The following is a 71,423-nucleotide window of genomic DNA, read 5'->3' on the forward strand; positions in this document are numbered from 1 at the left end:
AACTAAAGCAGAGAGGGCAGAAGTGATTTGTCCTTGATTGTTCAGAATCAGGACTTAAACCTATATTCTGATGCCAAGACTAGTAAAGTATTTATTACCTTTGTAGTTTCTACTCTTCTTTATTTTGTCTTTTTCCCCCTCAAATATCTTCACATTATTTCTAATAACTAGGCATTGGCTGTAGATGTGAACATGACTAAAATCCAGATATGGGGACTCAGGAGACTGGGAAGAGCATGAGCTTTGGAGCAAGACTGCCTGGAAGTAGTGTAGGCACAATCAATATTTGTGGAATAAATGGATGAATGAATTGGAATTCATCTTAAACTTTCAGCCTTGAGTAGTCCCAAGTTTCATCTGAAAATGAGAATGTTTCCCCCATTAGGCTGTATGGGAATTAAAATTTGCATAAAGCCTCTAAATAAAATATCAGTCATATCATATGCAATCAACAAAAGATATTTGTTTTATTGGTAGTGAAATTGAGTAATCTTTGAAATTATGAATTATTTGAGGAGCATCATTAACCTTACCACTTGCTGCTATGATGGCAAATTTATTTTATTTTATGTGTTGACTTGAAATGATCTCAAACTTTCTGGGTCAAGAAATAAGCTTAGACCTTGCTGGGATTCTGTTGACAAAAGTGTCATGACTGTTTAGCCAGGTCTTCCATAGGCGAGGGAAAAGGGTACTGCAGTATCTACCAGGTATCTGCAATGTGACCTCGTAGGGACCCCTTCCCCTTGAGTTCATCAGCAAGTGACACAGACAGTGGAGCCCTCCACCACAATGACTGCCACCTTCTCTTGCAGGTTCAGCCTATAAGCTAGTGTGCTACTTTACCAACTGGTCTCAGTATCGACCAGAACCAGCCAAGTTCTTCCCCAAGGATGTGGACCCATGTCTGTGCACACACCTGATATATGCTTTTGCCACCATGAATGACAACAAGATTGCTCCCTATGAATGGAATGATATTGATGTCCTGTATCCTGGGTTCCAAGCCCTGAAAGAACAGTCAGTAGGACTTGAATCCAAAGTGAATGGGAATCAACGAGGGAGAGTGGAGAGCCCAAGTTCTGTCCCCAGTTTATTCCCAAATATCATAAGATTCTGAAAGGCAGTCCTTTGCAGATTTCTGATGCATATGTGGTAACCTATGATGTAAAGACTAACGTGGGCAGATGGGAGGAGCACTTGCCATGGGAACTTTAGAGCTTGTACTTGGCTGTTGCCCATTTCCCAGAGACTCAAGAATGGGGATAGAAGAGTTGTTTTCTGCAATAAATGTATCCTAAAACTCACAGAGCTTTCACTTAAATGTGCCTCTTGGTTTCTTTCTGCAGCAACAAAGATCTGGTCACTTTGCTGGTTGTTGGTGGCTGGAACTTTGGCACTCAGAAGTAAGTCTTTCCATGGCCAGAAAATGAGAGTGGAGGCAAAAGAAAGAAACCCTCAAGCTGGAGTGGGAAAATAAGATACCAGTGGGGAGGTGAAAATGAATGTTCCGGGGGAAAGAGGCCAGCTCTTAAGAAGTAACTGTCCGTGGATGGGAAAGGCTGACTGAAGCAGACCTGGAGAAATAGCAGTAGAATGGGGGAAATGATGGGGAAACACTCAAAAGACAGTGGACAATGGTGAGTGAGACAGACTGGCTTGGTGACGGAGAAGCACTTGGGCTGCCGTAAGAGCATGAGCCCTGGGCTGGGTCATAGGCTCTTTTCTGGGGAAGTAGCGAGAAAGGAGGATTGGTAACCTCATAGGCTTTTTGACTCTGAGTTAGAAAAAAGAGATGATGAGGTTAGACTTGACTTATATGTTGAAAGTTGTCCAAGTCAGTGGTAAATGACTTTTTAAATTATGAAGTTGATGTCTTCCCATCTGCTGTGTGTGCTAAGTCACTTCAGTCATGTCCCACTCTTTGTGACCTTATGAACTGCAGCCTGCCAGGCTCTTCTGTCCATGGGATTCTCCAGGCAAGAACACTGGAGTGGGTTGCCATGCCCTTTTCCAGGGGATCTTCCTGACCCAGGATCAAACCCATACCTCATGTCTCCTGCACTGGTAGGCGGGTTCTTTATAACTAGCGCCACCTGGGAAGCCCAATGTCTTCCCATAATTATTTTAAAATTAGACAGCACAAAGTTATTTGACATGAAAAGTAACTTGCCCCTCTCTTCTTCCCTCCACAATTTTCCTGAGGTAGCCAGTCATGCTTAAAATGTTGGAGCAAAATGTACTGAGTGTTTTTATTCTCACTCTAATAGCCAAGTGAAACTTCTGGCAGTTACCTATCAGGTAACAAGCTAATTCTCACATATAGCATTTGATCAATATTTCTTTTACCTCAAGTCCACTCTGCCAGTAGAACTTTTTCTTATCTTGCTCACAAATCACTTAAATAAGAAAATCTTTGCAGGTCAATTCCCCCAAACTCCAGACAATATCTCTACCCTTCACTTTTTAGATTACCCAGTTTGTGCTAGTCATTTTTTTTTTTTAAAGTATAGCCACTGAATACCAGAATTAAAAACAAAAAGAAAAGAAAAAAGAAAAAAGAGATGAATTAGGGAGGTTGTGATCCAGTTTACAAAGGGTTTACCACAGGCTTTTTATAATCAGGAACTAACCAAGAGGGTTTGAATACATGTTAATAGACAATAAAATTATTGACTATGGCAGAGGCACTAATTTTTCTAGATATTAAGTTACCTTCAAATGCAAGACTCACAATATATTCATATATTGGGGGCCAGAAATGCTTCATTAAATGTATTCACATTTTATAAATCACATCTTAATTTTGGAAACAGTAAATAGAAAAATAAACATCTTAGGATCAAAGAACTGTGGTGGCTAAACCACTGCCCCTGAAAGATCTCACTAATAAGTAAAATGCACATGTACCATTGATGCTATAAACAGAAAAATATTATTCATTGGGTATACTGAAGAAAATAAAATTTTAATTATAAACTTTTCTACTAATTACCATTAACAATTTGGATTCACCTTAGCTGTAAAAATCCAACAGAAGTTATTATAAAATGCATAATAAAATTTATATTCGAGGGTGTAAGGAGGATTTAAGGATTGGTGATGTTAATATAGACAACCTCTCTGCTTAGATTCACCACCATGGTCTCCTCAGCTGCCAACCGAAGAATCTTCATCTGTTCTGTCATTGACTTCCTTCGTCAACATGAATTTGATGGCATTGACTTGGATATCGAATATCCAGGGTCCAGGGGAAGCCCACCTGAGGACAAACAGTGATTTACCATCCTGATTAAGGTGGGAACGAAGCACTAGTTCCTGTGTCTTTTCGTAGAGAGGCTAGTGACTTCATGGACTGTCTGTGAGAGTTGCGTTTCCCGGGGATAGCAAATGCTGCTGTCTTCAGAAGTACACTTATGAAGGTGTTTGGGAGTTGCAAGCAATAGAAACAGACTCTCTGGGCAGCTTAAATCAAAAAAGAATTTACTGGGAGGATATAGGTAGCTGAAGGAATCTGATGAAGAAATTCTTTTTTTATTATATGTTTCTGGTAACACAGCGTTATAGTTCAACATCTGTGTACATTGCAGAGTGATCACAACCATAAATCCAGTTATTAGCCATCACCATGAAGCTGATGTCTTTCATCTGTTTTGTCCACCCCCCAACCCCCATCCTCTCTGGTAACCACCAATTCATTCTCTATATCTATGAATTTGCTTTTATTTGTTTGCTGTTTTTTTTTTTCTCCTCAGATTCCATATATGATTAATATAATACTGTATTTGTTTTTCTCCCTCTCACTCATTTCACTTAGCAAAATACCCTTACCTCTATCCATGTGGTTGCAAATGGCAGGATTTCTTTCTTTTTTAAGGCTGAGTAGAATTCCTATAACATCTTATGGAAAGATCCAAATGAACTTCTAGGACAAACATATGTGTGTGTGTGTGTGTGTGTGTATGCTAAGTCACTTCAGTTGTGGCCAACTCTGCCACCCTATGGACTGCTGCTTGCCAGGCTCTTCTGTCCATGGGATTCTCCAGGCAAGAATACTGGAGTGGGTTGCTATTTCCTTCTCCAGGGGATCTTCCTGACCCAGGGACTGAACTTGTGTCTCTTGTGTCTCCTCCATTGGCAGGTGGGTTTTTTTTTTAACACTAGTGCCACCTGGGAAGCCCTGTCATCTCATATATAGGAAGAGAAACTAATACCCTCCTCCCAGGACTTAGTCCTCATCCCCTTTCTTTCTTTGTAGCTTAAGAATATGTAAGAATATGTTATGCCTCTTCCTACTGACCTATAAGGTTTCTGCAGAAAAATCTAATGATAGCCTTATGGGATTTCACTTTTAAGTAACAAATTATTTGTCCCTTTCTGCTTTCCTTAAAGCAGCAGATTCTTTCTTTTTCATTAAATTTTACCATTTGTATTACAATGTGTCTTAGAGCATGTCTCTTTGGGTTCATTTTATTTTGAATTCTCTAAGCATCTTGGACCTGGATGTCTATTTCCTTCCCCAGATTAGGAAGTCTTCAGTTGCTATTTCTTCAAATAATTTTATGTCCCTTTCTCTTCTACTTCTGGGACTGTATAATGGGAATGCTGTTCTACTTGATATTGTACTAAAGGTTCCTTAAAGTATCTTCACTTTTTAAAATCCTTTGTTCAACCTGCTGTTCTGTGGTAGTGAGTTCCGTTACTTTGTCTTTTGGCTCACTGATTTTTCTACCTCTTCCAATCTGTTGTTGAACACATATAGGGTATTTTGCAGTTCAGTTATAACTTCTGTTTAGTTTTAGTTTTTTTTTAATATTTTCTAGCTATTTGTTGATTTTGTCATTGTTTTCTTCCCTTCTCCTCCCAAGTTCAGTATCTTTATAATCATTTTGTTGAACTCTTTCTCAGGTAGATTGGTTATCTCCATTTCATTTCATTCTTTTTCTGAGATTTTTGTCTTCTTCTCTTGACTGGAACATGTCTCCTCACTTTTTCCTAATTCTCTGTGTTTGTTTTGATGCATTAGGTAAAGCAGCTAAGTCTCCCAGTCTTGATGAGTGGCTTTGTGTGGGAGATATCCTGTGGGGTTCTCACCATAGGGAATAGATAATGAAGACAACCACTAAAATCCACCCTTTTTTCTCTCTCCAGGAAATGATACAGGCTTTTGAAGAAGAGGCTGAAGAAGCAGGAAAACCCAGACTTCTGATCACAGCAGCTGTGTCTGCTGGAAAAGAGACCACTGATGCAGGATATGAAATCGCAGAGATTGGAAAGTGAGTGTGATGAGCCTCCCAGGGCCTCCACATCCCAGAGCAGAGAATCCCTAAACATTTTAATAGAAAGCATTCCCAGTAGTTATGTAAACATAATGTTGAGAAGGATGGTACCATCAATTGCCAAAAATGGTTGAATATTTAGTGGTTCTGGGATAAGGTGGTGACCCCTTTATATTGTCACTATGGTAGGCTTTAGGGGAAAGAGAAATAAGATTTAAGATCTTGGAAAATCTTTATATGTAACAGCATATTTCACTGACAGTTTCTTTTGAAAAGCTGTAAAATCGAGAAAGCTATTATTGACAAAACAATAGGATAGCTTTCCACTTGCAGTTCCCATAATCCTAAAGACATGTGTTTCTGAGACATATACTCTAACAACTATATTTCCTTATCTTCTGCTCTGGGTTTTCCCTTAATCTTTCAAGGAAGTAAAGGAGACTTTCTGTCTAGCCTCACGGGAGTCACAGAAGATAACCAGGAGACACCTAGGAAGCCACACTAATGGGATCATATGGATATCTACTTGACATCATGAATTTCCATGGCTATCATTTCTTGCTCTTAAATTTTCTATTAAAAAATGCTCCCGTATCATGATGCTCAAATTCTCTTGTTCTAGGCTTCTTGATTTCATAAGCATGATGACCTATGACTTCCATGGTGGCTGGGGCCCATGTACAGGACACAACAGTCCTCTGCATGTGGGATCCAAGGATCAAGGCAACATGTGTTATTTCAACTGTGTAAGAAAGAAAACCCCTAGTCATATGCAGAGGAAAGACAGGGGAGAGATTAGGAGTGTTGGTAGTTGGAAGGTTTTCTCTTTGTGGGACAATTAGCTAGACGTTTTTCATCACGTGGGACAAACACTGGTGAGGAATAATGCCCGTGTTGCTTCTGCAGGAATATGCCATGAAGTACTGGAGAGACAACGGGGTCCCTTCAGAGAAGCTCATCATGGGGTTCCCCACCTATGGGAGGACCTTCCGGCTCAGCACTTCTGACACCTGTCTGTGCCCCAGTCTCTGGAGCAGGGTCATCTGGTCCTTACACACGTGAGGCTGGCTTCTGGGCTTACTATGAGGTAACCACCATGGCTAATTCAGGCTAAAATGCCCTGGGGAAAATTCTTCCACTCTCCAAGTCATCTTGCTATCCTTATGTTCTTGAGATCCTGTACCCTGGTGGCTCAAAACTTGGAGCATATAGCCTGTGGAAAGGTAGGTTGATGGCTGAAGAACACTTTTCACTAAAAAAAAATCAATGTGAATTTCCTTTTGGGTTTAGAAGTATATGGGACCATCTTTTCTGTAGCTCAAAACTGATCTTGAGAAAGAAAAATGGAACTGGAGGAATCAACCTACCTGACTTCAGGCTCTACTACAAAGCCACAGTTATCAAGACAGTATGGTACTGGCACAAAGACAGAAATATAGATCAATGGAACAAAATAGAAAGCCCAGAGATAAATCCACGCACATATGGGCACCTTATCTTTGACAAAGGAGGCAAGAATATACAATGGATTAAAGACAATCTCTTTAACAAGTGGTGCTGGGAAATCTGGTCAACCACTTGTAAAAGAATGAAACTAGAACACTTTCTAACACCATATACAAAAATAAACTCAAAATGGATTAAAGATCTCAATGTAAGACCAGAAACTATAAAACTCCTAGAGGAGAACATAGGCAAAACACTCTCTGACATACATCACAGCAGGATCCTCTATGACCCACCTCCCAGAATATTGGAAATAAAAGCAAAAATAAACAAATGGGACCTAATTAACCTTAAAAGCTTCTGCACATCAAAGGAAACTATTAGCAAGGTGAAAAGACAGCCTTCAGAATGGGAGAAAATAATAGCAAATGAAGCAACCGACAAACAACTAATCTCAAAAATATACAAGCAACTCCTACAGCTCAACTCTAGAAAAATAAATGACCCAATCAAAAAATGGGCCAAAGATCTAAATAGACATTTCTCCAAAGAAGACATACAGATGGCTAACAAACACATGAAAAGATGCTCAACATCACTCATTATCAGAGAAATGCAAATCAAAACCACTATGAGATACCATTTCACACCAGTCAGAATGGCTGCAATCCAAAAGTCTACAAATAATAAATGCTGGAGAGGGTGTGGAGAAAAGGGAACCCTCTTACACTGTTGGTGGGAATGCAAACTAGTACAGCCACTATGGAGAACAGTGTGGAGATTCCTTAAAAAACTGGAAATAGAACTGCCTTATGATCCAGCAATCCCACTGCTGGGCATACACACTGAGGAAACCAGAAGGGAAAGAGACACGTGTACCCCAATGTTCATCGCAGCACTGTTTATAATAGCCAGGACATGGAAACAACCTAGATGTCCATCAGCAGATGAATGGATAAGAAAGCAGTGGTACATATACACAATGGAGTATTACTCAGCCATTAAAAAGAATACATTTGAATCAGTTCTAATGAGGTGGATGAAACTGGAGCCTATTATACAGAGTGAAGTAAGCCAGAAGGACAAACACCAATACAGTATACTAACGCATATATATGGAATTTAGAAAGATGGTAACGATAACCCTGTATATGAGACAGCAAAAGAGACACTGATGTATAGAACAGGCTTATGGACTCTGTGGGAGAGGGAGAGGGTGGGAAGATTTGGGAGAATGGCATTGAAACATGTGAAATGTCATGTATGAAACGAGATGCCAGTCCAGGTTCAATGCACGATGCTGGATGCTTGGGGATGGTGCACTGGGATGACCCAGAGGGATGGTGTGGGGAGGGAGGAGGGAGGAGGGTTCAGGATGGGGAACACATGTATAATTTTTTTTAAATTAAAATTGAATAAAAAAAAGAAAAACAAAAAAACAAAAAAAAAACAAAAAAAACTATACTGAATTCTATTACATCCATGTAAATAGATGGAGAAGGATTTTAATAATTTAGCTCAGGGATGGCAAATACTTGGATCTTCTTTCAAACCTGATTTGATTGCATTTACTGAAATCTGAAGCTCTAATACTTGGGCCATCTGATGTGAAGAGCCAACTTATTGGAAAAGACCTTGATGATGGGTAAGATTGAAGACAAAATGAGAAGAGGGCTGGAGAGGATGTGATGGTTAGATAGCCTCACTGACTAAATGGATATGAATTTGAGCAGACTCCAGGAGATAGTGGAGGACAGAGGAGCCTGGCGTGCTGCAAGCCATGGGGTTGCAAAGAGTCAGACATGAGTAAGTGACTAAACAAGGGCTATTCAAATCTTATGTTAAAAATTCAGACCGATAGAATAGTTAGCAGTTTTTGCCAGAGACTCAAGTGTTTTCAGAAGAATGACCTTAGCACTCATGGTCATGCTTACCATTTCTCAACTAAACTGTGGTTATGGAATTGGAATTTCACTTCTTGGTACCTGGTTTCATAGAAATTTGTATCTTTGTTTTATGATATAAAGTTACTTTCTAGAGAAATATGTGAAATTAATGTAGGTATTTCACAATGCCACTTTTCCCATCCCTCTTCCATTTCTTACTATTTTCCCCCTCCTTCCTCATGCAATACGTGACATAATCTGTGACATGCCCAATGTTGCCTTCTTCCTTCGCTTCATAGATCTGCACATTCCTAAGTGAAGCCACAAATGCCTGGATTGAAGACCAAAAGGTTCCATATGCTTATAAAGACACTGAGTGGGTTGGCTATGACAATATTAGGAGCTACAAATATAAGGTAAGAGCAGTGTAAAAAAATGCAATTCTAGCTTCAAATCCTAAGTTCATCATGAGCCCATTTTACTAAGATCTGTGGCTTCAAAGTTATAAATATATACAAAGTGGAATAAATCAACCTCATTATGATTTACCTTTCCCTCAAGACAGAGCAAATGATATGATTAAATACAGATTTAATGATCCAGTGTACAGCATATACTACTATACACTAACATATAGTATAATATTCTAAGGTGGTTAAAATTTATTTCCCCAATTTTTGTCCAGAATTAATCTATACTAACTTCCGTGAAATGATTATATAAGCCAGGCTTAAGACCAACATTTTCATGGACAATAATGAAAATATCCTTTAAATTTTTACTTAAATACTTTACAACCATTACCTAACTTGATTCTACACAATCCAGTGAAGTAAGAAATAGCCTCTCTGGTTTACAGATGTGTACACTGAGGTTCATAGATGCTGTGACTAATCCAAGGTTTCATAGCTGGAAAATGCAAAGGCAGTAATGGAACATGTTGTCTGACTCAGAGTCTAGGCTCTTTCCATAACATTGCATCTTTACTGAATCTTGGTCAGGAGAAGGTGGTCAAAATGGAGGAGAAAAAGAGCTGTATGGCGCAATGGTTAAGAATCTAGACTTTGGTGTCAGATATACCTGGTCCTCAAGCCCTGAAAGACAGGATGAGTTCCTACAAACTTGTGAAAGAGAAAAATCAACCTAGTAGTTCCTGTAAAGATTAAGCAAGTGATGAAAGCTAAAATGAAATGTAGCTTACCCTAGAATACTAGTATTATTTAATAGTATATTAAATTAGCTAATATATAGCTAATTTAATATACTATTATATTAATTAATGCTATCAATATACTATATGTGTATGTATATACCTAAGAATTTATACGGAGAAGGCAATGACACCCCATTCCAGTACTCTTGCCTGGAAAATCCCATGGATGGAGGAGCCTGGCAGGCTGCAGTCCATGAGGTCGTGAAGAGTTGGACACGACTGAGCGACTTCACTTTCACTTTTCACTTTCATGCATTGGATAAGGAAATGGCAACCCACTCCAGTGTTCTTGCCTGGAGAATCCCAGGGATGGGGGAGCCTGGTGGGCTGCTGTCTATGGGGTCACACAGAGTCGGACACGACTGAAGTGACTTAGCAGCAGCAGCAGCAGCAAGAATTTATTAACTGGAGGAAGAAAACAAGAATGGGGCTGAGATAGCCCATCAAACCTTGAATTCACAAAGTGCATATCACATCCTTTCATAAAAGATATATCGACAGGGTTTCAACCCACCTGCATTTTTCTCCCTAATATCACCTTGTCGCCCTGTACTCCAGTTTGTTGTGTAGATGCCATTTGATTTTGGTTGCCAAATGCTCTCTTTGTCCACAGGTTGACTTTCTTAAGGAGAACAATTTTGGTGGGGCCATGGTTTGGGCCATCGACCTGGATGACTTCTTAGGCTCCTTCTGCAATGAGGGCAAATATCCACTCATACTCGAGCTGCAGTCACTCCTGGGCCTGTCCTCAGGTGGGTCACTACTGAGTTTACCACATTGTTCTAAAGATGATGCAGGTCAAGCTGCAAGAATGGCAACTGCAGAGGGACAAGAGTGCATGAGGCAGCCACAGACATCTAGACCCTCACATGTGAAAAAGGGACAGGTTTATAGGAAGAAGCTTTTTAGAAATGCATTCTTTAATCAAAGAGGCCAGTCTAAGTTCAGTAGCTATGTGGGTAAGGTTTTGAATATACCTTATACTCAGAGATGGACTTTTCTTCTCAGGAAAACTTTGTCTGGGAGGAAGAATCAGATACCTTCAAAGTGAGTCTGATGTATGTGCTAACATTTTCTCTAAAGTAAACTGCATCTCTCTCAGTTCTGTGCACCATATCCTAACTTAGAAATAGGCAGGCTGGCTTAGCCACTTCCCACCTGCCTTAAAGGCAGATATTATCTTTGGCTGCTAGTGGTGAAGGTTGGAGGTAGGTCTTGAAGAAGAACAGGGATAAAGACTCACATTGCTGACTCAGTAGTGTGTGACATTGTATGTTCCTTGGCTAAGCATCTCTGGAGAAGGCCTAAAGGTGGAGGCAGAGGTAAAGAAGTGGAAGATATAGGGTTCCCTATGTCTCTGCTTTCAGGAAATTCACAGAATCATTGTTTGTTTGTTTGTTTTTACTGTAAAACCTGTTAAAAGATAATTACAAAAAGATGGGTTCAGGACTTCCCTGTTTGTCCAGTGGTTAAGAATCTGCCTGCCAATCCAGGGAACTCGGGTTTAATCCCTGGTCTGGGAAGATCCCACATGCTGCAGGACAACTAAGCCCAAGTGCCACAACTACTGAAACCCACACACTCTACAACCTGTGCCCGGCAACGAGAAGCCCGCTGCAATGAGAAGACAGAGCAGCCCAACTAGAGAGTAGCCCTGCTCGCCACAACTAGAGAAAACCTACACGTAACAACAAAGACTCATATAGCCTAAAGAAACAAATATATAAAATTAATTTTTAAAAAAGATGGGCTCAAATTACAGAATGAGGGAGTAAGAGGCAGCAAATTGTGGTGGTGGAGAATGTTCTAGCAATAGAGTAAAATGAAAAATAAAATGTCTGAATTGCTAGAGGGAGAAAAAAAAAAAAAGGGCAATGTTGAAAGGAAACAAGCAAAAACTAGAGCCTAAGAAACAAAACATAACAAGATGACAAAAATCAAAATACAGCACTTAAGGTTAACAAGATGACAAAAATACAGATGTATTACTTATGGCAGAAAAATGGACAGATAAGCCTCCCCTGCTAACACAAGTGTTAATTAGCCTCACACATAAAATCCTCCATCCAGTCACTATAGTGCTGTGTTCATTCCCCCCTTGAGTGGAAACAGAGTAGAAGCCAAGGACTGCTTGGACCACTGCTAGGACTCCAGTGGCCCTGTTCTCCCGTCCTCCTTGCTTGGACATCTGTCCCCTTGTAACATTCTTCCCAGCCACAGCTTGGAACTCTCATGGGGCTCAAGTTCTTGGAGAACAAAGCCAATACAGGAGAAAGTCTAGAGTTGTTGCTTCTGGGCTCAAAGATAACTTATGATGATGTTCTGAAGAGATCTTCTTGTTCTTCTAGAATGCACTCCATCAGCCACCAAGACTTGGTATCATCAACAAGTGATACCCAGAAGTGAAGGTTTCTGTGCCAATATTGGTGGAGACAGTGGCAGTGGTGGAGAAGGTGGTGGTGATGGGGGCAGTGAAGGAGATGAAGGTTTCTGCACTGGTAAAGCAGATGGCATTTATAGCGATCCTGAAGACAACACCAAGTTCTACCAGAGTGCAGGAGGCAGGACCTTCTACTTCCAGTGTAACCAAGGTCTGGTCTTCGACCAAACCTGCATATGTTGTAACTGGCCTTCAATTTAAAATGTTGGAAAAACTCTACTTTGCTTCAGATTTTCTCATGCTGCATGTCAAACTCCATCTTCCAATACTCCATGTTGTCTATGTATTATATCAGTCTATCTGTCAATTTGGAGGCCCTACCTTACTAAAACAGCATTATGATTAAGTTTTACTCCATTAGAACCTAAAAAAACTATAAACACCTTGAACCAAATCCATATGTAAAATAAATATGACACTGCATGTTTTATTTTTTATAATCATCTGTATTTTTTCTTACATACTTGTATATATAGCTCAGCATTTCAAGTGACCCTGAAGTTTAATAGAAGCTATTTTTATGGAAGTTAAAATTTTACTTTTTATCAAATCAGACTACTGTTTTGGAAAGGGGAGTTTCCTTCCCTGGCAAAAGCCTTGAGAATGTGAACCAAACAACAGTGTGAAAAAATTCTCTCACTCTTGTCAATACCTCCAAAGAAGGGGCCCAAGACCCTGTGTCAGAAAAATAACAAATGCTAAATTACCAACTCTGAAAAAAGTTGCATTTATGTGGATCCAAAGGAGAAAAGAAAGGGATGTGTGTGAGAGAGGTGAGAAAGGTTAATATTGACTAATTTCAAGTCATAAAAATACTTTTAACATGATAATAAAAATCTTTAAATCATCAGATTAAATGGAGTAAATGTTTTTAGATTGAGGTATCTAGGCTTATCTTAATATTTTAAGTTGATTTCCAGTGAACTCTCACTATTTTCTTCAGAGGATCCTGTCCCCTAAAGAATTAGGCCTCTCAGCATAACTTAGCAGGTTTCACCCTCCAGTGCCTCGTTCACCAGCTAACACTTACCATGGGGTGGCCTTGAAGGGTACAGCAGGCTATAGTTTTCTGAGGCACTAGCAGCATCTCACTCTTTGTTATCCAGACACATGAAGTCTTGCCATCAGGCTAAGTAGGGGACTACCCTGGTAGTCTGGTGATGAAGAATCCACCTTGCAATACAGGGCACACAGGTTCAATCCCTGGTAGGGGAACTAAGATCCATGTGAGTACCTCACATGTTATCCTGTGAGTAACATGCTGTGCAAAACTAAGCCTGTGTGCCGCAACACTGAGCCTGCATACTCTGGAGCCCATGAGCCACAACTAGAGAGGCCGAGTTCCACAACTACTGAAGCCTACATTCTCTGGAGCCCACACGCTGCAACTACGGGGCCCACGTGCCACAATTAGAGCATCCATGCACTGCAAAGAAAGCTCCTGCATGACACAATGAAGACCCTCTGTGCCACAACGAGGACCCAACACAGCCAGATAAGTAAATAAATAAGAAGACTAAGTAGGCATAGAAGGACCTTCCCAATACAAGAAGCTAGACTACACTTAATGCCCATTCTGAAGAAACTATACTTGAGTTATTAAGGTTTGTGTTGGAAGTAAAAGGCCTGTCTTCCAGGCAATGTCTGGGCTTCCCAGGTGGCTCAGTGGTAAAGAATCCACCTGCCAACATAGGAGATGCAGGTTCGATCCCTGGATGGGGAAGGTCACCTGGAGAAGGAAATGGCAACCCATTCCAGTATTCTTGCCTGGAACATTCCATGGACAGAGGATCCCAGTGGGCTACAGTCCATGAGACCGCAAAGAGTGGGAGTGCAACTGAGCAAATGAACACACACCAGGCAATGTCTAGATGAGTACTTTGAACGTGTCTCTCATGACTTTTGACCTTGGCACACCTAGAGCAACTTGTGAGGCTTTAGGGTATGATTCAAACTGGAAGACGGGGGCAGATCCAAACTACTAGCCTCCCTGGGAAGTCCTTTTCACATTGCAGTTCAGGGCCGTGGAGCCAGTAGATGAGTCTACTCTGATTTCTGCTGCATCCCCAGTGCTTGCCACTCTGCCTGAGGCACGTTTGGAATTCAGTATGATGATGACCAACAGACTAAATAGATGATGTAAAAGGAAAGGGGGAAGGGGGATTATTGGTTCTTTGAGTTTTACATGAACATGAGGAAGGCAATCAAATCAACAACCCACTCCAGTACTCTTTCCTGGAAAATCCCATGAACAGAGGAGTCTGGCTGGCTAGAGTCCACAGAGTCACAGAGTCAGACTCAACTCAGCACAGCACAGAGAAAGGCAGTCAAATCAGGACCTTCCCACTCCACGCTGGGAAACTCGGACACTTTGAAGCACTCCTGAAATATTTACTCTGCCTTTAAGTGTCCTCTGCGTCCCAAAAGCCCCAAAACAAGGCCCAGCAAGCCATTCAAAGCCTTGGCATGTATAGAAAAATAAATAGTCTCCTATCACCAGGGCTAGTGGTGTGGTGGTTTAGTTGCCAAGTCGTGTCTAACTCTTGCAACCCCATGGACTGTAGCCTGCCAGGCTCCACTTTCCATGGGATTTCCCAGACAAGAATACTAGAGTGGGTTGCCATTTCCTTCTCCAGAGGAGAGGCTCTCCCAACTCAGGGACTGAACCCATAACTCCTGCATCACAAGCAGATTCTTCACTGATGAGCCACCAGGGAAGCCCCGGGCTAGTGGTAGAAAACATAACACTTGTGCCTGGGAATTAGAGGGCGAGGACCCACAAGTATAATATTTCAGTCAAGTGAAGCCACCCTGCTGAACATTCACTAGGAACTAGCCCTTCTACATGAATACACAACAAACCAGCACAAGGAGAAAGAGCCTTGTAAACTAGTCTTTACACTGTCATGTAGTACTTATGAGGCCCTTGCCCCTCCCTGTGTCCCATGCTGGCAGACAGGAGGGTCAGAGCAATGCAGAAAGACAAGAGCACCTCTGGGCTCTGCATTGCTCTGTCCTGGAGGATTTGTGGTCAGGAGGCGCATGTGAAGGGAGTCGCAGCTTTTCAGTCATAGTACAGGCTTAGGTAGGCCAGACGGTTCCGATGCTTTCTAAAGTCTTTGTCTGTGGGCAGCTGCAATGAAAGAATATTATCTAGGTCAATATTCAAATGAGAACCCACTGCCTCTGGTCTTCCTGGCTCTGTGAAATAGGCATGTATGTTATACCTGTTGTGGCCTAGCTGAACCTCAACCCCATAGTAACCTAGCCTCACTGAGTCTCTCAGCATTGCTCTGTGCATCTACTCTTTGTCATCTTACTCTGGAAATGTCATACTAGGAATTATTTTCTACTTGGGAAGTTGTCAAGTATAGCTGGTAGGACTTCCCTGGTAGTAGAGTGGGTAAGAATCCACCTGCCAATACAGGGGACATGGGTTCCATCCCTAGTCCAGTAAGATTCTACATGACATGAGCATCTAAGCGCGTGCACCACAACCACTGAGCCCACATCCTAGAGCCCGCAAGTCACAACTACTGAGCCCATGTGCTGCAACTACGGTAGCCTGTGTGTCTAGAGCTTGTGCTGTGCAACAAGAGAAGCCATTGCATTAAGAAGCCTGAGCACTGCAAGGAAGAGTAGCCCCAGCCTGCTGCAACTGAAGAAAGCCTGCCCATGCGCAGCAACGAAAACCTAGCACAATGAAAAATAAATAAATAATTAATTATTTTAAAATTATAGCTGGTGAACTTCTTGAAAAGAAAAATTATATATTTAATTCTTGAATGTTACCCATAGGCTCTAGCATAATGATGTTAATACATTTGGTGTTTAATACATACTTGGAGAATTAATCCCAGGTTCCACTGGATAATAAAGGGCACCTCTGGAATTATGATAGCTGATATGGACTGAGCATTTATTATGCTACAAGTATGGCACTAAATACTTTTCTACAATATCTCAATCTTTACAACTTTATCAGATAGAGTCTATTATTATATGCATTTTAACACTAAGCACACTGATGCTTAGAAAAGTAAGATTATTAGACAAAATCACACAGCAAGCAAATATGGAACTAGAATTTGAACCCAGGCAGTCTGTTCCTAAAATCCATATTCTTGGCAGAATGATCCACAGCCCTTGATGATCTAACACTAAGTGGTGTGATGGGAAGAGCAGTGGCTTAGGAGTCATCAGATCTAGGCTCTATTTGAGCAACTTCAACAAGCCACTTAATCCATCTGAGCCTCAGTTTCCTCCTCAGTCGCAGAGGATAATTATTTTGGACTAACCACAGAAGATTATTTGAAGACTAAATAAGAAAATGTGACTTCTGTTCCATCATACTCACCTTTAAAAATCTAGTGAAATTGGGTAACTCTCCAAAAAAAATTCCCATATGTATATACACAAAATTGTGCAAGTAATTTTAGGGGAACAAGGACTTAACTGAAGCTTATTCACAGACTTCTGGTTAAGAATCACTGATACACACGGAAGTATTAGGTAAAGAACTCCAGAGAAGTCCAATCCTATTACCTCAGTTCTCAGGGTTCTTTTCTGTAGACATGGAACCTGAGCCCAGTCTGGAGATCCAAATTTCATTGGCCATCTGACTCTCTTGGGTGGCTTTATCTCTAGGTTGTATGTGGTAGGGCTAGAAAAAATACAGAACGTCATGTGTAATGAGTTAGCAATCATATATAACCTTCCACCCCTGATCTAGAGTCCTAACCCTTTGGGAAAAGGCAGTCAACTGATTCACATAGGATTCTTTTGCCTGCTAAAGTATTTCTGATTAAGTTTCAGTGTTCAAGGTATCTAGTCTTGACAAAGTAAAAACTCAACCCCAGTTTAAAATATTTCTGGAAGTTCAGTCTCCTTAGCTGAGAGATCAAAAGATCCCAGAAATGGTGGATGATAAAGTTAACACAGTGATGCATAAGTATTGCTCATGATGTAAAATTGAGGAGGAAAGAAAAATGCTAATTTAAAGTATCAACGACCTGGGGTCAGTAAAGTAGAACCATGTACAATTCCTTGACAATGGGATTATTTAATTATAGCCTTTGTTCATAACATTCTTTTGGTATAGACTCTTTGCTGTGGAAATAACATGTAGAGTGTACATAGGAATCAAGATTCAATATCTCTATTCCTTACTACAACCTTGAAAAAGTTACACTCACTCTCTGATCTTTGAAATTCTCACCAGTAAAAAAAAAGACCTTGACCCCATGCCCTACCATTCCACACATTCTCAACAGCTTCCTCAAGCACAGAGATGCCTCCCTTGGTCTACTGGCCTATGTAATATAGCCACCACCACCCCACCTTCCCCACCCCATTCTCACTTCCTCTTTGCCCATGATACTGTAGTCACACTAGCCTTCTTTCTTTTTTTCTGCACACCAATTTCCTTCCCAACAACAGCCTTTGTACAAGTTCCTTCTGTCTGGGAAACTCTGGGCCTAGATTTTCACAGGGCCAGCTCATTCTTGTCATAATGATTTCAGACCAAGTGTCATTTCCCTAAAAGAGCTATCTTGACAATCCTTGCCAAAGTATATAGATTTTAGTCCACCACTCTGTATCATATCATCATCTTGTTTGGTTTCATTCAGCATTACACCAGGTCACCTTACTTCCTAGTGTGTCTATGATAGCCCCAGCTAATGGCTACTGTCTTGGTATAATTATTAAAATCCCATTTCAAGTCTCAGAAGTGTCATGTGCTGACTAATAAATTATATAGTCGCTCTCTTTATTCCTATTTATATTTTCTTGTTTGTTTGCTTCTCATCTGTCTGGACTCTAGAATATAAGCTTCAAGAAGTCAGGAATCTTGCATGATGGGTTTAATGCAAAATCTTTGGAACCCACAAAACTGCTTGGCCTTTTATAAATATTTATTGAATGAACCACTATACTCTACCATTCTATAATTTCTAGAGATCTAGAAGGCAAGAGGTTGAATTTTTAAAGCTAGATGGTTTCTTATTTAGAGGGCATGGTTGAGATGAAACCACTTTTTGTATTTCCTTTCCTATTGTTCTTTGTTGAAGTGCAGCAGAAAAAGGGGCACATACCCAGGATAATAAGAGTCCTTTGAGTATGTCCAAAAGCGAGGCAACAAGGCATTAAATGGAGCAAAATTTGGTTTGTGTGTTTGCTCTCGAACATTGACTGTCTGGTACATGCCTGGGTAAGGTGTCATATCCTGTTTCCAAGAAAATGATCAATATGTTAGAGGGTGATATATACATGTAAAGCCTTTTAATTAGAAAAAACAAAGGTATCCTCTCCCTGTTCATGTATCAGCTATGGTTTAACTACCTCAATCTATAGAAATGGCCTACAGTAGGTAGAAAACCAAGATACGCGTATGCTTCAACTACATAAAGGTGCCTAATGCTTAGGCTGTAGAAATAAACCTATGAGGGTAGAGAGCCATGGTAACTTATTACAGTTACTACCCCACCATCCCACCATCCCACTCAGATTCTTTTGGAGCCAGTATCCCTCTCCCTGAGCTTAAGTGTCAAGAAAAAGTCTAACAAGAGATTAACAGAAGATAATTAAGACTTGAAATCCAGTTACACAAAAGAATGAAGAAGTTGGAATTGGTTTTTTAACTGATAAGATATTATACTATATATTACATATAATTATATGATGCATATAAATAAAGCTTCTAGTATTTTACAAGCAAGTGTCGCAGGGCTAAAACCTTGCTTTGGTATTATTTCTTCTTAGAATTATTTTCCACTCTCCCAGGACACTCACACACACATTTGCCATGTTAACATCCATGCTTTTAAGATAGGTTTTTTAGTGGCTTTTGCCCAAAAGACTTTTTTGTCTTGAATTTTGGGCATATTCTTTAGGTAGCCTCCAGCTATGCTCCCCAATGCAAATACATTCAGCAACATGGATAACAGTGAAATCTAAGCACATTCAGCCATGTCTAACCTTGCTAACTGGCTTAAACCTTGTAGCTGTTCTGGCACCAAGAGTGTATCCTTTTTTACTGGTCGGGATCTTAGAGAGGTTGTATGCCAAGCCATACTTCTTCAGGTGTTATGTAGAAAACAAACAAAGAAAAAAACACATATAGAGAACATTATAGTTATTAAAACAGTGTGAACTTAAAGTATTCCTGAATCTTCTCTGCCAAAGTTGCTCTTTCTTTCTTGATTCTTCTGAATCATGACCATAGAATTACATAAATAACACAAACAGTTGCATTCCTACAAAGGAATGTGGCTAGATAGGTAGAGAGAATGCCATTTCTATACATTCCAGTGAATCCAGTTCTCTGGGTCCCACAGAGCTGAATCTGCTCTAATTCAACTATCAGTATGATCATACAATTTCATAAACTACCTATCAGCACAGCCACAGTCCAGGTTTGGACTAAGAGGAGATACTGAGTCACTGGTCTTTCTGACTGTGAATAGTGAAGGAACAATACTGGGAACTGCATGAGGCCCAGGCTTGCATTTGGTGGGGATGGCAAAGGGGAACAGTGGCCCTTTACTTTCTGACTGTAGAGGACCAGGGCACTTTTTCATGTTGGGACCCTGATGGTCACAAATCCCATAGGGCTTTTCTTCGGGAAAACTTGGGTTTCCTTAGATAATGGTCTGGGAACTGACACCCATCTAAGGGAAGGTGAATACTCACATCTTCTGCTATATAACATCCAGGCCCTCTGTTGGGGGCTCCTCTAATAGGGGGAAATTTGTTTCCCAACAAGCTTTGGGGATGGATGTGAGGAAAGATCTTCCTATTCTGACATGTTCCAAAGGAATAGTTAAGCAGCGGCTCTGCAAATAGAGAAAGAAGAGAAACTTCACATGAGGAAAGGCCCCTTGGTCTAAGTGAGAGCTTCAGGGCTAGTTGGGGGTGGGCCACGGGACAGAGCTCTTAGGGGCAGACCCTTAAGAAAAATCCATGTAAAGGGTAGCTCAAATCTGTGTAAGGGGATGAACTGCATTTTCCCCTCCTTTTGCCCTTCGTTCCCAGCCTTCCTACTCTTCCTCCTGCCTCTACTGTAGACTCCCCTACTACAACCCTCCTCACCTGCTTTAACGAAGCACATCTCAGGAGCTCCACCAGGCCCCGGGTTTGTGTACTGCGTTGCCCAAGAAACAGAGGCGGGCCCGGCAGCCCCAGCCGTGGAGCTCCCAGAGAGGAGTGGCTCTGAGCTAGCCTACTCAGCAGTGGGGATTCCTGCGGAGCCCGCTTTGGGGCAGGAACTGTGCCTCCCAGACCAGGAACCCAGGGGAGTGAGAACTCTGAAGCTGGGCAGGAGGTAGGGGGTTTGCTAGATCCAAGTTGTAGGCTGAAGAGCTTTGAAAGCTGGGCCACTGGAAATGCACTACTGAGGAAGGATGGACTCCTCCACGTGCAGGATGCCCTGAAATCCAGGCTGCCAGGACCAGGAATATAGAAAACACAGCCTCTGCAGTGATGATCTATGGAGGTGGGCTTCCTGGGCAGTGCCAGAAGAGGGGAGTTGGGAACCTAATGGAGCCTAGATAGTTCCGTATTAAGCCTGTTTTAGACCCATTTTTCCTTTTCTTCAAGGCATTCCCATCAGGTTACCCCCTTATACCCTTAAGAGGGGCTCAAGTCTATAAAAGTTCTGGAATCCTTAAGTAGAACAGTAAGAGTACAATGGAATAAAAGAAGTGCTTAAATTTGGAGGCAGTTACTTAATGTTTAAGTCCCAGGTTCCTCAGACGCTTTACCATCTGAGCCACAAGGGAAGCCCTATCTCTAAATTAGGAACAGTAATTCCTTTTTATAGGGTTGTTGAGAGGGTTAAGATAACAGCATTAAAGAGAGTCATTGCCTAGTGCTTGGTAGTTCACAATAGGAGAGATTTTTATTAGTGCAACAGTATCTAGCCAGCTTAGGAGTACTCCCACCCTAACCTAAGAAGAAATATCAGGGTGTATGATGACTTCTTCACCTTTGTCCTAGATATTACCCTGACTTGTTCTCACTTGATTTTAGGATAACTTTCAGAGTTGGCAAGTGTGGCAGGCAACAGAAAGCACAGTGTGATAGTGTGATTGGTACATTCTGACTTTGGCTTCTAAGAACGATCTTGGGATCCACACATACTCAGGGTTAGAACTGTCTACAGGCGTGATTTTATAGCTCTCATGTCGGGTTCCAAGAGAAGTGATCCTGAGTCCTAGAGGATATTTTGGAAACTTAGAGAAGTCTTTTGGGCTTCCCAGGTGGTACTAGTGGTAAAGACCCCGCCTGCCAATGCAGGAGACATAAGACACATGGGTTCACTCCCTGGGTTGGAAAGATCCCCTGGAGGAGGGCATGGCAGCCCACTCCAGTATTCTTGCCTAGAGAATCCCATGGACAGAGGAGCCTGGTGGACTACAGTCCATAGAGGTTGCAAAGAGTCGGACATGACTGAAATGACAGCACAGAAGCTTTTTCCTTGTTAAAAATTATTGAGGCGATGCTCCTGGTCAGTGGACCAGGAAGGCTGGATACGTGTAGCTCACTGTGCAATTGTACAGTGAATTGTGTCAAGTCCTGTATAACAAACACTCCAATGCTTTCCTGGCCTCTACAAAAAAAAAAAATTATATTTGACATACATACAAAAAAGACAGTGTTTTTTTTTTTTTTTTTTTTTTTTAAGAAGTAATGCAGAAAGCCTGATAATATAGGAGAAGGTCTTAAGAGAAACAAAACTTAACTGGAATAACGATATGGTCTCAACATTATTGAACAATTTGCTTCAAGTCTCCTTTCTACTCAAAATATAATTGCAGTAACAATCATGGTAAACAAAATGTAAAGAGACATAGTATTAATTTGATTATTTTCACTGTCTTTAGAAATATTAATATTTTTAATACCCACAGTTTTTTTGGAAATTAATGTTTACATTATTAGTAACATGAAACAGGTCTCACAAAGTACTTTGAAATTATGACAACATATTCTTCACTGGTAGGTTGGTTTGCTTCAGACTAATTCTCCAGCTGAGAAGAGATAGAAATACCAGACAAAACATACATATTTCAAGATATCAGAGATATAGCAAAGAAAAAAGAATCTGAAAGGCTAAGACCCTGGAGAGAGGGCAGCCCAAAGTGGTGAGCCCAACAGTTGATGCTCTTGTTCCTTTTGAACATTCACTAATTACAAATCTCACTGAGAAGCAGAGAATTTGAGCAGAACTTTGATCAATCAGTCTCTAAAAACAGGGAGCAAAAGTTAGGCTGACCATGGCAGAGGAGAGACTGGAAAACACCCTGGACTTTTAGTTAGGAGTCTAAAGAGATACAACTCAGCTACAAAAGTAAATAAATAGAGCAGCTGTCAAAAAAAAAAAAAAAAAATTCTGAAGTTCAGTTTTGTATCAACTCTAGTCCCCAGCTCCATTAAGATAATCTATTTCTACCCTTACTGCATACCCAAAACAAAAGTAAATCATCTTGTACAATAGCATTATTTGAGCCCCAAATAATTTGTATGATTTTTTAAGCAAAATGTTCAGCATTCAATATAAAGCAACTTCTCGTACCAAAACAAAAAACAAAACACCTAAGTAGACATAAACCCAAAAGGAATCCAGAGACTGGAGTATCAAGAGTGGACTTTGACTGTGCTTGGCTTCAGGTTTTACAAGAAGGCTGAAGACTGCAGCGTGAACATAGGAAGCAAAAGAAAGCAAGGAAATTTGTCATCATGAAGCAGATTCTTGGCTTCTCAGGTAAGAGGCTAAAAGAAAAATATAGATTACACTCTAAAAACAAAGTCAATAAAGACTACAGTGTACTTAGGGAAAGAGACAATTTCCCCCATCAATCTTTATGTTTATGTTACTAATATAACACACAAGAGTGTCCACATACATCCAGATTGATGCAAATTTATCGACTTTTCATTAAAGCCAATCCAGACATAGTACAAAGATAGACTGTATTTTATGTATATTTCCTGTATTACTAATTGTGTGATGGTAAAATTCAGAAGTTAAACAGAATTTCAGGTAGCTCTAAGGATTGTCAAGAATCATTGAATCTTTAAATGATGGATTTTTTGAATGATGATCATGTGTAAAGGAAACTTTGCAGGTGACTGCTTGGAACAGAATAATAGACAAAATTTTATTTGTAGCCACCTTTGATGAAGACTTTTTAAAGACTTCAGCAGGTCCTGTCATGTCCATTTCTAACTATGATGATAGCATCAAGGGATGCCTGATGCTTATGGAGACTGTTATGGACTTATGAGTTAGTTATCTGCTTTCTTCATCTGACTATGTATGAGGCCATTGTATTAATAAGAATTACAATTCTAGGAAACCACCTCCTCTGTTGAATGGAGATGAGTAATTCAACATTTATATAATGTTTTAAATATATTTTTGTCTCATTTTAAAACATATTGGATTTAATGGTATTATATCAATTCAGCAAATGGTAAAAGTGATAATTGTATTTAAGAAACTAAATGAAAAGATGGAGGAATTTTAGAAACAGTAAGAGGAAAGCAAATAAAAACTGTAGAAATAACTGCCATCACCAAAAGTAAGAACTGAATACATGGGGAACAGAAGATTATAAAAGTTGAAAAAAAATTAATGAAATGAAAAATGAATCAGAAGAATGTATACAGACCGAAGCTTGAGGAGGCAAGGACAGAAAATACAGAGGCAGAGGAAAAACAGTGAAAAGTTCTAACACACATGTATTTGAAGTTCCACAAGGAATGGAGAGAAAGAGAATGTGGCAGATGCTAGAGTTGAAGAGATAATGGCTGAGAATATTTCAGAACTGACGAAAAACATTTAACCAGAATTTAACAAATGCTATAGTCTACAGCAAGATGAATACAAAGAAAATTTCATTTGGTCATATCATAGTGAAACGTATGAAAAATAGAAAAATTGGAGATTGGCTAGATAGAAAAGGTAGGTTACTTTTAAAGAAGTAACAATAAGCCTGGAGGATGAATTCTTAAGAGAAACAAGAGAAACTAGAAAACAATGGAATAGTATCTTTAAGTGCTAAAGAAATCACAGTAAAAAGGATGGAATACATATTCCATATGAAGACTAACAAAAACAAAGTTAATGTATGTGTACCAAGGATATGAGGGACATAGAAAAGCTGAGCAATTACTTCAGATTGAGGTATACTGATGAACACAGCGTAATACAACATTTAATCCTGGATAGGATCCTGGGTGAGATCGGAAAGATACATTGTTGGGACAATAAATTTGAATAGGGTGTGTGGATTTAAGAATAGTGTATCAATCTGATTTTCAAATTGAAAGAGCTGTTCTGATCATGATTTATGAGAATCTCAGGGGGGATAACAGTAGAGTTTTTAGAGGGGATGGGGAATCATTGCAGAAAAAAAAGATATATATATATATATGGAAAAAAATAGAAGCAAAATTTAACAAGTGAGGAATTTGGGTGAATGGGGCTGAGGGAATTCTTGGTACTGTTTTGAAGCTTTTTCTTTAGATTTGAAACTTTCAAAATAATAATTAAAAACATGTCTGTATAATTATGGGTGAGAAAGGAAGCCAAGATATGAGAGAAACTATAAACTAGTGAAAGTGTTAGCCGCTTAGTTGTGTCTGACTCTTTGCGACCCCATGGACTCTAGCCCACCAGGTTACTGTCTGTGGAATTCTCCAGGCAAGAATACCAAAGTGGGTTGCCAATCTGTAATGTACAATAAAATATCCACTACCCATAGGTAACTACTGAGCACTTGAAATGTGGTTAGTCCAAATTGAGATGTATGTAAGTATAAAATGCACACTAGATTTTAAAAGCTTAGAATGAAAACAAAGTGTACAAACTATGATTTAAGTGTCATATTGGTTACATGTTGAAATGATAATAATTAGATATATTTGGTTAAATAAACATATATTTAAGTTAACTTCATATTCTACTTTTTGCTCTTTTAAATATAACTGTTAGAAAATTTAAACACATTGAGTTGTATTTCCATTGGATAATGCTGATCTCTAGAAATAAAACACTTACAGATCAATAAGGAAAAACAACCTAATTTTTTTAAGTTGGTAAAATGCTTGAATGCACACTATAGACAAAAAGAATATCCAAATGACTAGTAAACATATTAAAAACTGCCCCAAATCAACAGTCAAAAAGGAAATGCAAATTAAAACCACAATAACATACCCACCTGATGGCTAAAATTATAAAGATGGAGAAGAGTACTAAGGATGTGAAATAGCTAAAAACCTTTAATACACTTTTAGTATAAGTATAAATTGATATATTCACTTTTAAAAATAGATAGTATTTGCTGAAGCTGAACATAGACATCTCTATGATCTAATAATTTCTACTCCTTGGTATGTTCTCAGCAGAAATGCATACAGTTGTGTTCCAAAGACATTATAAGAACATTAAAAAACGTTACCAATAATACTCCCCAAACTAGAACAACTGAATGTCCATTAACATTAGAATGGAAAAATATGTTGTGCTATACTCATGTAAATGAACACTATACAGGAATGAAAATGAATAAAATCCTGCACATTTAATAATGTAGATTAATCTTACAGAGTTCAATGAAATAATTCAGACATGAATATTTACACACTGCATGAGCAAATTTACATGATGTTCAAAAATAGGCAAAGCTAATGGAGAAGGAAACGGCAACCCACTCCAGTGTTCTTGCTTGGAGAATCCCATGGAAGGAGAAGCCTGGTAGGCTGCAGTCCATGGGGTCGCACAGAGTCGGACACGACTGAAGCGACTTAGCAGCAGCAATCTATATGTTAGAAGTCAGGATGGGAGTAGCTTTGTAAAAGAGAGTGGAAGGAATAAATAAAAGGGAACTTGAGGAACACTTGGAGTGAAAGCAATGTTCCATTTCTTTTTTAACTGAGGTATCGTAGATTTATAATATTATATTGGTTTAATGTATACAACATAGATTCAAAGTTTTTATCAATTATACTCCATTTATAGTTATTATAAAATGTTGACTGTATTCCCTGTGCTGTATGACATATATTTGTATCTTATTTATTTTATACATAGTAATTGTATCTCCCAATCCCCTACCCCTATTTTACCCAGCCTTACCCTGCCCCCTTCCCTCTCCCCACTAGTAACCATTGGTTTGTTCTCTGTATCTCAGTCATTCTTTTTGTTATTTCATTATTTTATTTTATGTTTTAGATTCCACATCTAAGTGATGTCATACAGTATTTGTCTTTCTCTGACTTATTTCACTTAATATAATACCCCCTCATCTCCATCCATGTTGTTGCAAATAGCAACATTTTGTTATTTTTCATGGCTGCGTAGTATTGCTTCCATACCTTGGCTATTGTAAATAATGCTGCTACGAACATTGGGGTGCATGTGTCTTTTCGAATTAGTGTTTTTGTTTTCTTTGACTGTGTACCCAGAAGTGGACCTGCTGGATCATATGACAGAAAGTGACTAACCTAAAATTGGTATTTAACAAATATTAATGCATTTTCAACCTACCACCCCCATGCCAGGGCTATATCTAACTCCAAGGGTGCCTTTGTGCAAATTTTTTAATGGTGCCCTTTTATCTGGATGGGTGTTACCCCTAGTCAAGGTTCATGACTTGTTGAGTGGAGCACTGACCCTGTCCCCACTGGGATCAAGGTTCCTACCCCATTGCTTTCCAATTAGACTCCAATACTGAAGGAATGAATTTTCATATATGTGCTAGAGTTCAAGAATATGATTACCATGATTGAAGTCCCAAAGGAATGGCTGGGTGATCTGTAGCATAATGTTGTTTTCCTTCAAGCTCCTGGATAGGACAGATGGCATGATCTTTGAAAATCTCTGAGAAGCTCTGTACCATAACTCTTCCCTATAGGGACTTTCAAAAACCCTGGCTCTCTCATGTATTGACTCCATTAGTGACAAATTTTATAAGTGGACTTTAACCAAGACTTTGGACAGTGTAACTCAGACTGGCTGCTAAGCAACAGCCCCACCCTTGAAGTCACCTCTTCAAGTCATTGTGACAGAGCTTTCTACAAGGCAACATTATGGTGTAGAGGAAGCCAGAAAGGCCCAATTTTGAAAATAAGCTCTGCCATTTATTATAACTTCATCATCTTGGACAAGTTTTCCCTCAATTTCTTTACCTGTAACACCAGGACAATATTCACCATGCAGGAGATAACCTATATAAAGTACACAGTCCAGTGCTTGGCTTACTTAACTTGTTCACCATCTCCCTTCCTACCCTTATTGATTTATTCATTCAGTAGGTACATACTAAACTCTTATAATATGCTCTAGGCATTGGGAATATAGCCATGATCAGAGGCTCACAGAGGTTAATCCTCATTGACCTTAATTCTAGTGGGGGAGGCAATAAAAATGATAAACACATAAAATGCATGTGATATCAGGTATTGATAGGAAAAACAGAGGAATCAGAGGGAAGAAGGGAAAAGGGAGTTTCATGGCCAGGAATGGTGAAAGGTAGCTTCAAGGAAAGTGAGGTAGAAAGTCAAATGGAAATCTCAGGAAAGAATACTTCAGCTTGTGCAAAAGCCCTGAAGCAGTAACAAGCCTGGACTATTGGAGAAATAGCACAGATGTCAACATAGTTGATGTAGAGGGAATAAGAAGAATCAAAGGAGGTGAGATTAGAGTGGTCATGGGTGCTGGGTTCTGCCTGTCCTCTTCTTGCACATATTAGGTATACAGTACACATTAATTTGAATGACTAATTAATATGTAAATGTAGCACAAAAATAGGGGGCAAACCAATTTTTTAGGTTGCCATGATTTCTGCATTCTAGAAATGGTGACGGGATTAATCTTTGCAGGAAAATAGTGGTGGAAAAAGCATTAGTCTAGGAAACCACTTTGATCTAGCCGGTAGCCATTGTGTTGTTCAAAAACGCTTTTCCTCAAATTCAGCAGTATTTTTCATGCTCTTCATGAAAAAGATCAGTTTTCATTCCAATCCTAAAGAAAAGCAATGCCACAAAATGTTCAAACTACCACACAATTGCACTCATCTCACACGCTGGCAAAGTAATTCTCAAAATTCTCCAAGCCAGGCTTCAGTAGTATGTGAACTGTGAACTTCCAGATGTTCAAGCTGGATTTAGAAAAGGCAGAGGAACCAGAAATCAAATTGTCAACATTCGTTGGATCATCAAAAAAGCAAGAGAGTTCCAGAAGAACATCTACTTCTGCTTTATTGATTTCCCCAAAGCCTTTGACTGTGTAGATCACAACAAACTGTGGAAAATTCTTAAAAAGATGGGAATACCAGACCACCTTACCTGCCTCCTGAGAAATCTGTATGCAGGCCAAGAGGCAACAGTTAGAACCAAACATGGAGCAACAGACAAGTTCCAAATTGGGAAAGGAGTACATCAAGGATGTATATTGTCACCTTGCTTATTTAACTTATATGCAGGGTGCATCATGCGAAATGCCAGGCTGGATGAAGCACAAACTGGAATCAAGATTTCTGGGAGAAATATCAACAACCTCAGATATGCAGATAACACCACCCTTATGGCAGAAAATGAAGAGAAATGAAAGAGCCTCTTGATGAAAGTGAAAGAGGAGAGTGAAAAAGCTGGCTTAAAACTCAACATTCAGAAAATGAAGATCATGGCAACCAGTCCCATCACTTCATGGAAAACAGATGGGGAAGTAACGGAAACAGTGACAGGCCAAACTCACTGCAGATGGTGCCTGCAGCCATGAAATTAAAAGATGCTTACTCCTTGGAAGAAAAGCTATGAACAACCTAGACTGCTCATTAAAAAGTAGAGACATTACTTTACTGACAAAGGTCCATAGACCTATGGTTTTTCCGGTAGTCATGTATGGATGTGAGAGTTAGACTCTAAAGAAAGCTGAGCACTGAAGAATTGATGTTTTAGAACTGTGGTGTTGGAGAAGACTCTTGAGAGTCCCTTGGACTGCAAGGAGATCCAACCAGTCAATCCTAAAGGAAATCAGTCCTGAATATTCATTGGAAGGACTGATGCTGAAGCTGAAACTCCAATACTCTAGCCACCTGATGCAAAGAGCTGACTCATTGCAAAAAACCCTGATGCTGGGAAAGATTGAAGGCAGGAGAAGAAGGGGATGACAGAGGATGAGACAGTTGGATGACATCACTGACTCAATGGACATGAGCTTGAGCAAGCTTGGGGAGTTGATGATGGATAGGGAAGCCTGGTGTGCTGCAATTCATGGGGTCACAAAGAGTCGGACATGACTGAGCAAATAAACTGAACTGAACTGCATGCTCTTCACCAAGTCTAGTGCTCCACATCTTCACATCCCCTCCTCGGTATTACAGGAAACTCCTTCCAAAAAGACTCCCCCAAATCCCTGTGTTCTCTTTTGCTGTTGTTGAGTTGCTAAGTTGTGTCTGACTCTTTGCAGGCCCATGGAGTGCAACAAGCCATGCTCTTCTGTCCTCCACTATCTCCCAGAGTTTGCTCAATTTCATGTCCATTGAGTCAGTGATGCTATCTAACCATCTCATCCTCTGCTGCCTCTTTCTCCTTTGGCCTTCAATCTTTCCTAGCATCAGGGTCTTTTCTAACGAGTCAGCTTTTCTCATCAGGTGGAGAACGTATTGGAGCCTCAGCTTCAGCATCAGTCCTTCCAATGAATATTCAGTGTCGATTTCCTTTAGGATTGACTGATTTGATTTCCTTGCAGTCCAAGTGGCTCACAAGAGTCTTCTCCAACACACCACACTTTGAAAGCATCAATTCTTCTGCACTCAGCCTTTTTTGTGGTCCATCTCTCACATCTGTACGTGACTACTGGAAAAACCATAGCTTTGACTATACAGACTATTGTCGACAAAGTGATGTCTCTACTTTTGAATATGCTGTCTAGGTTTATCATAGCTTTCCTTCCCAGGAGCAAGCATCTTTTAATTTCATGGCTGTAGTCACCATCTAAAGTGATTTTGGAGCTCAAGAAAAGAAAATCTGTGACTACGTCTACTTTTTCCCTTTTTATTTGCCATTACATGATGGGACTGGATACCATGATCTTAGTGTTTTGAATGCAGAGTTTTAAGTCATCTGTTTCACTCTTCTCTTTCAGTCTCATCAAGAGGCTCTTCACTTTCTGCCATTAGAGTGGTATCATCTGCATATCTGAGGTTGTTGATATTTTTCCTGGCAATCTTGATTTCAGCTTGTGATTTATCCAGTCCAGCATTCTTCATGATGTACTCTGCATATAAGTTAAATAAGCAGAGTGATAGCCTTTTCGTACTCCTCTCAGAATTTTGAACCAGTCCGTTATTCCATATCAGGTTCTGTTTTACTCCAGGCTTTATCATTCTTTGGCTGGAAATGTAATTACATTAATAACCCAATTTTACTGGCTCTTGCCTTTACCTGCTCACTGAGGACACTAGTCCCCCATATCAATGTCTTCAATCTCCAAGGTAAGTCATGCAAGTGCTCAGCTACGATCATCATGAGTGCTATTTTTCCATGTTCTATAATCCTATCTCAGCTCCATTTAGATCATGATATAACCTTCAAATTACTTCACAGTTCACTTAAAATAAAATCCAAACTTTTAACCATGTTTCAACACCTCGCATGATCTGACCCTTCCCTAGTTTTCCCTGGCAACACTGGTCTCCTTTTTTTTTTTTTTTTACTGAAGTGACATTGGCTTATAACATTATGTAAGTTTCATGCGTATGACATTATTGTTTGACATCTGTGTACACTTCTGTATCCCCACCACCAAAAGTCTTGTTTCCATTCATCATCTCACATTTGACCCTTTCTACCCATTTTTCCCTCCCTTTCCTGCTCTTCCCCCCTGGTAGCCACCAATTTGCTCTCTGTGTGTATGTGTTTTGATTTTTATATCCAAAATGAGTGAAATCGTACATTTGTCTTTCTCCATCTTATTTATTTCACATGGATTAATATCTTTAGGTTTCATTTATATTGTCACAAATGGCAAGATTTCATTTTTGCTTAATGGCTGAGTACTATTTCATTGCATACACATACCATACCTTCTTTATCCATTCATCTGTCAGTGGTCACTCAGATTGTACCACATCTTGGCTATTGTAAATAGTGCTGCAGTGAACATATGGGTGCATGTATCTTTTCAAATTATGTTTTCATATTCTTCAGATAACTACCCCAAAGTGAAACAGTTGAGTCTTCCAGAGGCAGCATATAATTAAATCTTGTTTTGAATCCATCCAGCCACTCTGTGTCTTAATTGGTGAACTTAATTCACTTGTATTTAAGGTGATCACTGCCAAGTGAGGGCTTAGTACTGCCATTTAATCTTTTGTTTACTGGTTGCTCTGTATCTCCATTGTTTCTTTTCCCTTGTGTTTCTGTCTGCCATTTTAGTTTGATAGTTTTCTATGATGTTTTTCTCAGTTTCTCTTTTCTTACATTTTGTTTCTGTGCTCTAGATGTTTTATGGTTATCATGAGGTTTGTATAAAACATATCACAGGTAAAATAGTCCTTTTTCTGCTAATAGCAATTTATCCTGTATGGATTCCGTCCTTTTCCTCTTCCCCTCTTATGTTTTTGTTGTCTCAAATTAATCCTTTTTAAGTTGTGAGTTCATTACCAAATTAAAGTAGGTGTAGTAATTTTACTGCTTTTTCCCTTTAACTTTTACTCTATAACTGTTTAACAATCTGTTCTGAAGTTGCAATTTTCTGATTCCATTTACCACTTTACTCAAAGTTTTGAATTCTTTTGCCTTTTTGTTTGAGTTAGAAGAGTTGTTTTCAACATCTCTTGTAAGGCAGGTTGAGTGATGATGAATTGGAGTGTCTCATATCACCATGATATTGACGTCATCTCTGATCCTTTTTCTAACATTCATCTCCATTTACACCTGAAGGACTTTGTACCTGGTGCATCTCTGTCTGAAATGCACTTTTCCCAGATCTCAAAACAATTGGTTCTCCTGTAATATCAAGGCTCATCTCATATGGGATCTCTCCAGAGAGGCCTTCCTGGACTGCTCAAACTAAAGTTGGCTCTTCCCTTGGTCACTTTCTATTACTGTTTCATTTTCCTCTTTTTTTATTTTTATTTTTCGGCTAATTTATTGCTTAAGATTCCTATCAGCAAAATATAATCCCCATAAAGGTGAACTCTTTATCTTATTTACCACTGTGTCTTTAGTACCTAGAACATTATCTGGCACATAATAATAAAGAATCGATATAGACTCATAAATGAATACTCATTACCCAGAAAGCAGCAGCCACCTCATCATTAACACCAGTACTGCCGTATGCCTTGAGAACACTGAGGTCTGTGTCAAAGGAGGCAGTGAAACATAATAGTTAGGACTGTGACTTCATTGAATCTAGCTCTGCAGTTAATGAGAAGTGAGATGTTGGGTGGGTTATTCAGTTTTAGATTAATGTTACCTTCTCTTCCTCACTAAGTTGTTGGGAGAATTAAATAATAAAATACATGTAAAACACTTAGAACAGAGTTTGACTTTCAGCAAGTATGCCAGAAAATAGGAGCCATTATATTCTTATTTTATTAGTTAGGTCCTTTTAGTTGCAAATAAAGAAATAAACAAGCCAGCTTATGTAGCAAAGAGAAATTTATTATATAGTTATAGAGGTGTTTCATAGAACCCAAAGGCAGAAATGCCTCTAGGCCTCAGGGAAGAGCTAGAATCAAGAGTTGGAAAACCATCAATAAATGTTCTCTCTCCATCTCTCATCGTGGCTTTTCTCCATAACCCACCCTGCCCCCTTTAATCTTCTTGCTCTGCATGCGCAGCAACTTTCCCTTCTCCTCGGCTTCTCTCTACAGAGCCTGAACTTACATGTTATAGGCAAAGCCACTCTCAGACACTGACAGCTGTTCCTTGTTCTCTGTTGTAGATTCCAAGGGATGATAATCTAATTAGCCCTTGTGAGTCTGATGTCTACCCTGTCAATCAGCCAAGCCAGGGGAGGATGTGATGCAGTACAATTACAGCCGTAAGTGACCACTATATATGGTTTCAAGGAAGGGACCTCTTATTTCACTCCTGAGAAAAGCAGGCATCCCCAGAGGAGTCCATTGCACAGACCTTCCCAATGCTGATAATTCAGAGGGTTGGACAAGCTCCAGGACTTCAGCAGGCATGGAGAGAATGCCCTGGCCTTCTATTCCTTGAGCAAGTCAAGAGGCCTGTGCCCCTAAGACTCCTAGAATCACTTTGGCTCCCTACCGAGGACACTCACCAAACTAGAGACCTATCTTCTTCATGACTTCATCCCCTGCCAACACCAAACATGCATAAATTTCCTTCTGACAGCTTTCAACCTTCATAAAGATCAACCTAAGCAAATAAAAGACGTGTGAGGTTGTTGGTGCCATGACTTCCTCACACACACTTTTCTGCCACTCCAAGCCCATGCACAGCATATATTTTCACATCTAGAAAGGTCTCCACCCAAATCACTTAAAACCAAGGACACTCATGTTTTAACTGATGCGTTTTATTGCAGAACTCTAGGTAGGAACAAGGTGTGCTAGGCAAAGCAGACTTGTACCCTAGGAAATGGAGACACAGGTCAGTTTTATGCCCAGTTGCAGCAGTGACAGCTGGTGTCAAAGACAAGCCCGGTCAGGCAATTCTGCTTGTATGTGATTCCATTTACGCAGTTCCAGAAGGCATTTCTGTTATCCGCCACTGGGTAGAGGCCATCGGCTTTGCCAGCACAGTATCCTCTACCCTCGGAGCTGCTGCTCTTATTTCCACTCCCACTTTCGTTTCCAGGACTGCTGTTGGGCTCACTGGACTGCGTGGAGGCATTACAGGCTGAAACAGCACAAAAAGCAGACCTGGCAGAGGCTCCCAGATTCACCTAGAGGTGAAGAACTAGCAGGCCTGAGGTGAGGTCTGGAGATGGGTTGCTGTTCACTCTGGGTCCTGACACCTGAGAAGCTCACAAGGTAACGCCATACTTAGGAATTATGAAATGAGTCGCCAGTCCAGGTTCGATGCACAATACTGAATGCTTGGGGCTGGTGCACTGGGATGACCCAGAGGGATGGTATGGGGAGGGAGGAAGGAGGAGGCTTCAGGATGGGGAACACGTGTATGCCTGTGGCGGATTCATTTCAATATATGGCAGAACCAATACAATATTGTAAAGTTTAAAAATAAATAAAATTAAAAAATAAAAATAAATAAAAAGAGAGAGAGAGAGAGAGAGAGGAAAAAAAAAAAAAAGAGCAGCTCTAATTTCAATCCGGAGAAGGCAATGGCACCCCACTCCAGTACTCTTGCCTGGAAAATCCCATGGATGGAGGAGCCTGGTAGGCTGCAGTCGATGGGATCTCGAAGAGTTGGACACGACTGATCAACTTCACTTTCACTTTTCACTTTCATGCATTGGAGAAGGAAATGGCAACCCACTCCAGTGTTCTTGCCTGGAGAATCCCAGGGACGGGGGAGCCTGGTGGGCTGCCGTCTATGGGGTCGCACAGAGTCGGACACGACTGAAGCGACTTAGCAGCAGCAATTTCAAGCCAGCCTGGTTTTAAATTTTAAAAGTTCTCTCTTATGATGCTAAAATAATTTTTAAAAAATTTTACTGAGCAATCAGTATATGCAAAATGCTTTTCTAGGATTTGTGTTTAAGTGGGGGAGTAGATAGGTTCTAAGAGAAAATCCGGACAAAATTTAGAGAATTGGTACTTCCTCTGAATTATAGATTAAAAAATATGTCAGTATGGGCTTCCCTCTTAGCTCAGTCGGTAAAGAATATGCCTGCAATGCAGGAGACCTGGGTTCTATTCCTAGACTGGGATGATCCCCTGGAGAAGGAAATGGCAACTCACTCCAGTATTCTTGCCTGGAGAATTCCATGGACAGGGGAGCCTGGCAGGCTACAGTCAGTCCATGGGGTCACAAGAGTTGGACACAACTTAACAACTAAACCCTAAACCCACCCCAGTACTGCTTATAGTTTGTTATTCAGTCTCCCCAGGCAGGCTGAAAGAGACTTTTAATAAGGGTTTCATAGAAAAATAAATGCTAATATTGAAGGTCAGCCTAATTTCTTGAGGTTTTTCCACACCTTTAAGACTTAGCAGACCTGGAAAACCCTCACAGCAGACCTGGTTTCTCATTAGAGCATACAATTTCTTTTTTTTTTTTTTTACCCGCGCGCTCGGCGCCCCCCCCCCCCCCCCCCCAACTTCGGCCGAGGAGGCCGCTGCCGCCGAGCCCCGAGGTGCTGGCTTCTCCAGAGCATATAATTTCTAACAAGGAAAGAATGTAAGTGCCTCTCTCTCAGCCAGGCAACAGCAATGATGAGACTTCTGGGGGCAAAGGGTGTGGGAAGATGTTAGGCTGTCTTGAGTTGGAAAAGGAGCATCTATATACCCTGGGCATTCCCCTACTGTCACTTACTTGCACTCTTCAGGCCAAGAGCATCCTTCAAGGTATTTATCAGGGGGAACTTGCCCTGGTTGCAGAAAGTGCCTGTGAAATCATCCAGGTCAATGGCCCAGACCATGGCACCTCCAAAGTTGTTCTCCTTAAGCCACTGAGCCTATTTAAGAATCAAGGACACCAGGAGTCATTTTATTTCTTGAGACTCTGGGCTGAGCTGAAAGCACATTGGAGGGGCTGATCTTACCTTGATTCTGAAGCTGTTAACATTGTCATAACCAACCCACTCAGTGCCCTTGTAGGCATAGGGCACATTCTGAGAGTCATCCCATGCCTCAGTGGCTCCATCTTTCAGGAAGGCACAGATCTTTAAAAAGTCAAGAGATTCAAATCCTTTAAATATGACTCCCATGAAAAATAAAACATACACCTTCCTCTTTGATTTTTTTTTTTTTTTTCTGTCATGTCTCCAATTGGGGTTTTCCACAGGTTTCTAATTATGGCCTTTTATCTACAGTAAATAGCAACAAGTTGTTTTTGAAATACTCAGATGTTAACCTTATTCTTAGTGCTTGATTTTGGGAACCCACATCAGTATGGGAGATAGTTACTTAATTCCCTTATGTGTTAATATAAATGACCTTAAGTATGCAGTCTGTTGTTTGAATGGGCTTCCCTGGTGGCTCAGCAGTAAAGAATTCACCTGCAATGCAGGAGATGTGGGTTTAACCCCTGAGTTGAGAAGATCCCCTGGAGAAGAAAATGGCAACCCACTCCAGTTTTCTTGCCTGGAGAATCCCATGGACAGAGGAGCCTTGCAGGCTACAGTCCATGGAGTTGCAAAAGAGTCAGACATGACTTAGCGACTAAACAACAAACAACAATTGTAGTTTGAAGGGATATTACACGCTATAAATCTTCATACTGGATTAGGTAAATGAATAGGTTACTTATACATCTGAAGCATCTGGAGTAATATTTGTGTTAAAGTATGTAAATAGTGGACAGAATGAACATTCAAGCTTCTTGCAGGTTCTAGCCCTAAGGCTAGTGTGCAGCCCAGGACATGGCATTCCCAGAGTTCCAATGTACAGCCCAGCCTACCTACCTCATAGTAGGCCCAGAACCCAGCCTCCCTGGTGTAGGGCCCGGCAGGACCAGCTCCAGAAGTGGGGGCACCGATACCATTGTTGGAAGCGTCTCTTAGGATGAAATTGTGTCCGTAGGCAGGGAATCCAATGATGAGCTTCTCAGCCGGGGCCCCATTTTTCTTCCAGTAGTTCATGGCGTATTCCTGAAAAGGTAGCAAGTGAGTTAGAGGCCTACCCAGCTGAAGACCCCATGCTTAGTTATGCTAGTCCACTGACCTAACAGGCAAAATTTAATGATGCTCATGACATAGATTAGTTTGTACTTTTTCAAAAATATTTTGGTGAGGTTATAGTTAATGAGATAAAATCGGTCACTTAGAAGATTTATCCAAATGAGACTTTTGCAAAATTTGTTTGTTTTGTCCCTGAATCTGCATGTAATTTACATCATCTCTGGTCTGCATCTGCATCTGTGTGGAGACTCACCACATTGAGGTAAGTATTGCTGCCAGTGTCAGTTGGGTATTTGTAGAGAGGGCTGTTCTCTCCTGTGTAGCCTTCCCAGGAGCCATGGAAGTCATAGGTCATGACATGGATGAAGTCCAGGTACCTGAGGTAGAATACAGGGTTGTAAAGCATTTCCCATGGCTGTTTCCCATACTTATGTGGGCATCCCTGGTAGCTCAACATTAAAGAATCAGTGATTAAGAATCCACCTGCTAATGCAGGAGACACGGCTTCTGAACCTGGGTAGGAAAGATCCCCTAGAGATGGAAATGGCAACTCACTCCAGTATTCTTGCCTGGGAATTCCCATGGACCTAGGAGCCTGGTGGGCTACAGTCCATAGGGTCCCAAGAGAGCTGGACATGACTTAGTGACTAAATAACAATAGTAGGTATGTCCCACACTTAAGCGAGCAAAAGATACCACCTCCAAAACACCCTAAACAAAGTCCCTGGGTAGTAAGACAAAGCACAAGTCTACCTTGCAAGAGTGATGCCTACAGGAGTTTTGAGGATAAGGTGAGTCACTCACTGGGATAGCTGGGGAATCTCATAGCCAGCCTGGATATTAGAGATGCCAGCAGCTACTGCAGCGGTGACCAGCAGCCTGGGCTTGTTGGTTTGCTTGGCTTCCTGTTCAAAAGCTTCACGTGTTTCCTATAGAATAATCAAGTATAGTAAAGTATCTATGAAACTGATTTCAACTCCTTAACTATTATAAATTTATATTTGTATAATGCTTTACTTTTTCAAAATGCTTTCACATATTTTACCTTACTTTTGTTTCTCAATACTCCTATAAAGTAGACAAGATTGATGGTATTGATTGTATAGCTAATATGTGTATAAGTTAGATAATTTCACCAAAGTCTCACAGCAAGTTAGTAGCCAGGTCATGACCAAAACCCAGGTCCCAGATGATGAGTCAGAACTCTACTTATATCACTGCACTATGAAGTTATAGTTGCTGTAATAATTTATATCCAGGTTTTAGCAGTACAGAAATTTGCTTCCCTCTGTCCAGTAAATGAGCTACTTTATTGGACTGACATCCCAATAAATGAAATGTTCAATTGGTCGATGAGGAAGCTATGAACAGCCAGGTGATAGGTTCCCATTCAAGGCTAGAGGTTAATCCACCTTTATTTTGTGTGACTCTAATCTCATCCTGAGTACTGAATTCAGTTTTCATAACTGCATTATTAGGGTGTACCAGAGTGTGCTCAAGTGAAGAATGTGTCTAAAAATTGTCATATGTATGCTTGTTAAATGAACTAGGTTATTTAACTAGAAAAAAATTATTAACAAGATATTATAGTTGTCTTCAAATATTGGACCAACCAATATATTGCCAAAGGGAGAAGCTTTATTCTTTGTTAGTTCAGTGAACAGACTAGAACCAATGATTGGAAGTTATTAATTGTGACTGGAAGTATGTCTTGACTAAGAATATAGATGTTCTTTTTGATCACTAGAGCTGTTCAACAAGTAAGTGGATTGATTTTTCAACCAATGAATTACTTAATATTGAAATTATTGGATACTGGCAGACAATCTGGTGAAACAGATGGTATAGGAAAAATCTCTATCTTGGGGGAGGATAAATCTATGAAAGCCTTCCTCAGTGATCAATGCAAAGAAATAGAGGAAAACAATAGAATGGGAAAGACTAGAGATCTCTTCAAGAAAATTAGAGATACCAAGGGAACATTTCATGCAAAGATGGGATCAATAAAGGGCAGAAATTGTATGGACCTAACAGAAGCAGAAGATATTAAGAAGAGGTGGCAAGAATACACAGAAGAACTGTGCAAAAAAGATCTTCATGACCCAGATAATCACAATGGTGTGATCACTGACACTCACCTAGAGCCAAACATTCTGGAATGTGAAGTCAAGTGGTCCCTAGGAAACATCAGTATGAACAAAGCTAGTGGAGGTGATGGAATTTCAGTTGAGCTATTTTAAATGCTAAAAGATGATGCTGTGAAAGTGCTGCACTCAATATGCCAGCAAATTTGGAAAACTCAGCAGTGGCCACAGGACTGGAAAAGGTCAGTTTTCATTCCAATCCCAAAGAAAGGCAATGCCAAAGAATGCTCAAAACTACCACACAATTGCACTCATCTCACACACTAGTAAAGTAATGCTTAAAATTCTCCAAGCCAGGTTTCAGCAGTATGTGAATTGTGAACTTCCAGATGTTCAAGCTGGTTTCAGAAAAAGCAGAGGAACCAGAGATCAAATTGCCAACATCCACTGGATCATTGAAAAAGCAAGAGAGTTTCAGAAAAACATCTATTTCTGCTTTATTGACTATGCCAAAGCTTTTGACTGTGTGGATCACAATAAACTGTGGTCAATTCTGAAGGAGATGGGAATACCAGACCACCTGACCTGCCTCTTGAGAAATCTGTATGCAGGTCAGGAAGCAACAGTTAGAACTGGACATGGGCCAACAGACTGGTTCCAAATAGAAAAAGGAGAACGTCAAGGCTGTATATTGTCACCCTGCTTATTTAACTTCTATGCAGAGTACATCATGAGAAACACTGGGCTGGAGAAAGCACAAGCTGGAATCAAGATTGACAGGAGAAATATCAATAACCTCAGATATGCAGATGCCACCACCCTTATGGCAGAAAGTGAAGAAGAACTAAAGAGCCTCTTGATGAAAGTGAAAGAGGAGAATGAAAAAGTTGGCTTAAAGCTCAACATTCAGAAAACTAAGATCATGGTATCCAGTCCCATCACTTCATGCCAAATAGATGGGGAAGCAGTGGCTGACTTTATTTTTGGGGGCTCCAAAATCACCGCAGATGGTGAGCGCAGCCATGAAATTAAAAGATGCTTACTCCTTGGAAGGAAAGTTATGACTAACCTAGACAGCATATTAAAAAGCAGAGACATTACTTTGTCAACAAAGGTCCATCTAGTCAAGGCTATAGTTTTTCCAGTAGTCATGTATGGATGTGAGAGTTGGACTATAAAGAAAGCTGAGCACCGAAGAATTGATGCTTTTGAACTGTGGTGTTGAAGAAGACTCTTGAGAGTTCCTTGGACTGCAAGGAGATCCAACCAGTCCATCCTAAAGGAAATGAGTCTTGGGTGTTCATTGGAAGGACTAATGTTGAAGCTGAAACTTCAATACTTTGGCCACCTGATGCGAAGAACTGACTCATTTGAAAAGACCCTGATGCTGGGAAAGATCGAGGGCAGGAGGAGAAGGGGCCGACAGAGGATGAGATGGTTGAATGGCATCACTGGCTCAATGGACACGGGTTTGGGTAGACTCTGGTGGTTGGTGATGGACAGGGAGGCCTTGTATGCTCCGGTTCATGGGGTCGCAAAGAGTCGAACACAACTGAGTGACTGAACTGAACTGAACTGAAATCTAAAAGCCATCCTTGCTTTTCTTACTGCATTCATTTTTCCTTGGTGATCTCTTAATTATTTAACTTTATTGATGATGTCAATAAAATATATCAAATCAAGTTCTTGTCCTGAACCCCAGTTTCTCATTCATCCAGTATCTATTCATCCAGCGTCTATTGGACATTCTTATGACACCCTACAAATTCCTCTCACTCATCATGTTCAAAGACAAATTAATGAGTTTTTCTTGTTTCAAATCTACCTTCTTCCTGTATTTACCATCTTAGTTAAGAGGACCACAGTCAAATCAATTCTCAAGGACAGAAAACTGGAAGTTCTCTCTTTTCACACTTCCAATTGGTCTCCATATCCTATTGATTCTACCCTCCTAATATCTCATATACTTCCTCTTTCTGTCCTCTCTGTTAGGATCTTTGTTCAGATCCTCAGCATTTCTGGCTTGAATTATTGTAATGGACTCCTCTCTCCCTGCCTCCCTACCTCCTTGTAATTCATCCTCCATGGTTAAAGTCAGAGTAATTCTTCTAAAACATGAGTTTTGCCATATGTCTAGATTACTTAAGAATCCTTCAAAAAATTAGTACTCATTAGTACCCATGTAGAACCCAGACTACATAGGTAGTTATGACACCTATTAGTTGTTTGATGTTAGGTTACTTAAACTCTTTATATTTTAGCTTTCTCATTTGTAAAATAAAGGTTATGATACTTATAGTATCTTTATCATAGGGTACATATGAAGATGAAATGGGTTATGACTTTAAAAACAGCATATAAAATTGTGCCTGGCACATAACACATGTAATGTTGTTGTTGTTGTTATCAAATGCTGTTGAATGTAGGCATGATATCCAATAATCTTTGTGATGCAAAGATCCAGTAAGTCAAAACTCCAGTTGACTTTCATTCTGGAACCACCAGATTCTCCTTGCAAAGAATTCTTCTTTGAATTTTCTTGGGCTCGGTGCTGCCACCTTCCTCCTCACCTGCACTAAGACAGTGAAGAGATGCTTGTCCTGAGAAGGGCTTCCACGAAAGCCAGGGTACTCCCAATCAAAATCCAGCCCGTCAAATCCATACTGGTGTAGGAATTTGATGACTGAAGAAATGAAAGTCTTGCGGTTCTCCGGAGTGGCAACCATAGCAGTGAAACTGAGGGAGATTCAAAGAAGGCAGAGTGAGGCCTTGGTGGCCACGTCTTGTTGTAAAGTCAAACTCCTATATTTTTGCCTCAAAGCTTTTCATTAGGACCCAAAGCCCAGATAAAAGTATATTGCTGGTTTTCTCCTGTACTTCTTTATATAACTACTCTGCCAGCCATGGTACCTCAACGTTCTCTTTACTTTGTTATCCACCCAACTGATTTTTCTCCCAAATTGGACCTGTTGCTTTGAACACCTGTCTACCTTGGCTCACTGTGTGGTCTCTCTAAACAGTCTCTGAAGTTCATATGCCCTTAAAAGAGTCTCCTTATTTATTTTCATGACTTTCTCTTCCTTTCTTCCAGAAGGTAAATGGAGAAAAGTGCTATAATGCTCTTCTCAGGCGTTGTGCTTCTGAAATACTGTAAGAAGAGATTGTTTTGAAGTCTCAGTCACTGAATCTCTGTGAATGGAGTCCTGGAATATCCATCTAAATGTAAACATATACAACAAATTGTGTTCTATTTAGTATTGAGATTCTGGTATAGTAATTTATTTAAGTAGCATATTTGTTTAATATACATCCTTAATACCCCATCTTAGGTTATGAAATCTGAAGGAAACGGCAACCCACTCCTGTATTCTTGCCTAGAGAATCCCGTGGATTCTCTAGGCAAGGAGCCTAGTGGGCTGGTGCCCATAGGGTTGCACAGAGTCGGACACGACTGAAGCGACTTAGCCTGCATGCATGGATTGGAGAAGGAAATGGCAACCCACTCCAGTATTCTTGCCTGGAGAATCCCAGGGACAGAGAAGCCTGGTGGGCTGCCTTCTATGGGGTCACACAGAATTGGACATGACTGAAGCGACTTAGCAGCAGCAGCAGCAGGTTATGAAATCTGAAGGGACATGGGTCACACTGGGCTAACCTGTTACCCATAGCAAATTAAATGAACATCCAACGCTCTCATAGAGGACTTACGGGGCAGTTCCAAAGTTCCAGCCTCCAATGGCCAGGAGAATTTTCAGCTGGCTGTTCCTGTAAAACAAAGTAGAGAAAAGAAAAACTTCAAAATCCATGAATCCCTCAATTTAAAATAATAATGCTTTGTATCGGGCCTGATTATAAACTTTAATGTTGTCTTGATAAGATATTCTGTAGAACAATTACCCATCACTACAGAACAATTTCTTTATAAAAATTATTTGTGTTATCATTATGAATGCACAGAGTTCTTTAGCAAAATCTAAGTTAGAGGACTGCTTTTTTTCCCTTGAGAATAAAAGAACAGTTTATCCATGAGTTAAAAGGAACATGGGCTTCCCAGGTGGTGCTAGTGGTAAAGTATCTGCCTGCCAATGCAGGAGACATAAGAGAAGCAGGTCTGATCCCTGTGTAGAGATCTCCTGGAAAAGGGAACGGCAACCCACTCTTGTATTCTTGCCTGGAGCATCCAATGGACAGAGAAGCCTGACAGGCTACAGTTCAGACGATCGCAAAGAGCCGGACACGACTGAAGCAACTTAGCATATAAAAGAGACATATAAGCATACTATAGTTTAAAATATTACAGTAAAAATTTGAGGAAATAAAATAGGTTGATACTTAAGAAACTACAGAGCTTCCCTGGTGGCTCAGAAGGTAAAGAATCTGCTTGCAATGCAGGGGACCAGGGTTTGATCTCTGAGTTGGGAAGATCCACTAGAGGAGGAAATGGCAACATACTCCAGTATTTTTGCAAGGAGAATCCCATGGACAGAAGAGCCTGGAAGGCTACAGTCCGGGGGGTGGGGTGGAGTGGGGGTGACAAAGAGTCAGACACGACTGAGTGACTAACACTATTAGGGCAACCCATTTGCGTGGGATGGATGTTTCAGGGCAGCACTTGATGGGTGAGCAGGATCTCCTGGATCTTGTCCTGGAAGTTCTTTTCTGCAGCTATCCCTGCTTCAAACTCTCAAAGTTCCTCTTCCTTCTCTGTTTCTCAGGCCTAATTTTGGAAGCCCATTTGCATCTGAAGTTGCTTCCAGTACTCCTGGGCTAAACTGCAGCAAGTGAGTGTCTTATAAAATTCTCCCTCTCTTCATGGTTAAGCTCTTTAAGACCTTCATTTATGAGTTCCTGTTCCATAGGACTAGGTTTTTTAAAAATGGGATTGTACTGGGAATTCTTACATTCTATCCTATCAGCTGAAATGATAAATGTTGCTTGGACAAAATTACTTTCTCAGACTCTGTGATAATGAATATGAATCAATTGGCTTAGAATCATGAACATTTTCTGGACTAGTGGTTCTCAACCATCAGCTTAGATAAGAATAGAGTACAAGGACCAGAGTTGAAGGATAACATTAAAATTTCAGGTGTTTAACCCCTTTCTCAAAGACTGTGATTCAGTTGGATTAGGGACTGAGATTTTTATCAACTGCCTTATATGTGATTTTGATGCAAGATCAATAATAAATCACAGTTTAAGAAATACCACTTTGAAAGGCCTTGGGCTTCCCAGGCGGTGCTAGTGGTAAAAAATCTGCCTGCCTATGCAGGAGATGTAAGAGATGTGGGTTCAGTCCCTGGGTGGGAAAGATCCCCTGGAGGAGAGCATGGCAACCCACTCCAGTATTCTTGCCTGGAGAATCCCATGGACAGAGGAGCCTGGTGGGCTATAGTCCATACAGTCACAAAGAGTGGGACATGACTGAAGTGGCTTAGCATGCACACACACATCATAACTCAAATTCTAGTAGCTACATTCTAGATACTGCCACTACTGATGTTTGCAATAGCCCATAGCCTTACTTCTCCTAGATGTAACTAACCAAACAAATTAGAAATTTAAAGATACCAAGATTTTCTTGCTTGTTTTGTTTTATTTTCCCACAAAGTAGAACTCTATTAAAATACAGTAAACTCTTCTTATTTCCTGACCTCTGCTATGTCTAATCTTCAGTGTCCTCTGCCTCCTGCTCTCTGATTCAAGTAGTTAAGATGGTTTGCAGTTTCCTAGGCCATAAAAAAGATATCGAGAAGATGGTGGAGGAATAGGATGGGGAGACCACTTTCTCCCCCACAAATTCATCAAAAGAGCATTTGAACACTGAGCAAATACCACAAAACAACTTCTGACGCTGGCAGAGGACACCAGGCACCCAGAAAGGCAGCCCATTGTCTTCAAAAGGAGGTAGGACAAAATATAAAAAATAAAAAGAGAGTCGAAAGAGGTAGGGATGGAGAGCCGTCCTGGGAAGGGAATCTTAAAAGAGGAGAAGTTTCCAAACACCAGAAAACCCTCTCACCAGCAGGTCTGTGGAGAGTTTTGGAATCTCAGAGGGCAACATAACCGGGAGGAAAAAACAAATAAATAAAACCCATAGGTTACGCGCCTAACTACAACTCCCAGCAGAGAAGTAGCCCAGATGCTCGTATCCACCACAAGCAAGCGGGGGCTGAACAGGGAGGTGCAGGCTGCATTGCTTAGGGTAAGGACCAGGCTTGAATGCCCTGAGGGCAATGTGAGGGAGCTAACGTGAGATAGCAACCCAAATTGTGGGATAGCCAGAAAGAGAAGAAAAAAAAAAAAAAAAGAGGAAAGGGAAGTTTCTGGCGAAAAGCTCTAACCTAAAGCTCTGCAGGCCTGCTCACTGAACAAAGGACTGAACAAATACCAGAGGAGAGCCAGCCAGCAGTGGACCGGCCCATCCCCCGCTGGAGCAGGGAGGCAGGTGGGTGACAGCCAGAGCTGGAAAGGGGCAATCTCCGCCCCAGAGATGGCATCCTCTACCAAACTGAGAGCAGGCTTCCTGTTGTTAACCAAGTCTTCCTGGGATCCTGGATGGTTGACATCCACCAGGAGAGTCACAGCCAGAGATCAGCTCCCCAGAGGAGACACATGGCACACCTGAGACAGCGCTCCTGCTGCGCACCCAGGAAACCAAATGACTGGAGCAGAGGAGGTGATAAGACGCCCGGCCCCACCTGGGGAGACTGAGCTCGCCAAGCACTGGGTCGCCTGAGCTGCTCGGACCTGGGAAGGGCACAAAACGCAGGCCCAACCAAGTCTGTACCTTTGTGGAGTACCTGAGAACCTGAACCTGAGTGGCTTAGACCTGGGAAGTGCATACAATCCAGGGCCTGCCTTTGATAGTTCCTTTGCAGAGCAACTTGGAGCCTGAGCAGTATAGACCGGGAAAGCACACACATGGTGGGCGGGGAAAAACCCAGTGTGGCCCAGACACTGTGAACACTCCCCACACACGCCAGTGATATTTGTTTGCGGTGCTCCTCCCTCCCCGCAGCCCAATTGAAAAAGTGAGCCTAAATAAATGGCCACCTTCGCCAACTTGTGTCAGGGTGGAAGTTAGATACTGAAGAGACTTGCAGAGGAAGCCAAAATAAACAAAGAAGAAGGAACCACTTTGGAAGTGACAGGTGCAACAGATTAAAACCCTGTAGTTAGCATTGGCTATATTGGAAGAGACCTATAGACCTTGAGAAGAATTATAAGCTGAAACAAGGAACTATCTGAAACTGAACTGACCCCATACTGCCCCCAACAGCTCCAGAGAAATTCCTAGATATATTTTACTATTATCATATTTTAATTTAAATTAAAAAAATTTTAAGTTCTTTATCACTCCTTTAATTCTTATTTTTAAAACTTACTATTACCTTGCCAAAAAAAACCCCTATTTTTAAAGCAAATTTCATATTTTTAAAATAACTTTTGTGATTTTTTTTTAATATTGTATTTTTGAGAGATTTTTAATCTTTGCTTTTTGGTATTTGTTATCAATTCTGTACCTTTAAGATTCCACTTTTCAGTACTCATTTTTACTTAGGAGTTTGATTACTGGCCGGAGAAGACAATGGCAACCCACTCCAGTACTATGCCTGGAAAAATCCCATGGACGGAGGAGCCTGGTAGGCTGCAGTCCATGAAGTCGCTAAGAGTCAGACACGACTGAGCGACTTCACTTTCACTTTTCACTTTCATGCATTGGAGAAGGAAATGGCAACCCACTCCAGTAGTCTTGCCTGGAGAATCCCAGGGACGGGGGAGCCTGGTGGGCTGCCGTCTATGGGGTCGCACAGAGTTGGACACGACTGAAGCGACTTAGTGATTACCGGCTTGATTGCTCTCTCCTCTTTTGACTCTCCATTTTCTCCCCCAGGTCACCTCTATCTTCTCCCTCCCCTTTATGCTGCTGCTGCTGCTAAGTCACTCAATGGTGAAAAATTGAAAGCATTTACCCTAAAGTCAGAACTGGACATGGAACAACAGACTGGTTCCAAATAGGAAAAGGAGTACGTCAGGCTGTATATTGTCACCCTGCTTATTTAACTTATATGCAGAGTACATCATGAGAGACGCTGGACTGGAAGAAACACAAGCTGGAATCAAGATTACCAGGAGAAATATCAATAACCTCAGATACACAGATGACACCACCCTTATGGCAGAAAGTGAAGAGGAACTAAAAAGCCTCTTGATGAAGGTGAAAGTGGAAAGTGAAAAAGTTGGCTTAAAGCTCAACATTCAGAAAACTAAGATCATGGCATCCGGTCCCATCACTTCATGGGAAATAGAGGGGAAACAGTGGAAATAGTGTCAGACTTTATTTTTGGGGGTTCCAAAATCACTACAGATGGTGACTGCAGCCATGAAATTAAAAGACGCTTACTACTTGGAAGGAAAGTTATGACCAACCTAGATAGCATATTCAAAAGCAGAGACGTTACTTTGCCAACAAAGGTCCATCTAGTCAAGGCTATGGTTTTTCCTGTGGTCATGTATGGATGTGAGAGTTGGACTGTGAAGAAGGCTGAGTGCCGAAGAATTGATGCTTTTGAACTGTGGTGTTGGATAAGACTCTTGAGAGTCCCTTGGACTGCAAGGAGATCCAACCAGTCCATTCTGAAGGAGATCAGCCCTGGGATTTCTTTGGAAGGAATGATGCTAAAGCTGAAACTCCAATACTTTGGCCACCTCACGTGAAGAGTTGACTCATTGGAAAAGTCTCTGATGCTGGGAGGGATTGGGGGCAGGAGGAGAAGGGGACGACAGAGGATGAGATGGCTGGATGGCATCACTGACTCGATGGACGTGAGTCTGAGTGAACTCTGGAGTTGGTGCTGGACAGGGAGGCCTGGTGTGCTGCGATTCATGGCATTGCAAAGAGTCAGACACAACTGAGCAACTGAACTGAACTGAACTGAACTGAACCCTAAAGTCAGGAACAAAACAAGGATGCCCACTCTCACCACTACTATTCAACATAGTTTTGGAAGTATTAGCCACAGCAATCAGAGCAGAAAAAGAAATAAAAGGAATCCAGATTGGAAAAGAAGAAGTAAAACTCTTACTGTTTGCAGATGACATGATCCTCTACATAGAAAACTCTAAAGACTCCACCAGAAAATTACTAGAACTAATCAATGAATATCGTAAAGTTTCAGGATATAAAATTAACACACAGAAATCCCTTGCATTCCTGTACACTAACAATGAGAAAACAGAGAAATTAAAGAAACAATTCCATTCACCATTGCAATGAAAAGAATAAAATACTTAGGAATGAATCTACCTAAAGAAAAAAAAGACCTATATATAGAAAACTATAAAACAGTGATGAAAGAAATCAAAGATGACACAAATAGATGGAGAAATACACCATGTTCATGGATCAGAAGAATCAATATAGTGAAAATGAGTATACTACCCAAAGCAATCTATAGTTTCAATGCAATCCCTATCAAGCTACCAACAGTATTTTTCAGAGAACTAGAACAAATAATTTCACATTTTGTATGGGAACACAAAAAACCTTGAATAGCCAAAGCAATCTTGAGAAAGAAGAATGGAACTGGAGGAATCAACCTGCCTGACTTCAGGCTATACTACAAAGCAACTGGTCATCAAGACAGTATGGTACTGGCACAAAGACAGAAATATAGATCAGTGGAACAAAATATAAAGCCCAGAGATAAATCCACACACCTATGGACACTTTCTCTTTGACAAAGGAGGCAAGAATATACAATGGAGGAAAGACAGTCTCTTTAACAAGTGGTGCTGGGAAAACTGGTCAACCACTTGTAAAAGAATGAAACTAGAATACTTTTTAACACCATAAACAAAAATAAACTCAAAATGGATTAAGAATCTAAATGTAAGACCAGAAACTATAAAACTTCTAGAGGAAAACCTAAGCAAAACACTCTCTGACATAAATTATAGCAGGATCCTCTATGACCCACCTCCCAGAGTAATGGAAATAAAAGCAAAAATAAACAAATGGGACCTAATTAAACTTAAAAGCTTTTGCACAATGAAGGAAACTATAAGCAAGGTGAAAAGACAGCCTTCAGAATGGGAAAAAATAATAGCAAATGAAGCAACTGACAATTAGTCTCAAAAATATACAAGCAACTCCTGCAGCTCAATTCCAGAAAAATAAACGACCCAATCAAAAAATGGGCCAAGGAACTAAACAGACATTTCTCCAAAGAAGACATACAGATGGCTAACAAACACACGAAAAGATGCTCAACATCACTCATTATCAGAGAAATGCAAATCAAAACCACAATGAGGTACCATCTTACACCAGTCAGAATGGCTGCTATCAAAAAGTCTACAAACAATAAATGCTGGAGAGGGTGCGAAGAAAAAGGAACCCTCTTACATGGTGGGAATGCAAATTAGTACAGCCACTATGGAGAATAGTGTGGAGATTCCTTAAAAAACTGGAAATAGAACTCCCATATGACCCAGCAATCCCACTGCTGGGTATATACGCCGAGGAAAACAGAATTGAAAGAGACACATGTACCCCAATGTTCATCGCAGCACTGTTTACAATAGCCAGGACATGGAAGCAACCTAGATGTTCATCGGCAGACGAATGGATAAGAAAGCTGTGATACACATACACAATGGAATATTACTCAGCTATTTAAAAAATGCATTTGAATCAGTTCTAATGAGGTAGATGAAACTGGAGCCTATTATACAGAGTGAAGTAAGTCAGAAAGAAAAACACCAATACAGTACATTAATACATATACATGAAATTTAGAAAGATGGTAATGATGACCCTATATGTGAGACAGCAAAAGAGACACAGATGTAAAGAACAGACTTTTGGACTCTGGGAGAAGGTGAGGGTGGGATGATTTGAAAGAATAGCATTGAAACATGTATATTATCATATGTGAAATAGATTTCCAGTCCAGGTTCAATGCATGAGACAGGGTGCTCAGGGCTGATGTACTAGAATGACCCAGAATGATGGGATGGGGAGAGAGGTGGGAGGGAGGGTCGGGATGGGGAACACATGTACACCCATGGCTGATTCACGTGAATGTCAGGCAAAAACCACCACAATATTGTAAAGTAATTAGCCTCCAATTAAAAAAAAGTCTGCCTTGAACAATTAAAAAAAGATATTGATAGAGAAAAGAAGGAAGAAACAGAACTAATTTTTTAATACTAGCTAAAGCAGGCAATGTTCTATGTTATCTATAGCCTCAATACTTGAAGTTCAGTTCCTGGACAAGAAACATAGACATCACTGGGAAGCTTGTTATAAATAGTGTCTCAGAGACATTACTTTGCCAACAAAGATTCGTCTAGTCAAGGCTATGGTTTTTCCTGTGGTCATGTATGGATGTGAGAGTTGGACTGTGAAGAAGGCTGAGCGCCGAAAAATTGATGCTTTTGAACTGTGGTGTTGGAGAAGACTCTTGAGAGTCCCTTGGACTGCAAGGAGATCCAACCAGTCCATCCTGAAGGAGATCAGTCCTGGGTGTTCTTTGGAAGGAATGATGCTAAAGCTGAAACTCCAGTACTTTGACCACCTCATGCGAAGAGCTGACTCATTGGAAAAGACTCTGATGCTGAGAGGGATTGGGGGCAGGAGGAGAAGGGGACGACAGAGGATGAGATGGCTGGATGGCATCACTGACTCGATGGACGTGAGTCTGAGTGAACTCCGGGAGTTGGTGATGGACAGGGAGGCCTGGCGTGCTGCGATTCATGGGGTCGCAAAGAGTTGGACACGACTGAGCGACTGATCTGATCTGATCTGATCTAGGTTCCACCTGAGACTCACTGAACCTGTACTGCATTTTAAGAATCACTTGTTTGCACATTATTTAATGTCTAGGAAGTATTGGCCTGGGAGATACTAACTCAGATATCTCCCCTTTCTCTTACTTTTTTTTCAGGTCATTGAAAGAACTATAGAGAGCCACATCATTCCATTCAATGGTGGTGATCTCACTGTTACTCATCCCAGCGAAGGCATAGATCAGGTGAGTGCAGAGGCAGGGGTCGATGTTGTCAGGCTTGAAGCTTCCCAGGCCTGGACGGTACTGGGCCCAGTTAGAGAAGTAGCATACCAGCTGGTAGGCAGAACCTGAGGATAGTCAGAAGTAAGAACAATGGCCTGAGTTAGGTACCACTGAAATGTGCTATAAGTGTTAGCCTTGCCTCTGTTTGCCTCCCTTTCCCTCAGATGCCTGTTCTCTGTGCAGGGTTGGTTGGTAGGAACACCTTCACAAATGAGTTCAAAGCTTCTAATGTGGGAACAAGTCACTGACTTGAGGCTGGTTATTTTGAACTTTGACAGATTCACTTTGTGATCTCAGCTAAGCTGGAGAACCACTTGAGAAAAGATGCGTAGTAGTCCTCCTATGAAGCCCAGTGAATACCAATGTATAATTCTCAGGTGATTATGCTGAAGAGGATAGCAGTAGCAGCCAATACATCAAACCCATCTGTTTGTGAAGAAGACAGTAGCTTTCTTTCCTAGTACAGCTTATCTCTTGGGTATATTTTTTTTAAGTAATATTGGGATATGGAAAATAGCATTTAATACATTAAGCAGACAAAAATTGCATTTTGTATAATTTAGAGAGACATTATGTCAAGGATAAAATACAGAGTCCATGACTTACCTAGCTGAGCATTCAGCAGAAAGGCCAGACCTAGAGAGAAAGAAACAACATGAATTCTGAACCAGTTGTCTGTATCTTGCCAAATATAATTCTGAAGCCTTGGGTACCATGCTATGGGTCATAGATGTTTACAATCCAAGTGGCACTCAGGGGTTATGCCAAATAGTAGGCTTTTCAAGGAAGGCAAAGGGATTCCCTGGTGGCTCAATGGTAAAGAATTTGCCTGCCAATGCAGGTGACATGGGTTTGATCCCTGGGTTGAAAAGATCCCCTAGAGGAAGGCATGGCAACCCTCTACAGTATTCTTGCCTGGGAAATCCCAAGGACCGAGGAGTGTGGTGGGCTATAGTTCATGGAGTTGCAAAAGCGTAGGATACAACTTAGTGACTAAATGACAACAAACAATAAAGCTGCAATTCCTTTCTCTTAGTCAAAAATGAGCATGGCTCCCTATTCTTCCATTTCCATGTCAGTAATAAATGTTATTGAATGCGGAGTTGGAAGCCTACTATCTATGGAAGATCTACTTACTGAAACTATCCAAAATTTACTCTACTCAGTGACTACACACCCATCCATGCTTCACTGTCCTTAACTCTGATGAATACAGCCTTCACACACAAAGCATCCTCTAAATCAGTGAACTCAGTATCTCCCAGAGCCTTGGGATTTATTTAAACCAACTTTAAAAACACTTATAGCAGAAGAGAAGAACTAGGAACTGTGAGGCAAGACTCCAGATGGCATTCCCTGGCTTCTACCAGAGCACTTTTTTTTTTTTTTTTTTTTTGCTCACAGTCACATTTTTTAATGAAATATATCTTTAAATTATACAGGGCAGTGACACAGCTTCCTGGGCCCTCTAGAGCTTCTTATTCAATGGGTCTGGGATGAAGCCAAGAACTTGTAAAGTTTAACAAGTATGCACAGAAGATTCCCAGCAACAGAGAAGTTTGGCAAACACTGAGCTAGCATTGGCCCTGATGTCCAGCACTCCTCCAAGGACTCTTTGCAGAGGAGGTAAACTTCAGCACAGCAGTCAGCCTCCTGGTCAGTTAATGATTAACTCATGTGTACCAGAGCACTTTTGATCTGATTGTTTTATAAACTGAGTTGGAGATCTCATCTGGAAAAGCTGAAGCTATAAAAAGTTTGTAAATCTCAGCTCTAGAGCAACTAATAAGCTGTGGATACTGCTTGGCTCTAAACAATGTACTGAATCTACCCATTTAAATGATTGAATTTCTGATATTTTTATAATATATCAGCAGTATAATAGAACAGTAAGGGATAAAAGAGGAATAATCCTGAAAACAGTAGAAAAAAAGACAACTTGCATAACTGTATCTCAGTTCCTACTGATTTCCATTTCTGAAAAAGATAGACCAAAAACACAAACATGTAAATAAAAATAATACCAATTAAAATGAGTTGGCATAGGAAGATGAATAGAGAAAAGGAAACAACCCAACAAGAGATGGGAGAGTAAGACAAGCACTGGCAGAAAACTAGCCTTTCTTTCAGGACTGTGCTTATGGCATCAAAGAAGATAGAAATGCTGCCATAGACAATTGAGAAGAGGATTAGAAGCAGACATATTTGTGTATGTCAGGATTCCCTTGGAAATTTGAAATGATGAAAGAAGAATAGAAAAACGTAGAGCTATGTGTGAAGACTACTTCATGCCTTTCAGGTCCAGAGAGGGAAAGAAATCAGGTAAGAATAAGGTTCCCGTGGCGGATTCATGTTGATGTATGGCAAAACCAATACAATATTGTAAAGTAATTAGCCTCCAATTAAAATAAATAAATTTAAATTAAAAAAAAAAAAAAAAAAGAATAAGGCTCCATCCCCAATTACGGACTCACCTGTGAGGAAAATAAGTTTTGCCATGGTTGCCGTCAGTACTTGCAGAGCCTGGATTTGCCTTTTATACCATCTGACAAACAGGTCATCACAAAGGATATCTTCCGAGCAGAGAGCATCTAATCCAGATGTGTATATAGCTAATCAGTAAGTCAACAGATCTCCTCCCCTACAAACAACCACTCATGGACTTCTAACCTGCACTTCCCCCTCACCACCTCCTCTGCTTAATAAAGACAAAACATCATGTCTCCTAACGGGGTGGTAGAGACCATCACCATGAAAAATACAAGCTTGATAGGTTTTTTGGCAGTTCTCAGCCATGATAAGCATCCATTTAAACATTATGATTAGGTTTTTATGCTATTTCGTGCCTGGCATCAAAGCATGTATTTATTGGAAAGTAAACACTAAAAATCCTTGGAAAGTATTAGTTGTTTTTAAATATTTTTCCTTTGTAGAATTAGTCTTTTATAATTTGTACAATCAGTGCCTAAGGAACTTTCATCTTATTCAGTTCAGTTCAGTTGCTCAGTCGTGTCCAACTCTTTGCCACCCCATGAATCGCAGCACACCAGGCCTCCCTGTCCATCACCAACTCCTGGAGTTCACTCAAACTCACATCCATCGAGTCAGTGATGCCATCCAGCCATCTCATCCTCTGTTGTTCCCTTTTCCTCCTGCTCCCAATCCTTCCCAGCATCAGAGTCCTTTCTAATGAGTCAACTCTTCTCATGAGGCGGCCATGAGTTTGAAACTGGAGTTTCAGCTTTAGCATCATTCCTTCCACAGAACACCCAGGGCTGATCTCCCCTGAATGGACTGGTTGGATCTCCTTACAATCCAAGGGACTCTCAAGAGTCTTCTCCAACACCACAGTTCAAAAGCATCAATTCTTCGGCGCTCAGCCTTCTTCACAGTCCAACTCTCACATCCATACATGACCACTGGAAAAACCATAGCCTTTGTTGAAAAGGCTATGAAAACTAGATGGACCTTTGTTGACAAAGTAATGTCTCTGCTTTTGAATATGCTATCTAGGTTGGTCATAACTTTCCTTCCAAGGAGTAAGCGTCTTTTAATTTCATGGGTGCAGTCACCATCTGCAGTGATTTTGGAACCCAAAAAGATCAAGTCTGACACTGTTTCCACTGTTTCCCCATCTATTTCCTAGGAAGCGATGGGACCAGATGCTGTGATCTTCGTTTTCTGAATGTTGAGCTTTAAGCCAACTTTTTCACTCTCCTCTTTCACTTTCATCAAGAGGCTTTTTAGTTCGTCTTCACTTTCGGTGCTACTTTATGAACATTCTACCCACACCTGTTCTTTGAAATGATCTTAGTCATGTGTGCTCAGTCACTCAGTCATGTTTGACACTTTGTGATCCCATGGACTGTAGCCCACCAGGCTCTTTTGTCCATGGGATTTCCCAGGCAAGAATACTGGAGTGGGTTACCAGAAGGAAGTAGGTTCCTTCTCCAGGGGATCTTCCCTACCCAGGTTTGGAACCTCTGTCTCCTGAATTGGCAGGCAGATTATTTACCTCTGAGCCACCCAATGTGAGGCAATCTTAGTCATCATTATACAGTAATTTTATCTAAGAACATATGGTTCCCAAAATGTACTCTCTGGAGGTCAGTGAGAACTCCCTAATCCACAGGTCCAAATTACATCTAAAAAATGTTCAAAAATATTTTTTGCTGTGGAGAGATGGTAGTGATGATATTGAAGAGTTTATTTTAATAGAAATATTTGCATTGTGACCTTGTATAGAATTTTTTGTTTAAAATTAACTCCAATCCACCCTCCTAAACATTATGCACTACTATTATCCTATAAAAAAAATTTCTGCTTCAGCCAAAATGGTCTATTCTTTGTCCCCAACATGTTTTGCATGCCTTTGCTCACACTGTCTTTCCATACTTTGCATGTAATGTCTTCTCCTTCTCTTCACTGCCTACCACAGTATTAGTTCTTTAAAGCCCAGGTTGGATCCTCTCTTTGAAGCTCAATGATCTCTCCTTTCTCTGAAATACTTATATCCTCTAGTGCACACTGCCTGTGTTTGCTTCCATGATGCTGTCTTATGACAGTACCTGGAAAGCAGTTGGTGAATATATGAGTGCCCATCATGGGATGCCAGCAACTTAGCAGACTTATTGTACATATAGACTAGTTTTTATTTTTATCACATTTAAAAACTATATTGTATCCATTCACCCAGTGATAATTAGGTTCCCACTCATAGGACCAAAGAAAGTTTGGTAGAAGTGCTGCCAGGGATTTCAGTTATAAAAATAATGTCAACAAACACTACAAGCACCTATATATGCCAGAGATTGTGCTTGATATTTATATTATTAAGAATTTATTTTTTGCAAGTGAATAAAACCAACTTTGGGCTTCCCAGGTGGCTCAGTGGTAAAGAATCCACCCGCCAATGCAGGAGACATAAGAGATGTTGGTTTGATCCTTGGGTCAAGAAGATCCCTTAGAGAAGGAAATGGCAACCCATTCCAGTGTTCTTGCCTGGGAAATCCCATGGACAAAGAAACTGGAGGGCTACAGTCCATGGAGTCACAAAAGAGTCAGGCAAGACTTAGTGACTAAAACAAACAAACAACAACCAAAAACCCAACTCTCACAAGCACAAAACATTATATTACAAGAATATGAGGAAGCTCACAGAATCAAAGATAAGAACATGGGATGTGCCACTGATAACAACAAATATCACATTTCTTAGGTTAGCAAAGTAGGAGGTGGGCCTAGGACCAATAAGCTCCAATTTTATTTTTTATTCATGTGTCAGTCCATACAAGAATCCAAGTCCTGGGAGAAATAGTGTGATTGTGTAGCTTTGAGAGTGAGCCACTCTTTTGCTTAAGGAAAGAACAGGGCACTTGGATTTAAAGTTCCATCTGGATTGGCCACAAAATGAAATTCTAAAAGAATGGAGAGTGAATACTGCAAGACTAAAAAACAATGTTCGTCAGAGGGCTCCACAACATTATTTTATTTAGCCTATGAAAGAATTATTACTGTCACTTCAATTTTGTAGATGATAAAATTAATCAAACAAATCTTAAGCACCAGGTCCTGGATTCAGTGCAAAGGCTAGGGGTGTCCACAATGGAAATCTCTTACTATTTACTTTGCATTGCTTCCTTATATAAAGTGGTCTAGTTGGTGTCCTAGGTTGAACTGGGAAAAGGAGATTCTATAAGGTTCAGTTCAGTTCAGCCACACAGTTGTGTCTGACTCTTTGTGACCCCATGGACTGCAGCACACCAGGATTCCCTGTCCATCACCAACTGCCAGAGCTTGCTCAAACTCATGTCCATCAAGTCAGTGACGCCATCCAACCATCTCATCCTTTATCTTCTCCTTCTCCTCCTGCCTTCAATCATTCCCAGCATCAAGGTTTTTTCAAATGAGTCAGGTGGCCAAGTATTGGAGTTTCAGCTCCAGTATCAGTCATTTAAAAGAACACTCAGGACTCATTTCCTTTAGGATGGACTGGTTGGATCTCCTTGCAATCCAAGGGACTCTTAAGAGTCTTCTCCAACACCACAGTTCAAAAGCATCAATTCTTCAATGCTCAGCTTTCTTTATAGTCCAACTTTCATGTCATACATGACTACTGGAAAAACCATAGCCTTGACTAGATGGACCTTTGTTGGCAAAGTAATATCTCTGTTTTTTAATATGCTGTCTAGGTTGGTCATAGCTTTTCTTCCAAGGAGCAAGTGTCTTTTAATTTCATGGTCCAAGTCACCAACTGTAGTGATTTTGGAGCCCCCCAAAATAAAGCCTGTCACTCTTTCCACTGTTTCCCATTCTATTTTCCATTAAGTGATGGGACCAAATGCCATGATCTTAGTTTTCTGAATGTTGAGTTTTAAGCCAACTTTTTCACTCTCCTCTTTCACTTTCACCAGGAGGCTCTTTAGTTCTTCACTTTCTGCTATATGGATGGTGTCATCTGCATATCTGAGGTTATTGATATTTCTCCCAGCAATCTTGATTCCAGCTTGTACTTCTTCCAGCCCAGTGTTTCTCATGAGGTACTCTGCATATAAGTTAAATAAGCAGGATGACAATATACATCCTTGATGTACTCCTTTCCCTATTTGGAACCAGTCCATTGTTCCATGTCTGATTCTAACTGTTGCTTCTTGACCGGCATACAGATTTCTCAGGAGGCATGTCAGGTGGTCTGATATTCCCATCTCTTTAAGAATTCTGCACAGTTTGTTGTGATCCACACAGTCAAAGGCTTTGGCATAGTCAGTAAAGCAGAAATAGATGTTTCTCTGGAACTTTCTTATTTTTCCAATGATCCAATGGATGTTAGCAGTTTGATCTCTGGTTCTTCTGCCTTTTATAAATCCAGCTTGAACATATGGAAGTTCTTGGTTCACATACTGTTGAAACCTCGCTTGGAGAATTTTGAGCATTACTTTGCTAGCGTGTGAGATGATTGCAATTGTGTGGTAGTTTGAGCATTCTTTGGCTTGCCTTTCTTTGGGATTGGAATGAAAACTGACCTTTTCCAGTCCTATGGCCACTGCTGAGTTTTCCAAATTTGCTGGCATATTGAATGCAGCACTTTCACAGAATCATCTTTTAGGCTTTGAAATAGCTCAACTGGAATTCCATCACCTCCACTGGCTTTGTTCGTAGTGATGCTTAAGGCCCACTTGACTTTGCATTCCAGGATATCTGCCTCTAGGTGAGTAATCACATCATCATGGTTATCTGGGTCATGAAGATGTTTTTTGTGTAGTTATTCTGTGTGTTCTTGCCACCTCTTCTAAATATCTTCTGCTTCTGTTAGGTCTATACCATTTCTGTCCTTTATTGTGCCTATCTTTGCATGTAAAGTTCCTTTGGTATCTCTAATTTTATTGAAGAGATCTCTAGTCTTTCCCTTTGTATTGTTTCCTCTCTTTCTTTGCATTGATCACTTAGAAACGGTTTCTTATCTCTTCATACTATTCTTTGGAACTCTGCATTCAAATGAGTATATCTTTCCTTTTCTCCTTTGCCTTTAGATTCTCTTCTTTTCTCAGCTATTTGTAAGGCCTCCTCAGATAACCATTTTGCCTTTTTGCATTTTTTTTTCTTGCTCATTCCCTCTGTACAATGTCATGAATCTCCATCCATAGTTCTTCAGGCACTCTATCAAATCTAATCCCTTGAATCTATTTGTAACTTCCACTGTGTAATCATAAGGGATTTGATTTAGGTCATACCTTAATGGTCTAGTTATTTTCCCTACTTTCTTCAATTTAAGTCTGAATTTTGCAATAAGGAGTTCATGATCTGAGCCACAGTCAGCTCCCAGTTTTTTTTTTTTTTTGCTGACTGTATAGAACTTCTTCATCTTTGGCTTCAAAGAATATAATCAATCTATTTCAGTTTGATTTTGGTATTGACCATCTGGTGATGTCCATGTGTGGAGTTGTCTCTTGTGTTGTTGGAAGAGGGTGTTTGCTATGACCAGTGCATTCTCTTGGCAACACTCTGTTAACCTTTGCCCTACTTCATTTTGTACTCCAAGGCCAAACTTGCCTATTATCCCAGGTATCTCTTGACTTCCTAGTTTTGCATTCCAGTCCCCTATGATGTAATGGACATATTTTTTGAGTGTTAATTTTAGAAGGTCTTGTAGGTCTTCATCAGATCAGATCAGATCAGTTGCTCAGTTGTGTCCGACTCTTTGTGACCCCATGAACTGCAGCACTCTAGGCCTCCCTGTCCATCACCAACTCCCGGAGTTCACCCAGACTCACGTCCATTGAGTCAGTGATGCCATCCAGCCATCTCATCCTCTGTCGTCCCCTTCTCCTCCTGCCCCCAATCCCTCCAGCATCAGAGTCTTTTCCAATGAGTCAACTCTTCACATGAGGTGGCCAAAGTACTGGAGTTTCAGCTTCAGCATCATTCCTTCCAAATAAATCCCAGGGCTGATCTCCTTCAGAATGGACTGGTTGGATCTCCTTGCAGTCCAAGGGACTCTCAAGAGTCTTCTCCAACACCACAGTTCAAAAGCATCAATTCTTTGGCGCTCAGCCTTCTTCACAGTCCAACTCTCACATCCATACATGACCACAGGAAAAACCATAGCCTTGACTAGATGAACCTTTGTTGGTACAGTAATGTCTCTGCTTTTGAATATGCTATCTAGGTTGGTCATAACTTTCCTTCCAAGGAGTAAGTGTCTTTTAATTTCATGGCTGCAGTCACCATCTGTAGTGATTTTGGAGCCCCAAAAAATAAAGTCTGACACTGTTTCCACTGTTTCTCCATCTATTTCCCATGAAGTGGTGGGACCAGATGCCATGATCTTCGTTTTCTGAATGTTGAGCTTTAAGCCAACTTTTTCACTCTCCACTTTCACCTTCATCAAGAGGCTTTTGAGTTCCTCTTCACTTTCTACCATAAGGGTGGTGTCATCTGCATATCTGAGGTTATTGATATTTCTCCTGGAAATCTTGATTCCAGCTTGTGTTTCTTCCAGTCCAGCGTCTCTCATGATGTACTCTGCATATAAGTTAAATAAACAGGGTGACAATATGCCTTGACATACTCCTTTTCCTATTTGGAACCAGTCTGTTGTTCCTTGTCCAGTTCTAACTGTTGCTTCCTGACCTGCATACAAATTTCTCAAGAGGCAGATCAGGTGGTCTGGTATTCCCATCCCTTTCAGAATTTTCCACAGTTTATTGTGATCCACACAGTCAAAGGTTTTGGCATAGTCAATAAAGCAGAAATAGATGTTTTTCTGGAACTCTCTTGCTTTTTCTATGATCCAGCGGATGTTGGTAATTTGATCTCTGGTTCCTCTGCCTTTTCTAAAACCAGCTTGAACATCAGGAAGTTCACGGTTCCCATATTGCTGAAGCCTGGCTTGGAGAATTTTGAGCATTACTTTACTAATGTGTGAGATGAGTGCAATTGTGCAGTAGTTTGAGCATTCTTTGGCATTGCCTTTCTTTGGGATTGGAATGAAAACTGACCTTTTCCAGTCCTGTGGCCACTGCTGAGTTTTCCAAATTTGCTGGCATATTGAGTGCAGCACTTTCACAGCATCATCTTTCAGGATTTGGAATAGCTCAACTGGAATTCCATCACCTCCACTAGCTTTGTTCGTAGTGATGCTTTCTAAGGCCCACTGGACTTCACATTCCAGGATGTCTGGCTCTAGGTCAGTGATCACACCATCGTGATTATCTGGGTCATGAAGATCTTTTTTGTACAGTTCTTCTGTGTATTCTTGCCACCTCTTCTTAATATCTTCTGCTTCTGTTAGGTCCATACCACTTCTGTCCTTTATCGAGCTCATCTTTGCATGAAATGTTCCTTTGGTATCTCTGATTTTCTTGAAGAGATCCCTACTCTTTCCCATTCTGTTGTTTTCCTCTATTTCTTTGCATTGATTGATGAAGAAGGCTTTCTTATCTCTTCTTGCTATTCTTTGGAACTCTGCATTCAGATGTTTATATCTTTCCTTTTCTCCTTTGCTTTTCACTTCTCTTCTTTTCACAGCTATTTGTAAGGCCTCCCCAGACAGCCATTTTGCTTTTTTTGCATTTCTTTTCCATGGGAATGGTCTTGATCCCTATCTCCTGTACAATGTCACAAATCTCGTTCCATAGTTCATCAGGCATTCTATCTATCAGATCTAGGCCCTTAAATCTATTTCTCACTTCCACTGTATAATCATAAGGGTCATATGATTTAGGTCATACCTGAATGGTCTAGTCGTTTTCCCTACTTTCATAGAACCATTCAATTTCAGCTTCTTCAGCATTACTACTTTGGGCATAGACTTGGATTACTGTGGTATTGAATGGTTTGCCTTGGAAACGAACAGAGATCATTCTGTCGTTTTTGAGACTACATCCAAGTACTGCATTTCAGACTCTTCTGTTGACTATGAGGGCTACTCCATTTCTTCTAAGGGATTATTGCCCACAGTAGAAGATGTAACAGTCATCTGAGTTCAATTTACCCATTTCAGTCCATTTTAGTTCACTGATTCCTCACTCTTGCCATCTCCTATTTGACCACTTCCAATTTACCTTGATTCATGGACCTAACATTCCAGGTTCCTATGCAATATTGTTCTTTACAGTATTGAAATTTACTTCCATCATGAGTCACATCCACAACTGGGTGTTGTTTTCACTTTGGCTCTGTCTCTTCATTCTTCCTGGAGTTGTTTCTCCACTGTTCTCCAGTAGCATATTGGGCACCTACTGACCTAGAGAGTTAATCTTTCAGTGTCATATCTTTTTGCCTTTTCATACTGTTCATGGGGTTCTCAAGGCAAGAATACTGAAGTGGTTTTCCATTCCCTTCTCTGGTGGACTACATTTTGTCAGAACTCTCCACCATGACTCATCTGTCCTTGGTGGCCCTACATGGCATGGCTCATAGTTTCACTGAGTTAGACAAAGCTGTGGTCCACTTTATCAGTTTGATTAGTTTCCTGTGATTGTGGTTTTCTTTCTGTCTGCCCTCTGATAGATAAGGATAAGAGGCTTATGGACAAGGTATGCAGGAGAATACTGTTGGGATGAAGAGCTAGAATTGTATCAAATTGAGGTCATGTCAAAGATATGCAAAATAAAACAAAACAAAAAAACAGCAAACCACTAGTCCCAGATTTACCCTATTAGTATTTGGCTCTATCAAACCTAACTCCGTTTAGATTTAGTGAGATATTTTCCACTGAATATTATTCTCCTGGCCCTATATAAAGACCTGCAGATGTAACAGCCCTTCTTAATAACTACTTAGGAGATCTATATGAGTCTCTGTCAAACTTTCCTTCCATCTAAGCACTTGAGTGTTGGAAAGAATTACCATGATCATAAGATTTGTAGAATAATAAAGGTTTAAAAGTGTTGGTATTGTATATTTCCTCATATTCAACTTTTTTCAATAAGCCTATATTATGTTTAGTCTCCCTCAATTTTACAGTACAATGGAACATACACTTGAGTTTAGGTATACACCTTAAAGAAAAATATTAAAATGAAACACCTATCCCACCACCCAGGCTTTTTTTCAGCTCCTTCCACCCCCAACCCCCACCCCAGCTGTGCTGGGTCTTCATTGTGGAGTGCAAGTTCTTAATTGTGGCACAAATGAGCCTAGTTGCCCCACAACATGTGGGATCTTAGTTCCCTGATCAGGGATCTAACACTTGTCCTCTGCTTTGGAAGGCAGATTCTTTACCACTGGACCATGAGGGAACTCCCCCAACACCTAGTTTGAAGGAGAAAATATTACCTTTGAATATTATTCTGTAATGTTCTTACCCATTAGATGCTTCTTACTCCCCTGGAGTAAGTAACTATCCTGAATTTTATGCCAACTATTTCCTCGCTTTACTGATAATTTTATGACACATGCATATGTATCCCTAAGAAATATGTTAATTCATTTTATAATAATTACTACATTTAGTTTGTTATTCAGTTTTAATATATTCATTAATTTTGATTTTATGTAAGTGAAGTAGTATCATATGTATTCTTCTATTTCTCATTTTTTGCTCACGATTAAGTTTTTGAGATTCATCCAAGTTGTTACAAGTGCAAACTGTTTACTTATTTTCACAATTGTATGGTGTTTCATTATATGAATATGCTGCAACTTCCTTATCCTTTCTGTTTAGAAAAACATGTGTTGTTTTGTTTTTTTTTTTCTTTTTTTCCCCAGGTTCCCCCCTTACCTGCTGCTGTAAGCATTCCTCTACCCAACTCTGGGTGCACATTTTGAGATTTCTTGTGTGTGCACCTGGGAATGGGATTCCTGAGTGAAACAGCACATGCATCTTAAACTTTCAGTTCAGTTCAGTTGCTCAGTCGTGTCTGACTCTTTGCGACCCCATGAATCGCAGCACGCCAGGCCTCCCTGTCCATCACCAACTCCCAGAGTTCACCCAGACTCACGTCCATCAAGTCAGTGATGCCATCCAGCCATCTCATCCTCTGTCGTCCCCTTCTCCTCCTGCCCCTAATCCCTCCCAGCATCAGAGTCTTTTCCAATGAGTCAACTCTTCACATGAGGTGGCCAAAGTACTGGAGTTTCAGCTTTAGCATCATTCCTTCCAAAGAAATCCCAGGGCTGATCTCCTTCAGAATGGACTGGTTGGATCTCCTTGCAGTCCAAGGGACTCTCAAGAGTCTTCTCCAACACCACAGTTCAAAAGCATCAATTCTTCGGCACTCAGCCTTCTTCACAGTCCAACTCTCACATCCATACATGACCACAGGAACAACCATAGCCTTGTCTAGACGGACCTTTGTTGGCAAAGTAATGTCTCTGCTTTTGAATATGCTATCTAGGTTGGTCATAACTTTCCTTCCAAGGAGTAAGTGTCTTTTAATTTCATGGCTGCAGTCACCATCTGCAGTGATTTTGGAGCCCAAAAACATAAAGTCTGACACTGTTTCCACTGTTTCCCTATCTATTTCCCATGAACTGATGGGACCAGATGCCATGATCTTCGTTTTCTGAATGTTGAGCTTTAAGTCAACTTTTTCACTCACCACTTTCACTTTCATCAAGAGGTTTTTTAGTTACTACTTAGCTGAACATTTCTTTTCCAAAGCAGTGGCATCAGTTTGCTCTATCAGGAGCAAGTAGGGAGGTAAATTAGACTTTGTCGTTTCTTTATTGTTCCTATAAATGGATGGGGAAACTGAGAAGAGAATTTGCTGAAGTTACACAGTAAAATACATATCCAGAACTTGAGCTCAGAGCTTCTGACTCCTAGTTCTGTGTTTTCTATTTACTTGTTTGTTTATTGTTTTGCTGAATTCAATATTTTTACTAATGCAGCTTAAGACTATTATCTCTTGCAGCAACTTTACCACAGTTTTGCTTCATATGGAGCCTGTATATGAAATGGACTCAAGTAAAATGGACTCTTGCTCATATGTACTTGGGAAACTGACTTTTTGTAACCTTATGCAAAATTTCATTATGCACAGCTTTGTGTTTTGTGTCATTTCTTTTTAGCCCGCATCTGCTGACAGGTAAGTTCCTTTTTATTCATCTCTATGTCTCTAGTGACTAGTAAAGTTCTTAGCCTTGAAAGGAATTAATCAACTAATGTATAATGATTTCAATTTAATTTAAATGAAATACAGGAGCTGATGATTATCTATTTAATTTTGTTTCATCTCTTGGGCTGTTGTTCCATCTTACCAATATCTTCTAGAATTACTACTGCCATACATCACATTAAGTTAACTCTTCTGCATTTTATCATCCAAAGATGAGACTACAAGTAAAGGTGAGGAGCATTATGACTTCTACCTCACAGAAAGGTGACTTCTTTGAATCAGGAGAAATAATGGCCACAGAGTCCTGGAAAGCTAAGAATGATTGGGTGAATCTTCTGCAGGGTGCAAGTCTCATTTGCCTGAGGCCAATAGAGGAAGATGTTCATTCACAAGGAAGAACCCCTGATGGGCACATTACATAGAACAGAAATTGTCATGTATATCCAGAATCGTTCTTCCCTGGTGGCTCAGAAGGTAAAGAATCTGCCTGCAATGTGGGAGACCTGGATTCGATCACTGGGATGGGAAGATCCCCTGGAGAAGGGAATGGATACCCACTCCAGTATTCTATCAACCAGTCAGTGACTATTTCCTTACTAATGGACATAAGCATTACAGGGACTGAATAAAGCCGTCATTGGAAGATGCAGTACAAAGGTCAAGAAGTAACTGACTAATGACTACAACACTGGTCCCGTGTCAGTTCCAATGATCAGATAGCCAGTACTATCTCAGAAGGAAGGAAATTTCTGCTCTGAAGACTACTTGGCCTTGGGACACAGGATCCTTCACTGACACTCAGTTATATTGGCAGGTAGTGAGTGGTGTAACCCAATAGAATATTTTAGAAGGATAGTAACATTAGGAGACCCTAGAATGGCTTGCTAGCTCTCCCTGACTGCATTGTATTCTAGACGATAGATGTAGTATCATAAAGATTAGCAGAGGCGTCCACAACCTATGAGAGTTGCACCAAAGAACTCATGGCAACCTAAGTGATAATTGTCCTGGGAGGATCTAGTGAAAGTGGAAATGCATCACATCCAGCAGCTCAGGTTTCAGATGCTTCCTTCCCAATTAGCAAGGGGTTTTCTTCTTCCATAAATATTTATGTTATTTTACCCATACCTAGGTAGGAATCCTGCATCAACACTTGACCATTCCCATGAGTCATGGAATAATTGAAGGGTTTCATTTGTACCAGCACCAGGTAAGAATGGCTACCCAGTGTCACACAGTAAGTTTTGGACCCAGAGCAGGGTAAAGGCAATGGGCACAGCTGCAGTTGGGTAAACCCTCAACATCCAGGTAGAGATAGCAATAACCCAGGTTAGCCTCTACGAACCCTTTAGCAGAGAGTGCAGTCCTGATTTTATAGTTGTCTAGAATCAGTGTTGGGGAAATAAAAAGATTATGGAATGTGTGGGAAGAGAGACCTGGATTGGGTTCCCAAATTATAGTTGTTCAGCTCCAGAAAGCTTTCTGTCCTTCGATTCCTAGGTTCCTACCAGACAGCTGGAGAATAGATCAACTATTTCTGGGACGGCTCTATTCAGGACGTTTATATCACTGGGCAAACAATCCACTTAGTCTACCATTTGGAAGTAAACACCTGGCTTAAGCAGTTTGTGTTAAGCGCATTCCCTTGACCCCATCCTCTGTGGGTAATAAGACATGAAATAGTATCAGATTATGTTTGGACATTGTCTTAGTCTGCTTGGGCTGCTATAACAAAATACCATAGACTGGGAAACTTAAAATAGCAGAGATTTGTTTTCTCATGGTTCCTGAAGCTGGAAAGTTCATGTTTCTGACAGTGTTTAGGTTCTGATGAAAGCTCTTTTCCTGGCTTACAGACAGCCACCTTCTGGTTGTTTCTTTGGTGGAGAGAAGGAGAGATTTCTGGTGTCTCTTCTTCTTCCAGTTCTATTGGATTAGGGCTCCACCCTTGTGACCTCATTTAACCTTAATTCTCTTCTTAAAGGCCCTATCTCCAATACTGTCACAGGAGGCTTAGAGCTTCAACATGTGAATTTAGGGGGACACAATTCTGGTCACAGTAAACATTGCAATAATAGAACTATCCCTTTAATGCGGACACATGTGGACACTAATTCTAATTAGAAAGCAAATGCTTCCAAATCATCAAGTCAGGAGGTGCCAGGGAATTCCTGACTATGACAGCCCCTGAGTGCTACTTCATTTGATCGAATATTTTACAGCCAATCTTTTAGAAACAAGGTATTATTTTGAATACCTCATAATTCTGTCCAGTAAATAGCCCCTTATCCACAAGGGATAAAATCCAAGATCTCCAATGGATGCCTAAAATTGCAGATATTGCAAATCCTAAATATTGCTGTTGTTGCTACTCAGTAGCTAAGTTGTGTTCACTCTTTGTGACCCCAAGGACTGTAGTACACCAGGCTCTTCTGTCCTCCACTATCTTCCAGAGTTTGCTCAAATTTATATCCATTGAGTTGGTGATGCTATCTAACGATTCATCCTGTGTTGCCCTCTTCTCCTTCTGCCCTCAACTTTTCCCAGCATCAGAGTCTTCCAATGAGCCAGCTCTTCACATCAGATGGCCGCATTAGATGGCCACTCAGCTTCAGCACCAATCCAACAGAATATTCTAATGAATATCTAGGGCTGATTTCCTTTAGGATTGACTGGTTGGATCTCCTTGCTGTCCAAGGAACTCTCAAGAGTCTTCTTGAGCACCACAGTTCAAAAGAATCAATTCTTCAGTGCTCAGCCTTCTTTATGGCTAAATTCTCACATCCATACATGATTACTGGAAAAACCACAGCTTTGACTATACAGACCTTTGTCTGCAAAGTGATGTTGCTGCTTTTTAACACACTGTCTAGGTTTGTCATAGCTCTCCTTCCAAGGAGCAAGCATCTTTTGATTTCATGGCTGCAGTCACCATGCACAGTGATTTTGGAGCCCAAGAAAAGAAAATCTGTCACTGCTTCCACTTTTGCCACTTCTACTTGCCATGAATCTTAGTTTATGGAGTGTTGAGTTTTAAACCAGCTTTTTCACTCTCCTCTTTCACCCTTATCTAGAGGCTCTTTAGTCCCTCTTAACTTTTCTGCCATTAAAGTGGTATCATCTATATATCTGAGATTGTAGATACTTCTTCCACAATCCTGATTCCATCTTCTGATTCATTCAGCTCAGCATTTCACATGATTTACTCTACATAGAAATTAAATAAGCAGGGTGACAAAATACAGCCTTGACTTACTCCTTTCCCAATTTTGAACCAGTCCATTGTTCCATGTCCATGACCAGTTCTAACTATTGCTTCTTGAGCTGCACACAGGTTTCTCAGAAGACAAGTAAGGTGAGCTGGTGCTCTCATCTCTTTAGGAATTTTCCACAGTTTGTTGTGATCCACACAGTTATAGGCTTTAGTGTAGTCAGTGAAACAGAAGTTTGATGGGTTTTTGTTTTTGTTTTTGTTTTTGTTTTGGAACTTCCTTGCTTTCTATATGATCCAATGAAAGTTGGCAATTTGATCTCTGGTTCCTCTACTTCTTTAAAACCCAACTTGTACATCTAGAAGTTCTTTGTTCATGTACTACTGAAGCCTAAATTGAAGGATTCTGAACATAACCTTACTAGCATATGAAATGAGCACATCCTATATATATTGGTTTTTTTTTCCCTATACTTACATCTCTATGGTAAAGCTTAATTTATATTACACACAGTAAGAGATCTACAACATTACTAAGGAAATAGAAAGTTATAGCAATATACTGTATTCATGGGGTTGCAAAGAGTCAGACACGACTGAGTGAACTGTAATGAAAGTTATGCAAATATGATCTCTCAAAGTATCTTACCGTATTCATACTTCTTGTGATGGTATGAGATGACAAAATGCCTACTCAATGAGTTAAAGTGTGGTGAATGAAATAACATTAGACTATTCTCGACCTTCTGATGATATGTCAGAAAGAGGATCATCTGCTTGGGGTGATCCTAAATCCAAAGCCATGACAATGTCCATATTTGGATGTCAGGATAAGACAGTGTTGATGTTGGGGCTCCTGAGCAGGACAAAGAGAAATGGCACAAGAGTTCATTACTTAAAGAGGAATGGTGCACAATTGACAACTTATGAATTGTTTATTTGTAGAATTTCCCATTTAATAGCTTTATACCATGCTTGACCAGTAGTAAACTACACCATGGAAAGAGAAACCACAGACAAGGAGGGAATACTGTATTCTGGATATGTTGTCCCTTATTTTTCTTTCCATCTTACTCACCAAATAATCAGCCTAGTTGCACTCATCCCTTTGGTAACAAATTGCTATTTTCTTCCATAAACTAGGATAGATACTGAGATAGTCAATTCCTAGTCAGGTTGATAACAAGTCCGGGGGTCTCCAAGGAGAGAAGGGTCTGCAATTCTCAAGGAGGAAGAAAGGACAAACTTTTTTTTCCCCTTTACATTCTTTCAGTTCAGTCAGTTCAGTTGCTCAGTCGTGTCCAACTCTTTGCGACCCCATGAATCACAGCACAACAGGCCTCCGTGTCCATCACCAACTCCCAGAGTTCACTCAAACTCATGTCCATCGAGTCAGTGATGACATCCAGCCATCTCAGCCTCTGTCGTCCCCTTCTCCTCCTGCCCTCCATCCCTCCCAGCATCAGAGTCTTTTCCAATGAGTCAACTCTTCACATGAGGTGGCCAAAGTACTGGAGTTTCAGCTTTAGCATCATTCCTTCCAAAGAAATCCCAGGGCTGATCTCCTTCAGAATGGACTGGTTGGATCTCCTTGCAGTCCAAGGGACTCTCAAGAATCTTCTCCAACACCACAGTTCAAAAGCATCAATTCTTCGGCACTCAGCCTTCTTCACAGTCCAACTCTCACATCCATACATGACCACAGGAAAAACCATAGCCTTGACTAGACGGACCTTTGTTGGCAAAGTAATGTCTCTGCTTTTGAATATGCTATCTAGGTTGGTCATAACTTTCCTTCCAAGGAGTAAGCGTCTTTTAATTTCATGGCTGCAGTCACCATCTGCAGTGATTTTGGAGCCCAAAAAAATAAAGTCTGACACTGTTTCCACTGTTTCCCCATCTATTTCCCATGAAGTGGTGGGATCGGATGCCATGATCTTCATTTTTTGAATGTTGAGCTTTAAGCCAACTTTTTCACTCTCCTCTTTCACTCTCATCAAGAGGCTTTTGAGTTCCTCTTCACTTTCTGCCATAAGGGTGGTGGCATCTGCATATCTGAGGTTATTGATATTTCTCCCAGCAATCTTGATTCCAGCTTGTGCTTCTTCCAGCCCAGCGTTTCTCACGATGTACTCTGCATAGAAGTTAAATAAGCAGGGTGACAATATACAGCCTTGACATACTCCTTTTCCTATTTGGAACCAGTCTGTTGTTCCATGTCCAGTTCTAACTGTTGCTTCCTGACCTGCATACAGGTTTCTCAAGAGGCAGGTCAGGTGGTCTGGTATTCCCATCTCTTTCAGAATTTTCCACAGTTTATTGTGATCCACATAGTCAAAGGCTTTGGCATAGTCAATAAAACAGAAATAGATGTTTTTCTGGAACTCTCTTGCTTTTTTAATGATCCAGCAGATGTTGGCAATTTGATCTCTGGTTCCTCTCCCTTTTCTAAAACCAGCTTGAACATCTGGAAGTTCATGGTTCACATACTGCTGAAGCCTGGCTTGGAGAATTTTGAGCATTACTTTACTAATGTGTGAGATGAGTGCAATTGTGCAGTAGTTTGAGCATTCTTTGGCATTGCCTTTCTTTGGGATTGGAATGAAAACTGACCTTTTCCAGTCCTGTGGCCACTGCTGAGTTTTCCAAATTTGCTGGCATATTGAGTGCAGCACCTTCACAGCATCATCTTTCAGGATTTGAAAGAGCTCAACTGGAATTCCATCACCTCCACTAGCTTTGTTCGTAGTGATGCTTTCTAAGGCCCACTGGACTTCACATTCCAGGATGTCTGGCTCTAAGTCAGTGATCATACCATCATGATTATCTTGGTATTGAAGATCTTTTTTGTACAGTTCTTCTGTGTATTCTTGCCACCTCTTCTTAATATCTTCTGCTTCTGTTAGGGCCATACCATTTCTGTCTTTATCGAGCCCATCTTTGCATGAAATGTTCCCTTGGTGTTTCTAATTTTCTTGAAGAGATCTCTAGTCTTTCCCATTCTGTTGTTTTCCTCTATTTCTTTGCATTGATCGCTGAGGAAGGCTTTCTTATTTCTCCTTGCTATTCTTTGGAACTCTGCATTCAGATGCTTATATCTTTCCTTTTCTCCTTTGCTTTTCACTTCTCTTCTATTCACAGATTGTGCTGCGATTCATGGGGTCGCAAAGAGTCGGACACGACTGATCTGTGAGAACACAAGCGTGGGTGGTTGCGACAGCGCACAAGCATGGCCGAGAGGAGCTACCCCACGTCCGAGGTCAGGGGCAGCGGCCGAGAGTGCCAGGCTGCGACGGCGCAGGAACCGCTGGGAGGAGCTACCCGCCCCCGACCCGAGGCCAGGAGCGGCGGCCGGGAGGAACTACCCCACACAACAATCTGCTGCTGCTGCTAAGTCGCTTCAGTCTGTGTCAGACTCTGTGCGAC

The 71,423-nt window shown here is 40.6% G+C and overlaps 2 protein-coding genes and 2 long non-coding RNA genes across 11 annotated transcripts; 2 read left to right on the forward strand and 2 right to left on the reverse strand.

The window, feature by feature from the left end:
- Window positions 1-1,139: 1,139 nt before the first annotated feature.
- On the forward strand, window positions 1,140-9,010 carry LOC109555942 (uncharacterized). Its single transcript, XR_011565760.1, has 5 exons — window positions 1,140-1,406; window positions 3,132-3,297; window positions 5,152-5,276; window positions 6,186-6,366; window positions 8,911-9,010. It is a non-coding gene; the product is annotated as an uncharacterized lncRNA (long non-coding RNA).
- LOC109555941 (ciliary microtubule-associated protein 3-like) lies at window positions 3,150-27,277 on the reverse strand. 5 transcript variants are annotated; one of them, XM_070785937.1, is made up of 6 exons: window positions 27,055-27,277; window positions 19,957-20,099; window positions 19,243-19,341; window positions 18,360-18,490; window positions 16,810-16,927; window positions 3,150-3,262 (listed from the first exon to the last, which is right to left on the reverse strand). In XM_070785937.1, the coding sequence occupies exons 1-6, from the start codon at window positions 27,227-27,229 to the stop codon at window positions 3,185-3,187; spliced, it is 744 nt and encodes a 247-aa protein (XP_070642038.1). In that variant the 5' UTR covers window positions 27,230-27,277; the 3' UTR covers window positions 3,150-3,184. The 5 variants fall into 5 exon arrangements, with proteins under 5 accessions (XP_070642038.1, XP_070642042.1, XP_070642041.1 ...); XM_070785941.1 differs by lacking the exon at window positions 27,055-27,277 and adding an exon at window positions 20,356-20,436; XM_070785940.1 differs by lacking the exon at window positions 3,150-3,262 and adding an exon at window positions 12,690-15,397 and having other exon boundaries at window positions 19,243-19,338; window positions 27,055-27,274.
- LOC109555945 (uncharacterized) lies at window positions 20,506-33,322 on the forward strand. Of its 2 annotated transcripts, none has more exons than XR_011565761.1 (3): window positions 20,506-20,587; window positions 22,936-23,029; window positions 33,230-33,322. It is a non-coding gene; the product is annotated as an uncharacterized lncRNA (long non-coding RNA). The 2 variants fall into 2 exon arrangements; XR_002180330.2 differs by lacking the exon at window positions 20,506-20,587 and adding an exon at window positions 20,674-20,758.
- Window positions 33,323-33,811: 489 nt separating this feature from the next.
- On the reverse strand, window positions 33,812-53,827 carry CHIA (chitinase acidic). Of its 3 annotated transcripts, none has more exons than XM_019956854.2 (11): window positions 53,699-53,827; window positions 51,831-51,860; window positions 51,088-51,289; window positions 42,853-42,909; window positions 41,715-41,880; window positions 37,865-37,989; window positions 37,314-37,437; window positions 36,845-37,030; window positions 35,984-36,103; window positions 35,755-35,896; window positions 33,812-34,155 (listed from the first exon to the last, which is right to left on the reverse strand). In XM_019956854.2, exons 1-11 carry the CDS (start codon window positions 53,721-53,723, stop codon window positions 33,914-33,916), a joined length of 1,419 nt encoding a protein of 472 aa, XP_019812413.2. In that variant the 5' UTR covers window positions 53,724-53,827; the 3' UTR covers window positions 33,812-33,913. The 3 variants fall into 3 exon arrangements, with proteins under 3 accessions (XP_019812413.2, XP_019812416.2, XP_070642037.1); XM_070785936.1 differs by lacking the exon at window positions 33,812-34,155 and adding an exon at window positions 34,169-34,441; XM_019956857.2 differs by lacking the exons at window positions 42,853-42,909; window positions 51,088-51,289; window positions 51,831-51,860; window positions 53,699-53,827 and adding an exon at window positions 42,135-42,273.
- Between the last annotated feature and the right edge of the window lie 17,596 nt (window positions 53,828-71,423).

This window comes from Bos indicus, chromosome 3, assembly GCF_029378745.1.
Source record: "Bos indicus isolate NIAB-ARS_2022 breed Sahiwal x Tharparkar chromosome 3, NIAB-ARS_B.indTharparkar_mat_pri_1.0, whole genome shotgun sequence".
NCBI lineage: Eukaryota > Metazoa > Chordata > Mammalia > Artiodactyla > Bovidae > Bos > Bos indicus.

What these genes read in the sequence shown, in the direction of transcription:
- CHIA (XM_019956854.2), bottom strand. Translation starts at nt 53,723, where the DNA reads ATGGCAAAACTTATTTTCCTCACAG. An exon ending in GAGATTCCCCAGCTATCCCA is followed by an intron (nt 37,438 to 37,864) that starts GTGAGTGACTCA and finishes ATTCTACCTCAG; the next exon opens with GTACCTGGACTTCATCCATG. An exon ending in TCTTGGCCTGAAGAGTGCAA is followed by an intron (nt 34,156 to 35,754) that starts GTAAGTGACAGT and finishes GTGCTGTTTCAG; the next exon opens with CCTGTAATGCCTCCACGCAG.
- LOC109555941 (XM_070785937.1), bottom strand. Translation starts at nt 27,229, where the DNA reads ATGGAGTCAATACATGAGAGAGCCAGGGTTTTTGAAAGTCCCTATAGG. An exon ending in CCTTTGGGACTTCAATCATG is followed by an intron (nt 20,100 to 27,054) that starts GTAATCATATTC and finishes CTCTATTTGCAG; the next exon opens with AGCCGCTGCTTAACTATTCC. An exon ending in AAAGAACCCTGAGAACTGAG is followed by an intron (nt 3,263 to 16,809) that starts GTAATAGGATTG and finishes GTTTGTCCTCAG; the next exon opens with GTGGGCTTCCCCTGGACCCT.